At 44.3% G+C, this 66,368-nt stretch overlaps 2 protein-coding genes and 1 pseudogene across 3 annotated transcripts; 1 reads left to right on the plus strand and 2 right to left on the minus strand.

Moving 5' to 3' along the window:
* Window positions 1–11,282: 11,282 nt before the first annotated feature.
* SLC1A6 (solute carrier family 1 member 6) lies at window positions 11,283–31,918 on the minus strand. Of its 2 annotated transcripts, none has more exons than XM_045853205.1 (10): window positions 31,598–31,918; window positions 26,291–26,502; window positions 25,429–25,566; window positions 23,712–23,916; window positions 22,884–22,926; window positions 22,076–22,419; window positions 19,064–19,297; window positions 17,677–17,871; window positions 14,935–15,069; window positions 11,283–11,564 (listed from the first exon to the last, which is right to left on the minus strand). In XM_045853205.1, the coding sequence occupies exons 2-10, from the start codon at window positions 26,493–26,495 to the stop codon at window positions 11,369–11,371; spliced, it is 1,695 nt and encodes a 564-aa protein (XP_045709161.1). In that variant the 5' UTR covers window positions 26,496–26,502; window positions 31,598–31,918; the 3' UTR covers window positions 11,283–11,368. The 2 variants fall into 2 exon arrangements, with proteins under 2 accessions (XP_045709161.1, XP_045709162.1); XM_045853206.1 differs by having other exon boundaries at window positions 26,291–26,505.
* A 9,645-nt stretch (window positions 31,919–41,563) lies between these two features.
* LOC123828565 lies at window positions 41,564–42,376 on the minus strand (annotated as a pseudogene).
* A 6,454-nt stretch (window positions 42,377–48,830) lies between these two features.
* On the plus strand, window positions 48,831–54,031 carry CCDC105 (coiled-coil domain containing 105). The gene is made up of 7 exons (XM_045853618.1): window positions 48,831–49,400; window positions 50,553–50,657; window positions 52,084–52,282; window positions 52,620–52,786; window positions 52,918–53,013; window positions 53,103–53,216; window positions 53,801–54,031. Exons 1-7 carry the CDS (start codon window positions 48,831–48,833, stop codon window positions 54,029–54,031), a joined length of 1,482 nt encoding a protein of 493 aa, XP_045709574.1.
* The last annotated feature ends 12,337 nt before the right edge of the window (window positions 54,032–66,368 follow it).

Here is a 66,368-nt window from a genome sequence, read left to right on the forward strand (position 1 = left end):
CCAGGGGAGGGAATATGTGTAGCTGGCATCAAAAATGCCCCCAAGGGCACAAAACTAGCAGAAGAAAATTTCCTTTCTGTTTTGGCTCTTTCATGAGAATCAAATTGCTCAGAGACTAGAGAAACCATGGAACAATTAATTTAATGAGGATCTGTGAGAATTCAAGCTCTAAGGCCTCAGAAACAGTAAATATGTCCCTTACTCCTCTCACCACAGATCAAAGGAAGGAGGGAGTTCAACTGATACTCACTCCACACCCTTCCTTGCAGCTGAGTTGAATATCCATTCCCCAGAGAAGAAAGGACCAAGGGAACTAGAAGTTCAGCGGTGTCATCAGAGTACCTGCTGTGGGAAGCAGGTATGGAGGCAGGCAGAGCTCTCAAAGGATGAACTTTAGTGGTACAAATGGGGATAACACAATGGTGAGAATCCCTTTACTTAAAACACACTACACAATTCAATTCCTGTGTCTCTCTCAATTTCTCTTCTTCTCAGTTTCCTTCCTCTTTCTTCTGGAACCCAGTTCTGAAGATTTCTCACCTTCCTAATGGAAATTGACCTTCTCTGAATTCCCAACACCTATCAAGAGTTTCATACCCAGTCACCTTAGCCATTTTTTTAGGAGCGAAAAGTTCCTCTGTTCTCTTCTTTCAAAGATGCACACATATTCTTTTTCCTACAAAAGCTTATTCAGTCATTTATTCATTCAGTCATTCAAACAAGGAACAGTCCCTTGAATTCCACCTTGTTAGCACTTACAAGTTCGTTCATGCCTCTTGTGATATTAAGTTACTCAATGTTTCCGTGCCTTAGTTTCCACATTTGTAAAATGAGGATGATGATAGTATCCTCTTCATAAGGATAATATGAGAATTAAATTAAAAGAGATAAAGAATGGGAAGTTTATTAATTGTCTGCATGGGAAGTTGATTGTCTCTTTTACCTAGTGAGCACCTATAGATGTTAATTATCATCACTGCATTATTGCAAGCACATATTCATTGTTGAGTCAAAAAAAGAGTGATAATGATAAAATAAGCCAAGGTATATAAAATATGGTGCAGGTGCTCAACATATGGAGGCTCTCAAGAAACTAGCCAATTCAGTAAATGTATCACTCTCATTTCTGTATATTTGGAAGTTTCCAATTCCTATTCCAAGATACTTATATTTTTGTTAATATGTGAAATAACTGTAATCTATTTTCTAAGATATTTAACAAGATGTGAACACTGCTAGGTTTTTTCTCTTGAACCCTTTTTTTGTTAAGTTTTAATTTTGAGTAAGTTTAGATTTATGGAAAAATTATAAAGATAGTACAGAGAGTTCCCATAGTGATGAAATGTTTTGGAACTACATGGAAGCAATGGTTGCAAAGCACTCTGAAAACACTATATGCCTCTAAATGCCACTTTTTTATTGTTGTTCAAGTACAGTTGTCTCCATTTTTCCCCCACCCCAGCCATCCCCACTCCCCACCCTTGATCCTACTCCTCTTTAGTTTTGTCCATGTGTCCTTTGTACATGTTCCTGAAAACCCTTCCCCCTTTCCCTCCATTATCCCCTCCCACTTCCCCTCTGGTTCCTATCAGTTTGTTCTTAGTTTCAATATCCCTGGTTTTATTTTGCTTGCTTGTTTGTTTTGTTGATTAGGTCCCACTTATAGGTGAGATCATATGGTAAATGCCACTTTTAAATGGCTGCTGGTTTTACATTTGTTTTGTGTGAACTGCCTTACTAAAATTATACATAGTCCGAAGAGCTTTTCAGCTGCCAATTTATTATCTACAGCCAGTGCATCATCTGCAAACAATGAAGAATTGCCTTTTCAACACTTAAGACTCTCATATCTTTTTCTCCTTGCATTGCATTGATTGGAGCTTTCCAAGAGTTAATAAATAACACTAACAATGGTAGAATCTCTTTTTTTCTTTAATACTTAAAAGGGAATTCTTCTATTATTGTTCCTGCCAGAAGATCCAACCAGAGCATTTTTGGTGCTAAGTTGTAATGTTTATTTAATTCCCTCCTTAATTATTAATCTGTTAGCCTCCATCCTGAATTAGCTTTGGACACTCATATTTTCCCCAAAATAAATTTCTTAGAGATTCTCCATTTTTTTTCTTTTTTTTATTGTTGTTCAAGTACAGTTCTCTCCATTCCCCCCCCCAACTCCCGACCCCTGCCATCCATACCTCCCAGCCTTGATCCCACCCCTCTTTGGTGTTGTCCATGTGTCCTTTAAACATGTTCCTGAAAACCACTCCCCTTTTTTCAAAGTTTTAACTTAGAGTTATAAGTAATATTATACAACAAATTTAAGCGTTTCCTTACTTCTGTGTTCATTTTTCTCATTCCTAACTTTAGGCATTTCTGTTCTTTCTTTTTATCTTTTATATTAACTTCTGTCTAATTTTTGTCTATTTGATTTTGCCAAAGAATTAGCTGTAAAATTTATTTTTCAGTTCTAAATTTTTTCTTCTTTTTAATTCATTAACTGCCTTTACCTTAATTTTCTGCTTTATGTAGGTTTGTGTCATGGAAGTTTCATTAACATCTTAAAATGTTAAAGTGTTTGTTTCTTGAGGATAGACTGCATGCAAGTTCATTTGTGCTTTTGAATGATATAAGAAAAGAAAACAAATCTAAAAATGAAGATTTGGGTTATCACTCAAAGATGATCCCTGTCCACATTTTCATGTATCTTGTTGTAAATCATTTTTTCTTGATGTTGTTCAAATATATATATTTAAATATAAAAAAATCTGTAAGATGTTTTAATTTCTCCAGCCCAGGAAAGCAAACCAAATATCCATTCATAGCAGTGTCTTAAGTGTTATTTATTTCTTTTTCCACATGATGGATTTTGCCTTTTTCATCTTTTTTCAAAAGGACTTCTTAATTTCCTCAGAGAAAAAGTTATCTACTTTAACTTCACCTTCATAGATTAAGTATAAGAATAAAAATTTTCTCAAATATTTAATCATTATTAAATAATTATTAAACATTAAATAATTTAATAATTTATTGAATAAGTTATTTATTAAATAATTTGATAAATATTCAGTAAAAGGCTTCTTGGCCTTTTGGCAACAGTATCAAATATTTAGTTATCCTTCTTACAGTTCATTTTATGAATCATTAATATCTTATGCCTCTTTCCTACTTAATACATTAATCCTTTTATAATTTATAATTAAGGCTTTATAAAGGTTTTAAGTTTTATCAATCAAATAGGGGGTTTTTGCATTCTAATTTTCTGCAAGGCACAGTTTCTCATTCAATAATATAAATTTATACCTGAACTATATAATCTTTGAAATAAGATTATCTATATTTTCTTCTAATAGTTTGTATGGTCTCCTGCACCACATTTAACATTTGAACTTCGTTTGGGAATGTCAAGATAGCATTTAACATTATTTTTTCTAAGCAATTATTCTCTAAACAATTATTTGTACCTTTAAAAGTCCCTTTAAGGTATCTAGGGATAAAAATTGCAAGCTGAGACCCACGGCATAGTGTGGTTCAGTTGATTGGAGCACCATGCCGTAATGGAGCGGTTGCAGGTTGATTTTGGTCAGGGGATATCCCCAGGTGGCAGGTTCAGTCCCAGTGTGGGCGAGCTTCTGCATGCACATGATCCCTGGTCCGGCCACATACAGGAGATAACCATGTACTCAAAGCTTCTCTATGACCTTGACATTTCTCTCTCACCCTTCCTCTCTCTCTCTAAAAGCCATGAAAAAAATGTGTTTGGGGGAGAATTAAAAAAAATTGCAAGTTGATGCTGGACACATAGGATTGCACTCCCTCATCCCCTTGCAGTTAGATGTGGCAATATCACTAGTTCTGGCTAATTAGTAGGCACTATGAATATGTGTGAATTCTGTGTCAAAGCACTTAAGTTGTCATTACAGTTAGCCTGCCTCCCCTTTTCACCAGCTATCATGCTTGTGAATGAGACCTGACATGATTGAGGCTTCCAGATGATTGTTGAGATGACAACTGAAAATTCACAGAAGTCTGAGTTACTTCATGAAGCACAATTGTCTTGGAGAATTGCCTGTACTCACATCTGATTTTGCATGAATGAAAAATACATGTTTATAGTGTGAGCCCCTGAAATTTTGGGGCCATTAGTCACTGCAGCATAGCTGAGTCTACTCATACTCACACAGGTGTTTTCCTGCATTGATGAAAGAAACGTGAGTATGAAGCTTCTTTGGGAAACAATCAAACAGCACCTACTAAAATAGAAGATACATAAATCCTTTGATTGATCAAATTTTCTGTTGGTAATGTATCCCATAGGAATAAAGTAATAATTCATAAAGCCAAACAAATTGCAAGTTGATTTTAAAAATTATATATCCTAAATTATGGTGAACATGATATTAAATCACAAAACTCTAGGATTATTCCCATGAAAGAAAGAATAAGAATTCCGACTCAGCATAAATTTGAAGTGTCTCAGATTTCATACTAATGTAATAAGAACTAAAAATAAATAGGTGTTATAAATTAATATTATTTGGAGGAAATAGGTAAATATTAGAGAAAACCTTTAAATATAGCATAGGAAATATAGCCAATAATATTATAATAACTCTGTATGGTGCCCAGTGGGTACTGGAAGTACCAGGACAAACACTTTGTAAAGTGTATGCTTGAATAACCACCATGCTGTACACCTGAAACTAATACAAAATAATATTGAATGTAAGCTGTAACTGAAATTTTTAAATTTTTTGAATCTTAACATTAATAAGAAAATCCAGAAGATGAACACGACACCTTATAAAGGCAGAAAAATCAAAAGCTTTCTTAACAGAATAATAATATCAGAGATATAAGGTAGAGGAGCACTGTTCTTAATGACATTAAACCTAAAATGCACGAAAATACCGTGTAGAGATCCTGCCATTTGCAACGCCATGGATGAACCTGGAGGACACTATGCTAAGTGAAATAAGTCAGACACAAAAGGGTAAATACTACACAATTACACTGATATGAGGAATCTAAAACAGTCTAACTCATGGAAACAAAGAATAGAGTGGCCATTGCCAGGAGCCAGAGGGAGGGCATATGGGAAATTGTTGCTCAATGGGTATAAAACTTTTGTTACACAAGATGGGTAAATTCTAGAGATCTGTTGTGCAACTATATTGTGTTATTTTGCACTTTAAAATGTCAAGAGGATAGATTATGTGTTCTTACTGCACACAAGCGTACTAGAATACAAGAAAAAATTTGAAGGTGATGATTATGTTTACTGCTTTGATTGTGGTGATGGTATCGTGGGTGTATGCATATGTTTAAATGTATCAAGAGACATTAAAATTAAGAACAGACAGTAATCAGAGGGGAGATGGGAGGGGTAATGGGGGGAAGGGTGATGGATTTTCAGGAACAACCATAAAGGACATATGGACAACAAAAAGGTGGGGGGGGTGGAATTGGGGGAGGGGGTAGGAAGGGGAAAAAGGCAGAAACTGTACCTGAACAATAATAAAATTAAAAAATGGAAAAATAAATAAATAAATGTATCAAGATATATACATTAAATAGGTGCACCACGGAGAACCTCATGGCTGCTTAGGATAGGTTTTGCTACTATATGAGTTTTGGAGTTAGAAGTATGTTAAAAAAAATAAAAACAACTTTCAGTGTTCCAAATTTTTGCTGCTTGGGTTTATGGCAAAGGGATGTGGTAAGTAATCCATTCTGCTGCTTTGTGATGGAACTTAAGCCAGGAACAAGTTGTACAGGACAAGGAGTAAAGCATCAGCTTGGGAGGAAAACCATCTGTGATTGGATCCCGGCTTCATCAGCTATAAGCTGGGCGCCCAGTGGCCAGTAGCTTGCCCTTTCTGGGCCTCATCGCTGAAGTGTGCACAGATCCCAGAGCTGTGGAGAAGGTTATAAAGGATGAAGCATGTAAAGTGCTTAGCGTATACCTAACTAGATGAATAGATGAGAGTTATTAAACTTCCCATAGTAGATGGCAGAGCTGGGGAGTGCAAATGAAGGGAAGCCCTTGCTTTCTCTGTCATACCAGGTGGAGCCAGAAAAACACCAAGACCCTTCGAGTCTGTCAGCCCCCAAAGTCAACCCTCAGAATTCTGCTCTCGCTCCCCTAAGTGGAAGCCCAGAAATCTGGGGAGAAGAAAAGGCCCCGCAGGAGATGCAGTGGTCCTCCTCTCGGTGGCCCCAGATGGCTTCCACCTACTGTGGTAGCGCTCCATCTTGCTGGCACCCTAGCTGTGTGGGGCTGAGCCCAGCCAGCTCCGCCGGGACCTCCACAGAGACCTATTTTGGTTTCCCAGAGTGCGGTTGTTGCAAATGAAGGCCTGGACAGTTCGAAGCTGCCGTTCTAGGAGCAAGCCAACCCAATACCCGGGCAGGACACCAGCAGGCCCCACAAAAAGTCACTGTCTCGTTAGGACACGGGCTGTCCAGAAGGAAGAGGTGCGAGAACGGGCAAAGGTGTGCTTTCCGAGAGTGCTGGGGTCCTCTGTCAGACCGCAGCAGGGTGCTGAGGTGGGAGGGGGATGAAGCAGCTGGGGGGTCGGGGGCAGGGCAGAGGCCTGGGCTCCCGGCAGGGATGGAGGGGAAGGGCGGGGCGGGGCGGGGCGAGGCTGGTGCCAGGCTTCCTTCCACAAGTTCCAACCACATAGCCCTGGCTGTTTACCAAACTTGAGAAATAAAAAAAGAAGAGAAGGAGCAGACTTGGAAATAAAAGCCTGAAAAGTCCTCTGTTGACCAAGTTTGACCAGCGCAAATTATGGCACTGAGGACGCTGGAATCTTATTTTTTATTTTTTTTATTATTATTATTTTAATTATTGTTCAAGTACAATTTTCTGCCCTTTATCCCCATCCCAGCCCACCACCAGTCTTCCCCACCTCCCTCCTGTCTCCACCCCACCCCCCTTGTTATTGTCCATGTGTCCTTTATACTAGTTCCTTCAAACCCTTCCCCTCTCCCCTCTGGTCACTGTCAGCCTGTTCTCTATTCGTACCAAGAACTCTGAGACGCCCCCCCCCTCCCCCGCCCCCGTATTTGCAGGAAGAAACTGCCAGGCTCCAGCAGATGGAAATTTTCAGAAGCCGCCCCCCCCCCCCCCCCCCCCCACCCACCCCCCCCCCCCCCCCCCCCCCCCCCCCCCCCACCCCCCACCCCCCCCCCCCCCCCCCCCCCCCCCCCCCCACACCCACACCCACACCCACCCCCCCACCCCCCCACCCCGCATCGAAGGAGGCTTGCAGAGCTCACCAAACAGAGCCTGGTAAACAGTAAACTGGCTCATTGGTTTAGAGAGCAAGCATCTTTAGAAGAGTTTTAAGATATTCTTGAATCCATTGTAAACATTATCAAAAGTGTTTAATCTCTCATAAGCCCAGTACTTTTATACAATGGTAACTTCATTTCTAAATGTGCCTTCCAATCTTAATCTATATAGATCTAAACATTTATACTGTTTTAATCACAGTATTATTAGATTTCATCTGTACCCATCCTGATATTCCATAAACAGTTTTTCATGTTTTTATATTGCTCATGTTAATTCTAATACTAGCATTCATTTCATTGTGTTCAATACCACAGATTTCTTAACCAGATTATTAAAAAATAGTTTTTCACTATTATAAATAATGTTGCAACAAACAAAAAATAAGTCTCATGGATTATAAATGTATTTCCTAGATGGAGACTCTGTGGTCTGCCTTGGTCATAGCAGTTCAGGATTATGGAGGTGGAGACAGAGTCTGGCTTGTCCCCAAGGTCCTGCCACTGAGCCAGGCTCACTCGTAGGGCAGCTTCATGAACCTCCAACTGTGATGTCTAGGTGCCCTTTGTTTCCAGGTTACTCACTAAGAAAGCCTCATTTCATTCCATGTATCACATGCTCACATGTTTCTTTGTAGCCTACCATTTGAATTTTATCATATGGGAGGAGAAAGGGGGAGAATGGGGAAAAAGGTACAGGGATTAACAAGCATAAGTGGTAGGTACAAAACAGGGGGAGGTTAAGAATAATATGGAAAATGAAGAAGCCAAAGAACTTATATGCACAACCCGTGGATATGAACAGGGAGAGATTGCCGGAGGGAAGTGGGGTACCTGCCAGAGAGGTGCAAAGGGGGGAAATTGGGACAACTGTAATAGCATAATCAATAAAATACATTTTAAAAACTACTTGTAAATTTTTAAGATTTTTTCTTGAAATATTGAAGGAGACAATGATTAACCTCTTTTCTCTGACATTACTTTTGATAAGAGTTTGTCAGTGGTATTAGGGTTAAATTAGAATTGATGTCCACTAAGCAATAAAGACAAAATAGAGCTCTCAAAAAAAGTGTCATGCCTTTAAACTATTATATCCTCAGGAATGATGGAATGTGTACCTATTTTTGGAAGGTTGCCCTGCAAACTCTTTTAGAGATGATTTCTGAGGTTATGCAAAATTCAGGAAAGTTGCCAAGTATAGAATCAATACATAAAAATTTGTTGACCACATGAAGACACAGGGAGAAGACAGTCATTTACCAACCAAGGAGAAGCCTCCAAAGAAACCAGCCCTGCTGACACTTTGATCTCGGACTTCCAGCCTCCAAAACTATGAGAAAATTAAATTCTGTTGTTTAAATCACCCAGCCATGCAGATCTAGCAAAATAATACACACTGCTCCCACCAGGAGCCCACTAGGGACACAGACCACTGACTATGGTGTGGGAGAGGCCAGAGGCTGAAATTCTCGTTTGAGACAGGGATCCCAAGCAAAGTTCCAAATGTGGAGTAGGATGTTTTACAATGTAAACCTCAAGAAGGACTATATCTGCTGAGATAGACTCCTTGTGGTTAACTGGACACAAATTCATAACCAGAGTCTAACAGTCATTGCTGACAGAGGCCTCTTGTGCACCCTGCATTTCAGGGAATAACCATAGACTGAGCTGCCAGCCTTCCGTACTGTATTCCTGCTGTCTGAGTTACCCTTTATGAGGGAGTTCCTGGTATCATCTTCCAAACAATGGGCTGAGGCCTACCCCAATTTGGAACTGCACAGTGATAGCCTCGTTTGCATCTAAGATTTTACTTATTTTTAGAGACGGGGAAGGGAGGCAGAAAGAAAGGGAGAGAAATATCAATGTGAGAGAGAAACATTGATCAGTTGCCTCTCACATGTGCCCCAACTAGGACGAACTCACAACCCAGGCATCTACATTGACCAGGAATTGAACTGGCAACCTTTTGGTCTGTGGGACAATGCCCAGCCAGCTAGGCCACAATAGTCGGGGCTCATTTGCAACTATACTGACCAGTAAGAGCAGGTTCATAATGATCAATCAGAACATGTGATGCCAAACAATCAGGATAGTACTATTTGGACCAATCAGACTGTGCACATTTGGATTCTTCATTTGCATAAAAATTGATAAATCAGAAACCAAGACAGGCCATTTCTATATAAAAGGCAGACTCTTTTTCTCCGCAGACACTTTGAATTACCGGGAGAGGCTGCATTTCCCCATTTTGTGAACTGTTCAGCTGACTAAAGTCTCTCCTTTTTCCATGCCTCAGACTGGGGACTTTTGTTAAAAATAAGCAGAGGAGGCTCTTGCTTTTGCTTGGATTACTTCTAGTCTCTGGTTATATATGTCTGTATGGTAACCACAAATAGATTAAAGAATTCTGGAGCCCTCTTCCAAGTTCTCTCAATTGTTTATGTTCAATAGTTCTCTCAGGGTCCTAAAGAATGGGGTTGGAGGGCACCCTGAAACACACCTGTGCTTAAATTTTCCTCATATTCGGGAGGCATAGATCCTCAAGTGAAGCTTAATTTGACTTAGAAAAAAATTAATGTCATATTTCATGGACAAAGGGGTCATAGAGTTGAGTTACCTGATAGCTAGAAGCATATTACTCTGTGTTTTCCCCACCTTTATTAAGGTCCCATTTAATGCTCCACCTGGTTCACTAGACTGCAGGAAAATAATAACAGGCCAACATCCACTTTTGTGTGGTAAGGAGACACAGAACCCCCTGTGGTTGGCATGGGAATGGTGTGTCTAGGCCAATTGGTATTAGGAGTCAAGAATTGGGGCTACAAGTTCCAGCTACTCATTGCCTTTAGAAGCTGCTTTCTCTATTCCCAGCTGTGGAGTGTATGAAGTAAAGGGTTAAGTCAGAGAGCTATAGGTGCTCACAGCCTGCACATCCCAAAGAAAGAATTGGACCTGATTGGTTCCTGAGAGGTGACCTTTGAGCCTTTGGGATATCTTGTCTGATAGAAGTATCTGTATAGTTGGAATTTTGAGCCATGCCAGGTAGTCTATACTGACAGGATAATCTATAATGAATGCCTGTTTTTGTACACTGGGGCCTTGGACCATGCTATATTATTCTGACCTCTAGGTCAGAAGAATGAGTAATTAAGGTCAATAGGTACTCTGTTGCTACACAACCTGCCCCCAGTAAAAACCCTGCCCTGGCTAGTGTGGTTCAGTGGATTGAGCACTGGCCTGTGAACCAAAGGGTAGCCAATTCAATTCCTAGTCAGGGCACATGCCTGGGTTGCCACTGAGTCCCCAGTAGGGGGTACATGAGAGGCAACCACACATTGATGTTTCTCTTCCTCTCTTTCTCCCTCCCTTCCCCTCTCCAAAAATACTTAAATTAAATTAAATTAAATTAAATTAAACCCTGGACCCCAAGGCTCAGGTGAGATTCCCTAAGCTGGCAATGCTTCGTGTGTTGCCATGCATTGTTGGTAGGAGAATTAACCACCAGCCATGCAATTCCACTAAGGAGGGACCATTGGAAGCTAACATCTGATATCCCCTGGACCCTGCCCTATGTGCTTCTTGCCTTTGCACATTGATTTTAATCTGTGTCCTTTCACTGCAATAAACCATAAACATGAGCACCACAGTTTTTCTGAGTTCTGTGAGTCCTTCTGGCCAATCATGGAACCTGAAGGTGGTCTTGGGGATCTTCCAACACAGAGGCCATGGATATTGTTTGATTATGAGAAATAGTGGTTTTCCTTTCACCTCCTTCAATTATGCAGCTCCTTCAGAAAATAAGGAACATGAGCTGACACCTCACCTTGTTGAACCTTAAGCTTCCTGTACCCACAACCCCAGGGAAAACATTTCCACCCTGTTGACCACCAGCCTCCTTCAGTGTCCTCCCACCACCACCCTCCCAAATTCTCAGCATAGGCTCAGAGAAAAACGAAGACCATGGATATCCTTTCATTACTGCTCCTTTATCTCTGTTTCCCCCAAACATGCCAGACAGAACATGTGTTCAGTGCACAGTCATTCAGGCAGTGGGTCTTTCCCAGGACACCACTCACATGGCACTCTCATTGCCACCCCGTCCCCTGGATGCCCCCTTCTCTTGTGCCATGAGTGACTTGTAGGGCTTCCCCAGGCTTGGGAGAGTGAGCTCAGCTTCCTGCAGCTCCAACTCCCGCTGAGACAAATGTTCAATGACGGCTGCTCCGATGGAGTCCCCCAGCACATTGGTCATTGTGCGAAATCGGTCACTGGGGGAGAAGAGAAGAGAAAATTAACCATTAAGCTCCACTAACCAAGGCTTGAAGAGCACCACAGGGAGAGAATGAAGCTGAGGGGGTTTTCAGTGTCTGAAAACTAAGAGTTCACATTGCAGTCCAAATCCTGACCAATGCCCCATCCCCTCTTTCTCCTCAGTTTCCCCTCCTAACAGATGTAGAATGGACCAGCTCTGGTATGCTCATATTTGATGTCAGCAATGCAAATTTTTTAAAATATATTTCATTGATTATGCTATTACAGTTGTCCCATTTCCCCCTTCACTCCCCTCCACCCTGCACACCCTCTCCCACCCACATTCCCCCCTTTAGTTCATGTCCAAGTGTCATAAGTTCTTTAGTTTCTACATTTTCCATACTATTCTTGCCCTCCCCCTGTCTATTTTCTACCTACCCTCTATGCCACTTATTCTCTGTACCTTTTCCTCCTCTCTCCTCCTCCCACCCCCCTGTTGCTAACCCTCCATGTGATCTCCATTTCTGTGGTTCTGTTCCTGTTCTAGTTGATTGCTTAGTTTGTTTTTGTTTTTGCTTTAGGTGTCATTGTTAATAATTCTGAGTTTGCTGTCCTTTTGCTGTACCTGTCTTTTATCTTCTTTTTCTTAGATAAGTCCCTTTAACATTTCATAAAATAAGGACTTGGTGATGATGGACTCCTTTAACTGTACCTTATCTGAGAAGCACTTTAGCTGCCCTTCCATTCTAAATGAAAGCTTTGCTGGATAGAGCAATCTAGTATGTAGGTCCTTGCCTTTCATGACTTGGAATACTTCTTTCCAGCTCCTTCTTGCCTGCAAGGTCTCTTTTGAGAAATCAGCTAATAGTCTGATGGGAACTCCTTTGTAGGTAACTGTCTCCTTATCTCTTGCTGCTTCTTGGATTCTCTCCTTCATTTTTACCTTGGCAAATGTAATTATGTTGTGCCTTGGTGTGTTCCTCCTTGGGTCCAACTTCTTTGGGACTCTCTGAGCTTCCTGGACTTCCTGAAAGTATATTTCCTTTGCCAGATTGGGGAAGTTCTCCTCTATTATTTGTTTAAATAACTTTTCCACTTGTTGCTCTTCCTCTTCCCCTTCTGGTACCCCTATATTAGGATGTTGGAATGTTTAAATATGTCCTGTAGGTTCCTAAGCCTCTCCTCATTTTTTTGAATTCTTATTTCTCCATTCTTTTCTGTTGATTGTTTCTTTCTTCCTTCTGGTCCACTCTATTGATATGAGTCCCAGTTTCCTTTCCATCACTCTTGGTTCCCTGTGCATTTTCCTTCATTTCACTTAGTGTAGCCTTCATTTTTTCATCTAATTTGCAATCTGTGAGCATCCTGATCACCAGTGCTTTGAACTGTGCATCTGATAGGATATCTCTTAGTCACTTAAAAGTATTGGCTCTGGGGCTTTGATTTGTACTTCCGCTTGAGACATTTTTGGGGGGGTCTGGTTGGGCCTGTTATGTAGTGGGGAGTGGAGCCTTAGGTGTTCTCCAGGGCAGGGCAACCCCGGTTGCTGTGTTATGATGTTGTATGTGGGCGTGGGGTCCAAGAGGAAACAATGGCGCCTGCTCCTCTCTCCATCGGATTTCAGTCCCTTCCGCCGCTTCCCCCAAGCTAACTGGGCCTTTTTGGTGCTAATTCCCACGTGGGTGGGCTTGTGTACATTCTAGGACCCCATGGGTCTCTTCAACGCACTCTCCTGTGAGGCTGGGAGTCTCTCCCTGTGCCTCAACTCCCACAGGTGTTTTCAGTCAGTGTCCCAAGGTTCTATTTCCTGGCGCTGGGACCCTGGGTTGCACGGTCTGTCACACTGCCCAATTTTGCCTGGTTTATCTGTGCACAAATGTGGCTCAGACAGCCAGGTGCCTTGCTTGCAGTGCCTCGCTTCACATTTGCAGCCTCACTGAATCTGCCAGCCACCTGCCCACTGTGGTCTTGTGCTTAGGATGCCTTACGTACCCGGGATGCATTATGCATCTGGTGCCACCACTTTTTGTGCCTTGACCCCTCTCCTCCTGGCTGCCTGACTCCACCCCTCCTACCGGTCTGGATGAATGTGTCTATTTTAACTCCTTGGTTGTCTGACTTCCATACAGTTCAATTTTCTGTCAGATATGGTTCTTATCTTGTTTCTAAATTGTTGCTGGCCTTATTTTGGTTGTGCAAGGAGGCACAGTGTGTCTACCTATGCCTCCATCTTGGCTGAAAGTCAGAAATGCAAATTTTTTAAGGATGTAAACATCCTTATAAAAAATATAAAAAATTAGTGGTTGTGAGCTGAACAGCATACAGAATGAGAAAACCCAGGCTCATTTTATCTAAACTTCCTGCTTTTAAAAAATTTTTCTTTTTTTAAGAAATTTTATTACATTATTTATTTATTTATTTATAGAGAGGCAGGGAAGGAAGGAGAAAGAGAGGGAGAAAAACATTCATGTATGGTTGCCTCTCACACACCCCCTGCTGGGGACCTGGCTGGCAACCCAGTCATGTGCCCTGACTGGAAATTGAACCAGCAACCCTTAGGTTCACAGGCCGGTGCTCAATCCACTGAGCCACACCAGCCAGGGCTTTCTTGTATTTTTAAAATATGTTTGTTGAGCCCTGGCTGGTGTGACTCACCAGACTGTGAATTGAAGAGTCGCTGATTCAATTCCCAGTCAGGACACACGCCTGGGTTGCCTAGCCAGGTTCCTGGTTGGAGGCATGTGAGAAGCAGCCAATCACATGTTGATGTTTCTATCCCTCTCTTTCTCCCTCCCTTCCCCTCTCTATAAAAGTGAATAAATAAAATCTTGAAAATTTTTTTAAATAAATAAAATGTATTTATTGATTTTACAGAGAGAGCAAGGAAGAAAAAGAGAAACATTGATCAGCTGCCTCTCATATGTGCCCCAACTAGGGACCAAACCCACAACCTAGGTATGTGCCCTGACCAGAAATCGAACCCCCAACCTTTTGGTATACAGAATAATGCTCCAACCAACTGAGCCACACAAGCCAAGGCTAAACCTCTTGTTTTAGAGTTGAAGACTTTTAAAAAATATATTTGCAAGCCAGCTCTGTCCCCCAGATCACCTTTTTGACTTCTACATAAAACAGGTAAAAAGAGGGCCTTTCCAGTTGATAGGAAAAGCCTCCATCATCTGACTCTTCTCTGCCCTACTTCCCAAGGTTAATTTTATGGAATTTGGGGTTCAGAGGCCATGATTTGGAGCATTCTCCAAGGGCCCTTTTCACTCTAAAATTCCAGAACTCTGTGTGCTGGCAGGAATGGGAGCCCATAGGTTGGGGGTCCTGAAGGGAAAGCAGGGGCTGAAAGAGAGATAGCAGCAGGGTCTGAAGGACACTCACAGGAACCAGTCCACAGCTATGATCAGCGTGATGTCTTCAGTGGGCAGGCCAACTGATGTGAGCACAATGACCATGGTGACCAGACCCGCCTGGGGAATGCCAGCAGCCCCAACACTGGCTGCGGTTGCTGTGATACTACAAATGGAGAGAGAACATAGGGAGGCAGGAGGAGGAAAGGAAGAGATGAGAAAGAGGGAAGAAAGGTATACAGAAAGGAAGGATTGAGTTCCTCAGGGCATCTTAAATTAAAATCCCCCATAAAAAAGCAAATCCAAAGTGACTTTCATTAAATACCAATGCAAATAGGTCTTTTCTGCCTTTGCCAGGATCTGGTTGGAAGTCCATCTACAATGGACTTTTGAACACTGAGACAACTCATGTTGTAGATGCAAAAGTAAGCATTTAACTCAGCTGCTTTGTGGGCTGGAAGAGGGCAGAAGAGATCATGGGCAGCACTGTGAACCAGGAGACTGAGGCCCCTGTATGCACATACACCGGAAGTAAGTAGGTTGGGACAGCCAGGTCCAGCTACTAGGAATGGAACTCTGTAACAAGAGCCAAGTTTAGACCCAAAAGAAGAAATTGTCTATGATGCTAAGCAAATAAAAAAATTATATATGGTTTTGAAAAATTGAGAGATAAAACCCATGGAAAATGAGATAGTGGTCCAACTTCAAGTACAGGTCTGACTGGATCAAGAGGAAGCTCGATTTTAGCTCCTGCATCATGATTGCCTGGCATGTTGTGATAAGAATAATTCTAAAACCACTGAGCTTACCAGGATAGGTATTAGTGCCCTGAAATTGACAGTCCTCTTCCTGGTGGCCTCTGAATACCTTTCCCAAATTTTATCATTATGAACATGGAGCCACTCAGGGCACTTAGCCCAAATGATGTCTCTATCAGAACAGAGATTGAGCAAACACTTGGGTTGGTGGACAGAAGATGGACTTTGTGGTCCAGCAGACTCCATTCATTAGCCATATGGCCTTTTACATAAACTCTGAGCCTCTATTTCCTCGTCTGTAGAAAGGAGGACATATACCTACCTTGGAGGGGTTATTGTGAGCAGTAAGAGAGCACAGTGCTTCATGAATGGGGCTTCAAAAAGGGCCATTATTACCATTATTTTAAGTAAGAGAGACTACCTATCTCCCCTAAACACCAGCCCTAGCATGTGTGTGCCCTTAGGAGGTACAGAACACACTCTCAGGGGGATGAGCTAACTCCACCTGGATCCAAGAAGCCAACTCCAACTTTTTGGGGATCTATTCAGATCAAGTCTAAAGTAGGAATTCCCAACCAACTAAGAAACTGGACCTTCAACCTCTATCAGCACAGGAGTCCCACTAAGTGTCTTCTTCCTCAAAAAAAATTCCTGAATAAGAGCAGAGCCTTGGAGAATTGCATCCAGCACATCCCAGTCAGCCTTTGCTGGGCGTCCATGTGCAGTCCTTCCTGCCAGAAGCCCAAGCCATGATGAAAATCCTCAATGGCACCTTACCAGGACCCTGAGTCAGCTGTGTCATCTGATTTCCAAAAGATCCAGTGCAGAACCATGAGTGTGTTGCTCACAGCCATATTCCAAGTGCCTGGAACCAAGTCAGTACTGCTACAATAAATATTTACTGACTGATTGAACTAGAGGCTATTCTCTAACATTGAATACTTATGAAACCTATTACAGGGGCCACAGGAAATAGAGAGCCCCTGTCCCATAAGCTCCAGGTACTTCCTGTGCACAAGAAGTCAGAATGGGGTTGCTGAATGTGAGACAGACTCAGACACCTTCCTTGGGCAAGAGAATCTCAAACTATTGCCTACATATACCTCTGCTTCCTGACTCGACTTCCTTGAATGCCTGGTTCTTTCTCCCACCCACCCATCCCTCCTCCCACCCTATGTTCTGCACTTACCAGACTCCTGGCTCCACCTGTTTCCACTAGGTGACCTTGGGCAAGTAACTGAACCTGCCTCAATTTCCATTTCTTTCTCTCCAAAAAAAAATAATTTTACCCACCTCAGGGGGTGTTGTGAGGATCAAGTAAATGGGCACAAGATTTTCCAGAGCCTTCAATAAATTAACTCTCTCAACTCATATTTATTGAGCATCTACCATGTGCTCGACACCTAGTAGAAATTCCCATAGAAGAAAATCTCCACCCAAACAGAGTTTCCAGTGTGGGGAGAGAAGGGGAGGGGCGGGAAAGGCAGGCAATAAGCAAGATGAATATGTAAAAATATACTAAGGCAGACGGGTGCTAATGAGAGATGGTTCAGCCTAAAAAAGTCCAGACATGCAAATGTAAATGGGGTATTCAGGGACTGCTTCCCTGAAAAGGTGACATTGGAACAGAGATCTGAAGGAGATGATAACATTTGCTGTGATTTTTGTAATGACTAAGTTAGAACCTCTGGGTAATGGGGCCCAGGATCCAAGTTTATAACAAGAACCTCAGGTGATTAGGATGCGTTAGACATACTTTGGAAAATACTGGACAAAGGGATCTCCCATAATAGTGAGAGGAGATCTGACTGGAATACCCTGCCAACTCCCGACAGCATCAGGGTGCAAAGTCTTACCTGGAGCCTCATCTGACATGGGTGACTGGCCTCTACCCACATCGCCCCTCTACCATCCAAGGTTTCCCTTGATCTTGAGCTGAGGCTGCCTCCTCCCCTAGCCAAGCTAATGATATCTTAGATCTCACCTGCTGGCATATCCCACCAAGACCATCTCACCTGATAGTTGTGATCTGGCCCAGGTTGAGCTCGTAGTTGTTGACTTGAGCAATGAAGATGGCAGCTAGGGCCTCATAGAGGGCAGTGCCATCCATGTTGACAGTGGCCCCCACAGGCAGCACGAACCTGGTGATGCGGCGGTCCACACCCAGGCCCTCCTCCAGGCAGCGGAAGGTAATGGGCAGTGTCGCAGAGCTGGGGGAGAGAGCCCCAGGGGTTGAGAGCAGGGGATGGTGACATGGGACTGGTGCAGCAATGGGCCAAAGGATTATTCCCCTTGACAACATTGGAAGGCCAGGTGGGAGCCTGAGCCAGGGTGGAGGGCAGGTGTCTAACATTCCAGAGGCTGATAACTGCATGGGAAAGAGGGAGTCCTCACAACACAGGGAGCACACAGCAACAGTGTCCTCAAGGCTAATGGTTCCTTGTCCCGTTGATGCCAATAACTTAAAGCTAATTACTACACTAGTTCATACCACACTAATTCATTCTATCAATCCACCTCGAGAAGGAAGAGCACAAGGGGTCTTCTGGCTTCCCTCCTCTCAGAGCTGAGGGCTGTTTCCAAGGACCACTATTCCTCCCTCCCCTGTCTGGTCAGGGAGTGACCTCAGCTACACTAACACTCTCGTTCTCTCACCCCACCACTTCCCAGAGGAGCAAGACTGACTTAACTGATTAGTGTGTTTCACCAAAAAAGTGGGCATCTCATTTGGGATCAGCCTGTCCACAAAACAAAACATGGGCTCTGTCTGGTCAGCTTTATGCCATGCAATGAGAAACCTGAACCCACAGAGAGGCCCTTTGGGTGTGCAGCCCTGTGGGGACCAGGAGGATTTAATTCTGGGGCACAATGGCATCAGTCTTACTTGACCACAGATCAAAAGACACATTCTCCAATCAGCACTGTTATGGGCAATTTAAAAAATGATATTTTTCTTCCATCCCATTGGTGTTTGTGATATTTTTCAAATTGTTTTGAATTTGGATAGGAAAAAGGAGAACTCTTTATTAACCACCTGAAACCACCCCCAAAAGGAGAAGGAAGCCAAGAGAGTTTCCAGACACCATCTCAAAGAGAGTGAGATCATCTGAGCTACAAAATTACTGAGAACAAGGGGCATATCGGAACCCTCATCTTCACCTCAAAAATGACAGCTGGTTCTCCTCCATATAAATTAGAGACATGGGAAAGGAGAAAAAGGGGTCAGGAGAGTCACCCAGGACAAAAGTCAGTGCCCAAGTGAGCCACCTTCAGGAACCCCTGACATTATTGAGCAACTCAGAACAGGTTCTGTAGTCGGGGGAAAGCAAGTATCCCAGAAGAGCCCATGAAAGACAAAGAATGAACCCAGGAAGGATACCAGTAGTGGAGACTAAGTCATACCTGGAAGACGTGCCCATGGCAGTGATAAGAGCCTGCAGCATGCCCCCAATAAAGGGGAATGGGTTCCGGTGGGTGATGAGGAAGTAGATCAGAGGCAGGACACCACCGGCATGGAGAAACAAGCCCACGATTACAGTCAGGGTGTACATGCCCAGCTGACCCCCCAGAACGGCCATGTCTTCCATCTCTAGGATCTTGCCAGCAATCAGGAACAGGATGCCCACAGGTGCATACCTGGGCCAAACCAGACACCTGTCAGGGCTTCCTCATCACTTCCCCTATAAGCCCGGAGCTGGCACCCCCAAGGCTTTGCCCATATAAGACCCTAGAGCCAGAAAGTACCCAGCATTCAGCACCCTACTTCACCCCAAACCTTCCCCACACATTAACAAATGGGACTAGGACCCACAAACACATCCCACTTCCTCTCCCTGCTCACCCACAGCTCAATCCCAGGCAGCAGAAAAGTTCCTACAACTCCAGGGCATGAAATCTTGTAAGACCTCTCCTTCATCCACACCCATTCAAGTTCTCCCAAAATTACTGTCTTCAGGACTCTTTCCCTAGACATCACCCAGACAATCCCTAGCTCTAGTCCTCTGACTCGCCTTATTTGCTCCCCAACTCTTTGTTCTACATTTGTCACTTTTATGCCCCTATTTTCTTTCCTATAAGTGCAGATTCTCATTCACCAGCCCTGAGCTGTTTCACCTGGATTTCCCACAGACATCTCAAGCAACCTATCTTATAGAATCATCTATTTATTTATTCATCCAACAAATATCTACTGAGCACCTACTATGTTGCCATCACATGGTCCCTGACTTTATGGTGCTTACATTCACACAGAAACGTGTAATTAAAAGCTTCCGGTGGTGAAAACTGCAAAAAAGAGTCATTGAGTGGGGCTGTTTAAGCATGAGTGGTCAGGAAGGGCTTCTCTGAAGAGGCAACTTTTAAGCTGAGGCCTGAATGCTGAGAAGGAACCATGTATATCTGAGAGGGAAGCATTGTGGGCACAGCACAAAGACCAAGATGAGCGTGAACTGGGCGTACTGGAGGAACAGAAAGACCAGTGTGGCTGGAGTGATGAGTGAAAAGGAGAGTAGAGGAGACAGAATAAGTGAGTTCTTCAAGGGCTCACCTGTTCGCCCACAAACCAGCCCATTGCTTAGTCTTGTGAGTTTCTGCCAGCAATGCCATCATTCACCCATCACCAGGCTTCAATTGTTATTGCTCTCTCTTTAGAAATTGAAGTCTGTACTTGGTCATTATCATGGTGGATGTACTGGAGGAGATTGGGGTCTCTGGGGAAGTTGATGCAATAGGTTGGGTCAGAAATGGTGAAACTCTAAGTCTGTGGGAATGAGGATGTGGCATCTTCTCCAACCACAGGGATCCCCAAATAGGGCTTAGGGTTAGCCCTCGTCAGTGGTTGTTGATTTATCTCCAAGTCTATAGCTACTTCTATGATTATTCTGCATACCCCTTTCTCAGGTCTCTCACCTCTATCCTTTCAGTTCATCCTCTGCAAAATTACTCCTAAACCCTGAATCCATTGCACATGACTTCTCTCCAATATTCAGCCTTCTGGTGCATATGGATATTTGCTCTCATCGTGCCAATGACACCACTGTAAAACCATGGTTCTGAATTCAGTTGAGCCTTTAATACCCCTTGTCAATTTTCTTGCTTAGCCTTAATAAGCTCCCCTTCCTTTCCCCCCAGCTGCCTTTCCAAGCTCATAAATTGGCCTCTAGTCCTCTATACAATTTTCAGGTTATTTTGGATAATGTACAGTCTTCCTCAACTTGAAACCAGAAAGTCTTGTTAACATCTTCCACCACTATTGCCAAGTTAGCATATGCTCCCACCTTCCTGAACTCCTCACCATGCTCCAAACAACTCAGGTTCTTTCAAGCTTTTCATGGTCTCTTCCCTCTGCTTGGAGAGCCTCTCCCCTGCTTCTGTCCTGTTGGATTCCTACTCACCTCTCAAGGCCCAGTTAATAGGCGACCTTCTCCATTACTCCCTCCTCACCTTCCCCAGCATAGTTTACCGCATGTCCCTCCATTGGCTCCCTCTTCCATGTTCACACTTTTTAATACCCTTTTACCACAGACCCTTCCCTTTTGCATTACACCGATCTAGTATATATGTCTGTCTTCCCCAAGACTTTGTGAGCTCCTTGAGGACAAGGAGTAATGCATCCCTGTATTCCAGAGTTCAAGACAAAGTCAATCTGGGAAAATGTCTGCTAAATAAGTGAAGAAATTAGTGAAGGTGTGAAGGAATTTTAAAAATGAATAAATGCATGCATCAATTAAAGAATAATTAGTGAATGGATAAATGCATAAGAAAATGAGCAAATGAAACTTGAGTGAGGGGGTGAGTGAACAAATTAGCATATTAAGTAAATGGATGAATGAATGCAAGAAATATCTGAGAGAGTAAATGCAGAGATGAATAACTGAGTCAAAGTGTGAGTCCAAATGAATAAATGACTTAGTGAGCAAATGAATTCATCAATCAATGGCTTTACTCATGAGTGAGTTTATGAGTGAGTGAATGTATGAATGAGTAAATTAACCAATGCATAGAAGAATGAATAAGTGAGTGAGAAAAGTGAATGAACCAATGCATGAAAAAATGAGTATAAATGAATAAACTAATAAAGGGATGATTTGGCCAATCCATAGAATACTGAGTGGATGCATAGATGAACAAGACAGTGAATGGACAATGCATGGAAGAATGAGTATAATGAAAAGTGAGTGAATGAATAGATGAACAAGGAAGTAAGTGAGTGACTAAAGCATTGCAAAAAAGAGTGAATAGATGAGCGATCAAATGAGTATATGAGTGAGTGAATTAACCCATATGTGTATAAATGATGTTGGCCAAATGGTCCCAATGACCCTGTCAGCAGCTACCCCACTGCCTGACTTCCCAGCTCTGGCTCCACCCTTCCCTGTGCCATCACCATTAACCCTCTCATAGTCCAGCACTCACCAGATAATGATGCCCACCAGCCTCATAATAGCCTCATTGAGGCTGTCAAAGAAGTCCCGCAGGACTCGGCCCTTGTGTTTCATGCCACCAATGACCAGCCCAAAGGCCACAGAGAAGACCACAAGGCCCAGGGCATTGATGCCATTAGCTGAGCCAGACACAGGCACAGTCTCCTCGAAGGTCAGCACCTCCTGCAGAGTGCCCAAGGCCCGAGTGACATTTTCCAGGAGGCTGGTTCCATTCTCCATTGAAGATGGAGGAGGCATGGAGGCGCTCTGCTCGGATCCATTCTCTGTCCTCACCACGGTCCTGGTTACCAGCCTTGTGCTGTACTGTGTCTTGAACTGGAATATGGAAAGATTGGGACCAAACTTGATTCAGTGGATGCATCAGTCACCTGGAAAAATGTCTTTCTAATACCAGTTCCAGGTTTCCACACCCTGGAGAGTCTTATTCAGTAAATATGAGTGAATAAATGAGTTGGTGAGTGAGTGAGTGAACAACCAAAGCATGGAAAAATGAGTATAGACTCTGCATTTTTCACAAGCTCTCTGGCCAATGATCAAACAAATTTGGGGGACTGTGTTCTCAACCATTTACAGTCAGAAGCCTTGGTTCCTCCTCTAGTACCATCCCCAGGAAGGCCTGGGCCTATGTTCTTCTCTCTAACCCTCCCTTGAACATCATGCAAATAGACATTGCTCTGCCAGGCCCTTCTTCCAACCCTTCACACCTTAACCACTCATTCATCAGAAAGCTCCCCCCACCCTACAAGCCTCCTTGATTGAACTGTGTACTTCCCCCTGACCTGTTTGAAGCAGGCCTCCACAAGGTTGGGTGGAAACATATTTCTGCAAAAAACATAAGATGAAAGGAAGGGGTTAGATGTTGGAAAGTCATCTAGGATGATGATAATGATGATGATGAAAATAATAATAATAATAATGGCAGCAAGGGCAACAGTAATAATGGTAGCCAACATTTCAACACTTATTCTAGTCCAGGCTAAGTAAGCTAGCTAAGTGCCTTACCTATATGATCTGATTTAAACACTACAATAACTCTAAAAGTGAGTGCTATCAATGGCCCCATTGTACACACACCCCCCAAAAAGGACAAAATATTTAGGTAAGTTACCCAGCCACACAGCTGCTAAGGGGTGCAGATGGACCTCAAATCCAGGCCTGTCTGAGCCCTTTAGTAGGATCCTATGCTGCCATAGGGACTTCAATTCATACACATATGCCTCAAAAAAAATAAAATAAATCAGACTGTTCCTGCACTCCACCAACTCCCGCCAAGTCAGTGGCTAGGGTAGAACTGTAGCTAGCCTTGATCTAGCTGGAAAAATCTTGTTGTTCCAACAGATCTTGGGAAAACCAAACACCACCTCTCCTGAGCCTATCCCAAGACATAGCTTCTCTAGGCTAATGATCAAAATATCCTCCCCTGGGAGTCGGATGCTCTTGGAGGAATTGTGCAAGGTTCCAAGACAGAAAATGGGTACCAATAAAGCTAGGTTCAATCTGGAGGTTGTGTTTACAGGCTGGATTGGCCTGTTTCCCTTTGTCTCTCCTCAAGTACAGGTTGTTGCACATATGGCCAGAATTCCCATCAAAATTAGAAAGGACGTCACCTGACCAGGTCCATGAAGGCATCAGCTGTAGGGATGGTCTCGATCCGGCCCTCACGGTGCAGCCCCTCCTTGGAGCCCTTCCCAGGGTGGATGATTGTGACCATGAGGATGCCAATGAAGACCGCAATGACGGTAGTCACCATGTAGTACACAGCTGCCCGCATCCCCATCCGCCCTGTCGCCTTGTTATCCAGGGATGCCATACCTGGAGGACATGTGGTGCAGCCACAAGCATCTCCCTCCACACCCCACCACCCACTTTCCCATCCATCCGCTCCTCCCTCCCCACTCCACCAGCTCTACAACCATTCCACCAAGCGCCCCTTCCTCCTGTACCCCCCCCAGCACCCACACCATTACCCTTGACATATTTCATCATTCTTCAACTCCATGCTATTTTCTATATACGTCTTCCACTCCATCCTATGTCCCAAGCACTACTTCACTAAGTTTCCCTCTACTGCAAGACAACCTTTTAAACCCCATACAATCCTCCATTTACCCCTATTTTGCACTGTAACTTCACTTTCACTCCATTCTTCATCCCACTATTCACCCCATAATGACACCTCCCTGCAACCCAGCCACTGTACACTCTCTGTAGTGGATGTTTTTGGTGTCCTCTCCAGACACTTTTACCAGGCTGATACACCTATCCTTTAGCTGTGGAGTGTGTTAGCTGCTAACAGTTCATGCCATCCCCTTCCCTTAAGAATGGTGCTCAGCTAAACAGGAGTTGCCTGACCCAGAAAGGCCCCATGGGAGACCTACAGCCAGTGATTGGCTGGTACAAGGATTCAAAGATCCAGCACCTTTGACTCCGATGGGAAGAGTTGGGAGGAAAAATTCAATGTTGTGGCCCTTGCTCCAGAGCTCCCTGTGGGATCAGGCCAACAGGCCAATCTTCTCCAGAACCCACATCTCTGCTTAGCTTTTTTCCCCACCCCAACCTGTTCCCTCACTTCCTCATGAGTTTCTTTTGAGAGCTGCCCTCAAGAAATCGCTTGTTCACCTATATACCCATCTCAGGCCCTGTTTCCAGGAAACCCAACCCAAGAAACCATTCTTTCATGCCTTTACCTTCATGCTTATCCCAAAATCTGGAGACTGGCAATCAACCACCCAGGGGCCAAATCTGGCCCACTGCTTGCTTTTATAAATACAGTTTTATTAGAACATAACCACACCCTTTGTTTACATATTAATCTGCATCTGCATTAGTGCTATAAAGGCAGAATTGAATAGTCACAAAGGAGACCCTACAGCCTCTAAAGAGGAACTATTTACTATCTATCCCTTTACGAAAAGTGTGCTGACCCCTGCATAGTCCATCCATGCTTCCATCCAACCCCAACCCACCTCCATTTCAAACACCTTCATCCACATCACTCCCTGACCATCCATGCCACATCCCAGCTGCCTTCCCGGGTTGCCCCACTGCAGCCTTCCTTTCACGTCTGCATGATACTAAGTTCCTGGCAGGCTGGTATTTTGTCTTCAGTGGGAAGTATAGGAAAGTTACTGAGATAAATAGTGTAGGTCATATGGGGTCTGGAACCTGGGTCTGATTTGGCCAAGGACTCTGGGCTGGGCATACACTCAGTGTTTGAGGTCCTTAGTTGAGGAGTGGCCCCATGCTTGGGACCACTTTGGCTCCAGGTTTGACCTTGGGCTGTGGGTGGGTCTTAAAGGCCAACACTGGCCTGGGCTCTCTCACCTGTGACCAGACTGGAGACGATGAGCGGCAGCACTAGCATTTGCAACATCCTCATGAGAAGCTCTCCAGGGAAGGAAAAGTACTTGATCTGGCGGTAGGTGAGCTGGTATGGGCGCAAGGCAAAGGCCAGGCTGACCCCTAGGGCCAAAAAGGTCCATGGAGTGCAGTTTGAGTCACTCAGGCACAAGCAGGGGCCATCCATCCCAAAAAGAGTGTGTGTGGATGGGAGTTAGAAAAAAAGAAACATTCTATGTGTATGTATGCACATTGTAGAAATGTATGGATTTATGTGTTACCATGTTGACACAGTGTAAATTTGTGTGTAAAGGTTAGCACACATGCATGCATGTGACAGCAGACACTCATTCGTGCATGTGTCTGTGCTTGTATATGTGAGCCCATGCACATGAAATGCACACGGTTTTCCTGTGTGTGTATATAGTGTGACCCTATGTATACAGTTTTCAAACATGCAAGTGTGTGTGTATTTAAGCTCATAAGTGTGTTGATATGTGTGCAGAGGAATGCATGTGCTTGTGTGGATGTGTTTGTAAGTTCCAGTATGTGTGCACTGTGTATTTACATGTTTGCAACTGTAAGCTCTGTGCATGCATAAAAATAATGTGTTCATGTTTGTGTTCATATGCAGAAAGCATGTTTGTATAGTATACACAAGTGTGTGTGTGTACACATACATATCCATGTAACATTGTGTGCACTGTGGGAGTGTCCTGCCCTGGGAAGTTGGGGTCGCTGGTAGGACAAGATGTGTGCATGCGTGCAGGTGAGAATGAGTCTGTGGAATGAAGAGATGAGCACGCAAGGAATTTCCCTGCAGTCCCCGCCCTCCCAGCCCACTCACCTATGATCACAGCACTGACGGTCAGCAGGATGAAGGCGTTCCTGCGCATGAAGCGCAGCACATGCTCCCGGGTCATGGTCTGCAGGCGCAGGCGTGTGCGCAGCGCTCTCTGCTGCATGCTCTCCTGCAGCTGCTGCAGCCAGCCCACCCTGCCCAGCCGCTGGCCACTCTCCCGCAGAAACAGGCTGTTGCCGTGGCTGCTCATTGTCTATCTGCTGGGGACAGAGGGCCAAAAGACCAGGGCCTGGTGAGGGTCAGGACAGAAGACAGATGTGGGCAAAGGGGGAAGGGTGGGTAGGGCAGAGGAAGCTGCTGAGAAACTCAGAGAGTATCCTGACAGTGGGAAAGGGATGATGTCTTTTGGCTGGGATGTTCTGGGGTATGGGACAGCTAAGATCACTGCCCGAGGTTCAAAGGTCATGTCCTAGAAAGGGTCAAGGTCTCAGAATTGCTTCCTGGTTTGGCTGGGAGAGGCAGGAAAGGAGACCATAATATAATAGGCTCTTTTGCCATCCCCTGACTCACAAACCAACCTAACAGAGCTTTCCTGAGTGCCAGCTGCATGCAGAGTCCTGGACATGGTACCTTGGGGCCAGACAGGAAACCAAATTAATATGGTTTCCTGTCTGTCCTGGAGGTGCTGACAAATGGGCTTTAAATAACAAAATCAATGACAGCAAGTGCCTGGTAAACAGTGGGTGCCCAGTAAATGCAGCTGCTTGCCTAAGTGCCTGAGTGAGCAACAGGAAGAGGGGGGAGTCCCTTGGGAAGGAAACAGTGACAATCCTTGACCCCAGTGGCTCTTTAGGAGGGATCCACCTGACTGATCCACCTTTGAAGGGAATGTGATGCTCCCTTCAGAGTCTCTCTGGGGCACCAGGCACTGTTTCACCAACTTCTGGTTTTGTGTTTCCTCTTTAAATTTGCCCACATCCATATAATCATATTTACGTCCTAAATAAATGTATCTAAAATGGAAACTTTAGATACTTTAGGTCTTTAAGTCATTATTTGAACTGCTAATTATGTTTTAGTACACATTAAATAAAATGCATATAAAAATAAATGCCTGCCTATTCTTTTACCAGCTAAACACCTTACATGTATAGGGCAGCTTGGCAATTGTCACTGGTATTGGGCCTGAGGAATTTTACCTCAGAGATTCCTTTCTCCATTAAAAAAATGTTAAAATTGTATTTTACAACTGCTTTGGTATAAAGGTGAATATATTATCTTGGAACTAGGTAGAGGTGATGGTTGTACAGTATTGCAAATGTACCAAATGCCACTGAATGCCACTTTGAAATGGTTGGTTTTCTGTTATATGAATTTCACCTCATTATATATTAAAATATTTTCTTTGACTCAAAAGTTTAATTCTTTCTCCTGATTTTTAAAGAAGTGAAAACATTTCTGTGGGCGCTAGGCCCTGGGCCTCCAGTTCCTGAAGGACAGGCAGCCTTGCCTACACTGATCCCACAGCAAACATGTGGCAGTTCCCCCATTCCACTGGGAAATCTGTTAGTCCTCCAGATGCATTCATCCATTCCAGGTACAAGGCTGGCCACTAGAAATGACATTGCCCAGGCTCTCTTGCCCACTGGCTCCCCTCTGGGTCAGGCCAGTGGAAGGCAAGAGGAGAGCGGAGGGTGGGGAAGAGATGGAACAGTAATTCTCCCAGCTTCCCGAGCCACGCCCTGCTTGGCAGGGGCTGTGTTCCTCCACCCACAGCTCCCATCACACAGTCCTCTGTGCCTGTTGGCCATTTCGATGCCTTTCCTGGAAAAATGTCTGTTCAGGTTGTCTGCCCATTTTTAATCGGATTTGGGGGGGTTGTTATTGAATTGTATGAGTTCTTTATATATTTTGAATATGAACCCATTTTCCAATATACAGTTTCTAAAACTTTTCTCCCATTCTGTAGGTTGCCTTTTTGTTTTGTGAACAATCTTTCTTTTGCTGTGCAGAAACTTTTACATTTGATGTAGTCCCACTTGTTGGGTTTTGTTTTTGTTACAAGTGCTTTTGGTGTCACATCCAAAAATCACTGCCCACTATCAAGGAGAGTCTTTCCTATGTTTTCTACCTGGAATTTCATGGTATCAGGCCTCATGTTTAAGCCTTTGATCCATTTTGAGTTAACTTTGGTGAGTGGTGTGAAGTAGGGGTCCAGTTTCATCGTTCTGCACACAGCACCATTTGTTGAAAAGACTATCTTCTCCCCATTGGATGTTCTTGGATCTCTTGACGCTACAGGTTCTGACTCTCACAATAATGGCAATCATATTATAATATATAAGTGTATCAAAACAACATGCTGTATACCTTAAATTTTCTCAATGTTACATGACAAATATACTTCAGTTTTAAAAAATGATAATTCTGTTACAGCCACCACTGTCCTTGGGTCTCTGTCCTGCTCCCCCCCTGAGAATCCCTACTCCTGCTGTCCCAGCCATACTGGTTTCCCTTAACCCTGCTCACCCCTTTGTAAATAGTCCTTATCTTACTCTTTTTAATCCCCCCTTTTGAGCATGCTGTTTCCTGACTGATACACCAGATTCACCTCACTGTTAGAAAAAACTCTCAGAGCCAAATGAAGGCATTAAGTGTTGTATACTGTGTGGAACTCTGTGCAAGTTTGCCTGGGACTGCCAAACCAGGAAGAACTTGGCCTTGCCCAGCTAGTCTCTGAGGGATCGCAGCTTCGGATTCCTTGCCTCGCCCCACCCCCACTGACTAAATTCATACAGGTCAGAAATGGGAGCCTGTTGGAGGTCTCAGTTCCACCAGCAGGTAGGTGCCTGGACTTTTTGGTTTTTGTCTGCCACTGGCTGAGCAGCTACTCTTTTGAGGTCACTGTCTTTCTTGTCCTCCTTGCTCTCCCCACATCTGAGAGGTGAGTCATCTGCCTCAACTTTCCAGGTCTAAGCTCCAGGTCCCCAGTGCCGAACCCCAATTGGGGTCCTGCTCCAAATGAATCCATTGATGCTGCTTCTTACCTTGCTATAAAAAATCCCAGACATGGGACCACACACAACATAGGAAACTTGTAATTTCTCCCTCTCCTCTAGGATGTATGTTTCCAGGCACTGAGTGGTAACTCCAAGTTGCCTGCGGGTCCCACAGAACTGTTCAGCTGAGATCTAAACTAGCCACAACAACTCCAGAGCTAGTTTTCTCTCTTTCCTTTCTCTTCCTTACAAAAAGTAGCATGGTATAAAGCAGGCATGAACAAACTATAGTCTGAGGGCCAAATCCAGCCCACTGTTTGTTGTCATAAATAAAGTTTTACTGGAACACAGCCACACTCATTCCTTACGTATTGTCTATGTGCTATAATGTCTGAGTTGAGTTGTTGGCACAGACATTATGTGGGCTGCAATACAGTTTCTAAGGCCCTTTAATGAGAACATTTGCTAACCCCTGATCTTGTAGGAGAGAATGTCTGAGCTCTTGTTTCAAACTCCATTCCACCTTGCAGGCACAAGTCAATTTCTATATGGATTAGATGGCCCAATTCAGGTGATGCTTAGAACAGCACCTGGTGAGCATGAAGTGGATGCCACCTGTGGTGCATGAAAAGGAAAAACCGAACAGACTCATGACTGAGAACAGAGAAAATGCTGAAGCCGGAGGGTGTCTTCCTATCAACTTTTCTCAGTCCCATCTGCATCATTTGTTAAGCAACACTTGACTTGAAGTGGTTTTTCCAGGACCCTGGCTTACTTGGGCCTTTCTCAATCTCTCTTGGACTCCTGGGGGCTTCTCCCCTCACTCTGAGTTCTCTCTTTTCACCATGAGGCTCTCCTGATGCTGGAAGTCTTTTTACCCTCTTTCTTGGGCTTCCTGCTTAGGAAATGGCCCTTCTAGTGCCTCAAGTCTCTGCACAGATTCAAGGACTGGTCTCCCACCAGTTCCCCCAACCTCAAATGAGACTCAAATGAGAAGTGCTGGTGGCCCCTCCGAGCCCAGGCAGAAAGAAAGAAGCTCTTCCGTTCTAACACTGGAAACAAGCTATGGGAGACAAAGCACGTTTGCTTTCCATACTTTTTATCTCAACACTCTGCTAGCCTAGTGGGAAGAGTGAGGGGAAAGAGAGGACGGAAATCACACGCATCACACATCACACACTTCTCTTGTGTGCAGTTGACACATACACAGCCACACAGGCACACAATCACACAAAAAACTGTTCAGACACATAGCCCATGCACAGCTTCAGAAATGCAATGGCACTCATGCAGCTTCAGATACACAGTTCCTACACACACGAACACATGCACACACACTCGCCACATTCATGCACACCATCCAACACACAACCCACATTCCTCTTCAAACATACAACCCCGCACACACTTTTGCAGCCCTACACAATGCCCTTTGTAAATGAAACTCCAGACATGCAGTGACAACCAATTCCTACACACACCCACACATACACACACACACAGACACACACACACACCCCTTGGGACACAGTACCACAAACTTCAAACGTTCAAATTCATTCCCACATTTAAATATTCAGGCACACACACTTCCTTCTTTTAAAAAGAAAATCCTCACCAGAGAATATGTTTTTATTAATTTTAGAGAGAGAGGAAGGGAGAGAAAGACAGAGAGAGAAACACTGATGTGAGAAAGAAACATTGATTGGTTGCCTCCCACAGGAGCCTGGTCAAATGGTCGAACCCAAAACCTAGATAGGTACCCTGACCAGGGATAGAACCCACAACTCTTTGGTGCAGTGGATGACGCTCCAACCAGCTAAGCCACCAGGCCAGGGCAGCACACACCTCTTTTTTTTGGAATGCAACCCCACTCATAAATTGTCCCAAACACGCATACATCACCACCACCTCCCACATATCTTTGGACCCAGCCCCCCTGCAGCGGTAGCAAAGTCTCAGTCACAACCAGGTCTGTCCGAGTTGGAGGAATAAACCCTCCGATAGATAAGGGACGGCGCCCTGGAAAGGTTCGAGGCACCAGGCGTAGAGCTGGAACTTGCCCAGGAGTGGAGGTCACAGAGAGAGGAAAGGAATGTGGGCGAGGAAGATGGGCAGAGACCCGGGGGTAGGAAACTAATGGTAGGAAACGCAAAAGGCTACCGGGAGGTGAGCGGTGGCAACTACTCTTAAAGGGCACCGAAGCGCTGGCTGCATCAAAGAGCGGCCAGAGATGGCGCCTCACACGCCTGACCCCAGGGTGGGCCGATCCCGCCGAGGATCCCGCCTGGGATCCCTCCTGCCTTGAGCCCCAGGGCCCCTGCGCGTGCGGGGCCGCGGTATCCCCACTCACCAGTGTCCGCAGCAGCGGGGATGGCTGCCTGCACCTTGGCCTGTACGCTGCGTCCGAATGCAGGAGCCGGAGCCCCGCACAGCGCCCGGCTTGGGCAGCGGGGACCCGCCAGGGACAGCACAGCACTGTCTCTGGGACCAGACAGCGGAAGCACCAGCGGGGAGCCGGGACGCGCTGTGCAGCTGGGGGTTCGGGGCAGGCCTTGCGCTCACGTGGGTGCGGGGGAGCCCGGAGGCCCGGGGAGGGGGCGGAATCCCCTCCGGGATGCCCCCCTCCTCCCCGGCGCCCAGACTCCGCAGCAGCTCTGGAAAGGGGGCACCGGTTGTTTGCGGTAGGAGGGGGTTCCTGGGATGGGCGGGGTGGGTGGCCTCTCCTACGTCCAGCCCCCGCCCCCAGCGCAGAGCCGCGCCTTCGAGCCCCCGCCTCCCGCCTCCCGAGACCTCCAGAGGCCTGAATATCCCTGGAGAGAGAGCACCAGCTCCTGGCACCACTGGACACGGCCCGCTCCTGCATCCTGGGCGTAGGCCTGGGGAAAGCATTGATGCGAGCATTCCAGTGACCGCAGCCACCGCGGGGGCTCCTCAGCCCAGCTTCTCCCTTTGGGTGCACTTTCTGGCCTTCGCTGCTGTGTGCCCTTGGGCCAGCCCTTCTCCCTCTCAGAGCCTGGCCTCCTTATCTAAATAAACAACGGATATGACTCTGCTGACCCAACAGAAAATTAAAGCTCACCAGTGTGGAAATGGGTCGTGCAGCCGCTGTGCAAAAGGGAGACGAATAATTCCTGTTACTCTTGTAATTAATATTATTCTCAGGTAATGTTGACCCTGCTTTTCTTCTCAAATGGTACTGTCTTACGGCTTCCAACATCTCCCACCTCTCTGAAGGCTAATTGCCAGTTTTAAAGGGTGAGCACAGAGCCATGCACCTGATGTAAAAATCAATATATATCTGCTTATTAATGTTGATGTTAGCGACCAATTGTTGATGGCATCTCGCTGGACTACACAGGCTCTTTTACTTATATTTAAACTGCACATGCCAGTGAAGTAGATATCACCACCTCCAGTCGCAGAGAGGTTCGGTGACTTGCCCAAGAGAGAGCCAGAGAGCGGCCACCACAATTCCAACTCTTTGTGCATACAGCCAGGACTCTCCTCCTGGACAAAGCCTCCTGTCTATCAATAGGTGGTTCTCAAACTTAGCAGTGCCATAGAAACACCAGGGGAGATTTGAAAACTTTGAGTCCCCCCGTGGCTCCCAGACCAGTCTCACCAGCATGCCTGGGCTCAGGGCTCAGGGATCAGGGCTCAAGCACAGCGTACTTTAATGCTCCCCAGTGATTTCAGTATGTGGCTAACTAAGGTCGAACCCCTGCACTAGATGTCAGGTTCTCCTGCAACCCTCTCAAAAGCCTCTCACTCCCTCCGCCTCAGTCGCAGGCTGTGCACGGATGAGTCTGCATCCTTTTCCAAGCCTAGAGCTGTCTCTGAGCTCCTGGCTCTTGCAGTCACTCCCTTCACAAATAGAGTCTTGGTTGTGCACCAGGCTCTACTAGAGACCAGAGACTGAGCAGGGAAGACAGAGCACCCTTGCTCTTTTACAAACTATTGGGTCTCAGAACCCCTTTACACTCTTGAAAGTTATAGAGGACCCCCAAAGTCACAACCCCAGGCTAATCATGACCTTTTTTTCAATCAGACAAATTCCAGTAAGGTGCATCCTACAATAAATCTGACCAGTGCTCCTCAAAACTGTCAAGTCATCAAAAACAAAGAAAGTCAGAGAAACTATCGTAGGAGACTGAAGGAGACATGATGACTAACTAATATAATATGGAGTCCTGCAGGGGCTCCTGGGACAGAAGAAGAAGGTTAACAGAAAACTGAGGGAATCTCAATAGAGTATGGACTTTAATAATAATGTATCGATATTGGTTCATTAGTTATAACAAACATATACTAGTAGACAATATTAATAATAAAGGAAATTGGGGGAGTGGAAAGGATATGGGAATTCCCTGTACAATCCTTTCAGATTTCTTGTAAATCTAAGATTATTCTAAGAAATCATGCCTATTGATTGAAATAACCCTATATAGTACAGGGAATCAAGTCAATAATGTAATAACTTTGCATGGTGACAGATGGCAACTGACTTATTGTGGTGATCAATCACATAGTAAGGTATGTAAATGTTGAATCACTATGTTGTACACCTGAAGCTAATATAATATTGTATGCCAATTATACTTTAATAAAAAATTTAATGAAAATAAAATAAAATAATAAGATCCTAGAGGACCAAGAATTTGTATCTATATAGGTTATACCTGTTCATCTTTACTATGTTAGAAATTAAAACTGAGAAAGTTTTAAAATATTTACTCATTTTAACATGACATAAAGAAAATATTTTTATGAAAAATAACATTTTCAAAAACAAGAAAAAATTACTGAGAAGACAGGCAAAGTGTCGCAGTTTTGCAAATTGCTTTGATGTCCAGCTTAATAGAAACAAAGTGGGATTCTCACACAGTTGATCCTTATTACATTCAGACTCCATGTTAGTGAATTCATCCACCTGCTTAAACTTTCCTGAAGCCCAGAATCACCGCTTGTGGCACTTGTATGGCCATTAGTCGGCGTGCTCAGAGTGATGCCAAATTTGAACTGGCCAACAGGCACGTTCCCATTTGAGGTGGCGCAAGGCCATTCTCTGCCTTCTTGGTTCAGTTGTCATACTGTAAAATATGTCCTTTTCATGGTCTATTTGATGCCACTTTTTTCTCATTTTTGTGCTTTTTGTAGGCTTTAAAATGGCTCCCAAGCACAGTGCTAAAGTTTGTTAGCATAAGAATGCTGTGCTGTGCTTGTGGAGAAAATGCATTAGACAAGCTTCATTCAGGCGTGAGTTGTAATGCTGTTGGCTGTGAATTCGATGTCAGTGAACCATATAGAGATATTTATGTATTATTATATATGGTATATATATATATATAAGAGGTTTCTTGAAACAGAAACACCTGTAAAACAGAGTTAAGTAGTGATTGGCTGATGACTGCTTGACAAAAATTTTGTGAGCAGAGGCTCACAGCATCCTAACCCAGTATATCTCCCTAGGAACAATAGTTTCTTCACTAATTCAGTGTTTGCCCAACTTTATAGAATAAAACTACCATGAATAATGAGAAAGAAATATATCTTATGCATTGAATCTGTCAGGATATGTTATTTTGATTGAAGTATATGAAGAAAGTTTAACCTCACATGAACAAGTACTTTGAAAAAGAAAGAGTATTTTGATCAGCTTCTCAAGTAAGTGTGACTATTTTTTGAGACCACACTAAAACTCAACACACTCTAGTTTCTTAAAGAGTAGTTGCATTGTGGGGTCTGAATTGTCAGTGAAGTTTTTGTACTTTTTAAGTTAACATTAAAATCCATTGAGTGCATCTTTTCACCTGAGCATGATTTTAAAACATTGCACTAGTCATTTAAAAAATATCAGTTCACTGAGATAGATCTTCCAAATATTAAAACATTTTATTATTCAGTATCCAAAATGAATGCAAAAAAGTCCACAGTTAACAAATATCAGCATTTCCAAAGAAAGACAGAATCAGAATTCCTGATTTTCCTTTTGCTTCTGGATGCCATATGGCTTCACTCAACACTCACTGATTCTGTCTTTAAATTTTTATACACAGTTTTTCATGAATAAATTCCAGGGGGTGTTGAAAGAGTCCCTCCTCACATTTCACTGCTTTGAAATGAGACATAAACCTAGAGTTGTTGTCTATCTCATTACCCTATTCATTTTGGGGTTTTTTTTTGTTTGTTTGTTTTAAGATTTTACTTATTTTTAGAGAGGAGAAAGGAGAGAGAGAAACATCAATATGTGGTTGCCTCTAGTGCATCTCTCCGACTGGGGACCCTGCCACAACCCAAGCATGTGCCCTGACTGGGGATCAAATGGGTGACCCTTAGGTTCAGAGGCCGGCACTCAGTCCACTGAGCCACACCAGCCAGGGCCCTATTCATTTATTTTTAAACCATTTTATTGAGGTATAACTGACATGTAAAAAGCTGAACACACTGTATACAACTCAATGAGTTGGGGGATAAGTATACACCCAGGAAACTATCACCACCATCAAGGCCATAAACATACCCATCACCTCTCAAAGTTAATATGCCAATGTTACTCATTTTAATTACTTTTGGTACTCCCTTGCATTTTGCACCCAAACAGAGTGCCCCACTCTTACCCTCACCCTGGCCCTCTGAGTCTCTCTCTCATTCTCTCAATAAGGGAAAGGCTACTCGCTCCCCTTTCACAGATGTAAAAGGGATTCACAAGCCACCTTGTTAAGCCAGAGTCTGAGCCCACCTCAAGTCCACTCTGACCAGTGGCTCCGACTGTGGCCCTGGCAGTAGGCAGGCAGGCCAGCCCAGATGGAGCAACCCCATGCTGTCCCAGATGACTGCCCTGTGTGTGGGGTGGGGCCTGAGCAGAGACTGAGACAAGAGGAGCCTGAGATAGGAGGAATCGAGGCTAATTCCTCTGTGTGAAGCGCTCCCTATTAATTAATTAGGGCAGAGCTGGCCTGAGGCATCCCCGCAGCCCCCAGAGTCATTAAGGGAGAGGGGGGTCTCATTATCAACTGTCAGATTCCCCATCGTTCCCAAGGCCCCAGAGGGAGCAGAGGAGGAGGGAGAGAAGGCCAAGGCCAGGTCCCTTCTTCTCCAGCCAGTGCCCCCACCACTCCTCATTACCAGAGTGGCCTGATATGCAAGTACAGTGTCTGAAACTGCAAGCAGAATTTCAGGGGAGAAAAAGTGGAGAGTCAGAGATAAGGGCATGTTTATCCCCCGCTCCACCGCAAATTCAACCTGTATTTATACTGATGTGAGATATTCAGAATAGGTGCATCTACAGAGACAGAAAACAGATTAGTGGTTGTCAGGGGCTGGAGCGGGGAAGGGATGGAGAGCAACTGCTCAGGGGTGCAGGGTTTCCTTTGGGGGTGATGTAAAAAGTTCTGGAACTAAATGTTGGTTGCACAATATCATGAATGTACTTAATACCACTGAAGTGTGACTTTTGAGTGATTGCAGTGGCTATGGTGGTACTTATTTGCAACATACAGATATATCAAATCATCACATTCTTAAATTTACATGATATATGTCAATTATACCTCAATAAAGCTAGGAAAATGGTTACAATAGTAAATTTTGTTATGTGTACTTTACAATAAAACATTGGCCTCCTTCTAGCTCATGATTATTTACTCAGCGTTTATGAGCACCTGTTTTGTGCCCAGCACAGTTCTGAGCAGGAAAGCATGGCCCTGCCCTCAGAACTCTGTGGGTCATTGGTGCAATTTTGGTGACAAATTGCACCAATGACCTTCCCTCTGGCCTCCTGGGACACTCTCCTTCCTCCCCTGCTTCTGTGTCCTAGCACACCCACCCTCATGGGTTGTACCAACAGGCTCCCTCGCTCTCTGGCTCTGGCTGGGCTCAGGCAAAGGGACTCCCTTGCAGGAGGTCAGAAGGATGGAGAAGAGTGCAGCCAGGGTATCTTCCCCTCACCACAGATGGCTGTGCCCTTGAACTGTGACCACAGGTCTTGACAAAGGGCCCTCTCCAGATTCTGGCAGTAATCACTCCCTCCTCTTTCTGTTTCTGCTCAGAGATGATCACAGCCCCCACATGCTGCTAGCCCCAGGTTACTGCACCATCCTATGTGGTGTCCTAAAGCCACGACCACATCTTCACCAAACTCTCCTCAGGTTACCCTGTTGGAGTCTGCTTCCTGCTGAGACTTCCCTCTAGACAAGGACTTAGAAGAGGCAGTAAAAAAATAAACAAGCATGGATAAGTAAGTCCTGCAGCTCTAATGTGCAGCATAATGATCACAGACAGCAATACACTGTATTATAAACTCCAAATCTGCAAAGGCACTAGATCTTAATTGATTCCATAACAAAAAAAAGAAATGGTCATTATGTGATGTGATAGAGGTGTTAGCCAACACTACCAAGGTAATCATATTACAATTATAAATGTAATCATATTGCAATGTGTAAATGTATCAAATTAACACATGGTACACTTTAAACTTCTACAATGTAGTATGTCAATTATATCACAATAAAAATAAATTTAAAAGTAAACACAGTAGTCCCCACTTACCCCTAGGGGATACATTCCAAGATCACTAGTGGATGCCCGAGCCATTTATATACTATTTTTTCTATGTATGCACACTGTGATAAACTTTAATTTATAAATTACATACAATAAAAGATTAACAACAATAATAGAATAGAACAAGTATAACAATATACTGTAATGGAACTCATGTGAATGGTTTGGGGGCCATGATTAAGTGAAATCAGGATGACTTGAATGCAAGCACCTTGATACCATGACCGTTGCCCTGAGAACCCAGATGGCTACTAAGTGACAAATGGGAGGGAGTGCCTATAGCATGCAGACCATGGACAAAGGGATGAGCCACATCCCTGCTGGGGCACAGTGGGATGGCTCAAGATTTCATCATGCATGCTACTCAGAAATGGAGCACAGTGTAAAACTTATAAATTGTTTATTTCTGGAATTGTCCATTTAATATTTTCAGATTGCCACTGACCACAGATAACTGAAACTGCAGGAAACAAAACCATGGATAAAAGAGGACTACTGTAAATTAAATTAGCTATCACAACTTGAAAATAAATTCAAATAAAATTCAAAGCAATGAGAAACAACAGACTATAGTGGTCTAAACGCCCTTGATGGTGGAGGTGGGAGGTGGGGCGCCCTAGAAGCAGACATGAGAAAGCAACGTCACTGTTAGGGAAGGGGGGGAGGAGCAGAGGGCAGAAAGCTTAAAGTTTTCTTATGATCAAGGTAATGTATGTTCATTGTAGAAAATTTGGAAAATGCAGAATGTGTAAAAGGAAACAAAAGAATCATGTGAATCCATTTTTATACACCAATAACGAACTATCAGAAATGGAAACTAAAAAAGCAATCCCATTTACACTGCATCAGAAACAATAATAAAATACCTAAGAATAAATTTAACCAAGGAGGTAAAAGACCTCTATTCAGAAAACATAGGACATTGAAGAAAGAAATCAAAGAAGACACTAATAAATAGTGTATCATGCTCATAGAAGTGAAGAGTTAACATCATTAATATGCCCGTACTACCCAAAGTAATCCACAAATTCAACACAATTTCTAACAAAATACCAATGGTATTTTTCACAGAACTAGGACAAATAATCCAAAAATGTGCATGGAAACACAAAAAAAAAACAAATAGCAACCGCAGTTTTGAATAGGAACAAAGTGGGAGGCATCAAAGCCCTGATACCACTTTCTGCTTCATGATCACAGTGATCAGAACAGCATGGTGCTGGCATGAAGACAGACACACTGATCAGTGGGATGGAACATCAGCCCAGAAATAAGCCCATGCCAATATGATCAATTAATCTATGTCAAAGGAACCAAAAACACACAATGGGATAAAGACAATTTACTCAATAAATGATGTTGGAAAAATTGAACAGATATGTGCAAGAACATGAAAGTAGACCACCTTCTTACACCATAGGCAAGAATAAACTCAAAATAGATTAAAGACTTAAATGTAAGACTTGAAACCATAAAAACCCTAGAAGAAAACATAGGCAGTAAAATCTTGGACATTTCTCATAACAATATTTTTTCTAACATATCTATCTCTTCAGGCAAGGGAAACAAAAAAAATAAACAGGTGGGACTACATCAAACTAAAAAAAGTTTTACAGAGCAAAGGAAACCATCACCAAAATGCAAAGACAGCATACTGAATGGGAAAAGATACTCACCAGTGATACATCTGATAGAGTTAATACCCAAAATTTATAAAGAACTCATATAACTAAACACCAGAAAAAGAAACAACCCAATAAAAAAATGGGCATAGGACCAGAATACATATTTCTCCAAAGAGGACATACAGATGGGCAACAGACATATGAAAAGTTGTTCAACATCACAAATCATTGAAGAAATGCAAGTTAAAACCACAATGAGATACCACCTCACACCTGTTGGAATGGCCATCATCAATAACTGAACAAACAAGTGTTGACAAGGATGTGAAGGAAAGGGAACCCAGTGCACTGTTGATGAGAACGCAGCCTGGTGCAGCCACTGTGGGAAACAGCGTGGAGGTCCCTCAAATGGAATTGCCTTATGACCCAAAACACTAATTCAAAAGGATACGTGCACCCTCGTGTTCATTGTAACAGTATTTACAATCACCAAGATATGGAAGCAGCACAAGTGCCCATCAATAGACCAGTGGATAAAAAACCTGTGGTACATATGTACTATGGAATATACTCGGCCATAAAGAAGAGTGAAATCTTACTTTTTGCTACAGCATGGATGGATCTAGAGGGTATTATGCTAAATGAAATAAGTCAGACAGTGAAAGACAAATACCATATGATCTCACTTATATGTGGAGTCTAAAGAACAAAATAAGTAAACAATAGAAAAAAGTCATAGATACAGAAAACAGACTGACAGTTGCCGGGGGGGGGGGAGGTGGGGTTGGGGGAGCTGGATGAAAAAGGTGAAGGGATTGAGAAGCGCACATGAGTAGTTACAGAACAGTCACAGAAATGTTGATTACAGCGTAGGGAATATAGTCAATAATATGATAACAACTGTGTGTGGGGCCAGGTGGGTACTTGAAATACTGGGGGGACCATTCTGTGAAGTATATGATGGTTGTCTAATCACTATGCAGTATATTTGAAGCTAATACAGAATAATATTGAATATAAACTGTAATTGAAAATTGTTTTAAATGTCACACGAGTCCTATTCATAACCTGCACTAAAATGTTAGATTACTTTCAGGTGGGGATATTTTTCCTACTTTGAAATTAGAATCGTGCCTACATGCTACAGCACAGATGAATCATGAGGACATTATGCGGAGTGAGTAAGCTAGGCACAAAGTACTGTGTGACTCCACTTCCAGGAGGTCCCTAGAGGAGTCAGACTCAGAGACATGGAAAGGATGGTGGGTCTCAGGAGCTGAGGTGTGGAGGGAAGAATAAGGAGTTAGTATTTAATGGGGACAGTCTCAGTTATTCAAATGAAGGGAATTCTGGAGATGGTGGTGGCTGCACAACGTGAATGTACTTACTGCCCCTAAACAAAGCATTTTAAAATAGTTAAGATAGCGAGTTTTATGCTATGTATATTTTACCATGATTTTTTAATTTTTTCATTGCTTTTTTTTTTTGAGAGAGAGAGATTGATGTAACAGAGAAACACCAATTGAGAGAAACATCATTTGGTTGTCTCCTATATGCACCCTGATGGGGGGATGAACCCTCAACCTAGGTATATTCCCTCACAGGAGATCAAATCCCCAACCTTTCATTTTATGGGATAACTAACTGAGCCACATGGGCCAGGGCTTTACCATGATTTTTTTAAAAATAGAATCATGTGCCCTGGCTGATGTCACTCAGCAGCTTGAGCGCCGGTGTGCAAACCAAAGGGTCGCTGGTTGATTCCCAGTCAGGGCACTTGCCTGGGCTTCAGGCCAGGTCTCCAGTAGGGGGCACTCGAGAGGCAACCCATTGCCCCAAACAACACATTGATGTTTCTCTCCCTCTCTTTCTCCCTCTTTTCCCCCCTTTCTAAAATTAAATAAATAGAATCTTTTAAAAAATAAAAATAGAACCATGTCATTTTGGCAATTTGTTTTCCTGCTTATGATATTTATTAGATGGCAATGATGATGACTTATTAATTCGATCAGACATGATCTTAGTGATTTATTTTATTTAACAGAAAACAAAAGTAAATGCAATGTTACTATTATAGATTGGGACATAAATCATATTTAAGCACAAGCGTAAAAACAATAAATTCATTACTCATCCTTAACCTGTTTTGTTTTCACTTGTTTTGCCATATCAAAAGTGAATTGTTTGTCATAATCCATTAGATGGTCATAGTCTTCAGGGTTTTGCAAAGAGACCTGTAGTAACTAACACTGGTTTCGTTTTAGCATCAAATGTGGTAAACACATGTGTGCTGTTTGGAATCTTCACCGCATTCTGGCGAACCATTGCCCGCGTTTCTGAAAGACATTATAAGTAATGGCTTTGTAATTAATTGTCTGCTGGGGCCTTTGGTGCAACCGAACGACCTAGCCTTTTGTAACAAAGGGAAGCAGTGCTGGGGTGGTCACTATAAAGCTTCCTATGATGCCATAAAATAAGATCTGCAAAGACAGGATTTCAAATATGCATGATATTATTTTGTGCAAAAATGTATGATCGAAATGCAAGGCTGATACCACTTGCAGGATGAGAAGAACATTTCACACCAAATAGCGTCGGGGCGGATTCCCAGTATAAATCAGCCTTCCATCTTCTGAGTTTTCATCTTCGGTAAGTAAGCATCGAACACATCTCTCCCAGCAGACCTGTTGGCCAGGAATGCTTAGAGAGCGGCTCCCAGCAGCTGGAGCTCCCACTTCGCGGAGCCCGGGGGCCTTCACCGCCCCGCCCTGTCCCCGCCCAGCCACAGGCCGGCTGCCCCGGGCTCCGCCGGCCGCCGCCAGGAGCAGCATTCTCCTGAGAAGTCTCCAGGAACAGCACCGCGCTGCAGCAGCAGCCGCGAACGCTGAGGGCCCGCTTCTCACTCGACCACTTGTTTGTTTCACTTTCCCATTTTCCATCTCTTCCACTGCATGAGAAATTCCATAAGGGAAGGGACTTTGCCTCTCGTCACTCTGGTCCCCTGGTTCTTAGCCCAGTGTCTGATACAAAGCGGGGGAGCAGTTATACTCGTCCAATAACTTGATCAATCAATCCACCATCAGGAAAGAGATTTTTCTGGTTGGTCCCCCAGTCCACACTTCACCCATCTCCAACCTGCTCTGACCCTGGGAGGCAGGTGGATGTGGGTGGACCGTGTCAATGGGCTCCTTGCTCCTGGGAATCTGGCAAGTGGGGCTGACTGATAGGAGGCTCCAGCAGGAGATGAGAGGAGGGTTAAGGTTAAGGTGGGAAACTAGCATATCAAAGATGAGCTCAGAAAGCCAGGAGAGGAAAGAGCTGCCTTTCTCTGGTTCTGCTCTTTGAGCAGTGAAGAGGTGCTCCCATGTGCACAGGTGACAGAGGTTGCCACATGGAGAGACAGGCCAGGAGTAGGCAGGGGACCTCAGACTAAAGAGATACATGTCGTTATATAAGTTTCCAAGACTTTCGTAACAATTTACCACAAACTGGGTGGCTTGAAACAACAGAAGTGCATTCTCTCGTAGTACTGGAGGCCTGAAGTCTGAAACCAAGGTGTTGACAGAGTCATGCTCCCTCCAAAGGCTCTGGGGGAGGGTCCCTGTATATAGTAGTGGCCAACAACCTGTGATGCTCCTCAGCTTACAGATGCAGCCCTCACGTCTCTGCCTTCTTCTTCATGTGGCCATATTCCTTGCATGTCTCTGTACCTTCACATAGACTTCTTATAATACAAGGACAACAACGATTGGATTAATGTCCCACTCCACTCCAGTATAACCCTGTGTTAACTGATGACATCTACAAGACCTGCTTTCAAACAAGGGCACGTTTACAAGTACCTAGAGTCAGGACTTCAACACATCTTTCTGAGGGGACACAATTCAACTCACAACAGTGGGTAAGGCTTCCCACCTAATTGGGGTTCCCCCATTAAAAAAAAAGATGCATGGAAGTTGATTAGCCAGAACATGAATGCCCATGGCAGAAGCAGCAGAAAGTTTTGGTTAATCCACATGTGGACCATGTCCAAGCATGGCAGGGCCTATCATTCAGTCATTCAACAAATAAGTATGAAAGCTCTGCTTTATGCCGGGAACTAGGCTAGGCAGCATAGATTCAGTGAGGACCATGAGATAAGAGCCCCATTAAAGAGCTGATATCTAGAGATAGAGATCACCAACTGATGAGTGCTATGAGGAGGAGGGATATGGTATGGCATGTCAGTGTGATCCTTAGACCAGATGGTCAAGGAAGGGCCTTTAGGAAATAGGGTTTGAGCAGAGACCTAAAGGATGAGAGGGAGTAAACCATATGAAAATGCAGAATATTTACAGAGGTGGGAGAGCAAGCACAAAGCCCATGAGATTAAACAAGCTTGGTGAGTCAGAGCACCAGCATGGCTGATCCTTAACAATGTAAGGACTGAGTGTTGGGACATTGGGAAGGAAAGGTGGACAGAATGTGCACCTTTACATTATGGTAAGGAACTTGGCTGCTATTCTAAACTTGGCACTTGCCTCACCAAACCTAAGCATTGGTCTTAAAGCCACAGGCACCCTAATCTGACAAGTAATACCTAAATCCAGGGAGAGGGTGAGGAATGAGAAGTGAATGGAAGACAGAAACCTAATGCATTAGTTAGCAATGCTGCATAACAAGCTATCACAGAATTTAACAGCTTAAAACAACAAATATTTATTTTATGGGTTCCTGTGAGTCAGGAATCTGGCCATGAATTAGCTGGGTCCTCTGGCTCAAGATCTCTCTCCAGGCTGCAGACAAAATGCCAGCTGAGGCTGCTGTCTCATCTGAAGGCTGAACTGGAAAAGGATGTGCTTCAAAGCTCACTCATGTGGTATTGGCAGGACCCTGTTCCTCACAAATATTGGACGGAAGACTTCAGGTCCTTGCTGGCTGATGGTCAGAGGCTCCCTCAGTTGCCACATGGGTCTCTCCATCTCTGAAAAAGCAAGGAAGATAGAAGACATGATCTCTTATAACCTAATCTTAAAAGCAGCATTCTTTAATTTTTGCCATATTCTGTTAGTTATAACTAGATTCTGTCCATATGCAAAAGGAGGGGATTACACGGGGCTTGAAGACCAGAAGATGGGGACCACAGGGGGCCATCTTTAAGGCTGGAGAACACTATGTCTGACGGGGTGGGTGGCAGACAACCAGCCTGTGAAGGAACAAAACCAGAGGCAAAAGGAAAAAGTGTGAAAGAATACAGAGGAGGCGATTCACATTTCAGGTGGCAGACGATTTCAGATTCTATCTACAGGTCAAATTGAATGGAATGGAGAAGAAACTATGAAATTTGTCCATTGCAGGAGCACATGAATAACTTTTGCCTGAACCATTTTAGGGGACTGATGGGGACTAAAACCATATGGACCAGTCCTTTTTCCTTACCAACTAGCAGGGTCACCACCTTTGCAAGAGGTGACTGGGAAAAGCCAGGAAGAACCTCCTCTCCCAGCCTGGGGCTTCCCACTGTCTCCTGACAGCTCCCCCAGGAAAGTGACCTCATTTCTCAAAGACAAAACTGATTCTAGGTCATATCCCGCTGGAATGAGAGACCAATTGATGTGATTATCTCCAAGAGAAAGGGGGGCACCTACTAAAAGTAGGACCTGGTGCCCCAGAAGGGAAGACATCAGGGAACCGGAAAAGGGGTCTCTGATAATTACCTGCCAAGCTTTCAGAGTGAAGGGCATCACCATGCAATACCAAAGGAAAAAAGGAAAGAAAAACTACAAGTTTTAGAAGGTTTTTCTCCCTCATACACCCTGCATTTTCACCCTATTTAATCCAAGAAAAGAATGCTGCTCCCCATTTTGTAATACTCATTATATAGAATAGGTGGTCCTAGCAAAGATGGCCACAAAAAGGGATTTCTGTAAAGCGATCTTCATTATAAAAATCAGAGAGCCTTCACTCCCTGGATTTCACAAATATGATGCCCCACTGGCCTCAGTTAGAAACATTTGAGCTCCAGGATACAGAGAGGAGGGACACGTGCATAATTATATATATGCATACACATGTGGATAGATACATATATGTGCAGTAGTGGGCAAAGGTAGGTGTAGAGTTGTGAGTTCATGAAACACAGTTTATTCTTGTATTATTATTTATTAATTATTGTGTTATTGACCACATGAACAACTGTAAACCTAATTTTGCCTATGCCAGTACATGTGGGGAGGAGAGTTTAGAGAAATGGCTGGAGTGAAATCAAAATATGTTTGGAATAGATGTCACTGGGTGACAAAAATTACAGATGATTCTTATTTTCTTCATTATATTTTTCTGCATTTTACACAATGTGCATACATTACTTTCATAGCATAAAAATGGCTTCCTTGTTAGCTTAAGAGAGGTATTTGAGATTGAGGAATAGTGAAAAATTTTCCCAGCCTTGGCTTATGTATATAAATGTTTCTGTACCATTTTTTGAGCATCATTTCTGTCCAGCAACATGTAGTTGAATCTCTTGGCGACTGAGAGTTAATCACAGCCCTACTATGGTTTCCTCCAGGCACCTGCTGTTTTAGTCTGTTTGGGCTACTATAACAGAATACCAGACTGGTGGCTTATAAACAGAAGTTTATTGCTCACAAGGCCAAGGTGCCAGCCGACTTAGTGTCTGGTGAAGGCCCACTTCCTGGTTCACAGATGCCGTCTTCTCACTGCTTTCATGTGGCAGATGCGATAAGGGAGCTCTCTGGGGTCCCTTTCATAAGAGTCCTAATCCCATTCATGAGAGCTCCACTCTCATAGCCTAATCACCTCCCAAAGGCCCCACCTCCTATACCCCCACATTGGACACTAGAATAACATGAATTTGGTGGGGGGTGGCAGGGGAAGGGAGACACAAACATTCAGTCTATAGAACCTGCCAACCCAAGCTGTGACCAACAAGCTTTGAAATCAGAGTAGAAGATGGTTTACCTGTTCCTCAAACACAAGCACATGTCTCGAGCTAGGGAAAAATTTCCAAAATTGGCCATCAAAACCGGGGATGGAGGTGAGTTTTAGACGTAGATACAAACTGGGGTTGGGAGATGAAAATGTGAAGTGGGTGGACTGAGCAATGGGCAGTAGTGTGCACCGATTTCAGTGCTCAGACAGTAAGAGTGGCAGGTACTGGGAGTGTGTTGGCAATAAGTTGAACCAATTAAAAACCAGAATAGACAGACCACACCTCCACCTATAGCCATAATGAATTTCACCATAGACCTATGTTGAAACCAAAATCATCCTTATGTAGGTCTGACATAAGAACACGAGGTAGTTTGGCACAACAGCACTATCCAGTAGAGGTTCTCCATACACTCGGCAACAAACCAAGACAGTGAAATCCCCCAGCTGTGAAGATGAAAGCACTAAATGTGAATTAAAGTGAATGTGGATGGTTGAGTGCAGAATGTTGTCCCAAATAAGCTGTCTCTCTAGTTCTTTGTGAACCCCTCTCTGCATCTACTGGTATTAGAAAAGTTCATTCATCCACTCACTCAAATAATAAAAAAGAAAAGTAAACACTTGCACAGTGCTTACTCTATGTCAGCCACTGTTTAATCACTTTACTCTTGTTAACTCACTTAATCCATGCCACAATCCTATTATCCAGTTGACTGGCAAGAAAACAAAGGACACAGAGAAGTCAAGTGACTTTCCCAAGGTCACACAGATGGCACGTGTCAGAATCATAACTTGAACCCAAGTTGCTCGGCTCTAGAACCTTGACCATGATTTGAGGGGTCTACCAAATGCCTAAGTGAAGATGCCAATTCTCGAAGGAAACAAGGTAGAAAATGACAGGGGAGGGACAGAGAGTAGCTCTCCCTTTTGTCTTCCCCAGACTCTGACCTACTTCCTATGTTGGAGGAATTCCCCATATGAGTCTCAGTGGAAAACAAAGTCTTTCTTCCCCCATGGAAACAAGAAATTCAGACATGACACATTTTTCCCAGCTCTCCTTGCAGCTAGAGCATAACCATGTGGCATGGGTTCAGGCACTTAGATGCAGCCACCCTGGAGCCTGGGAACTAAGGAGACAAAGAAGCAGGTACCATGGAGAACCCACTCAGTTGCTGCTGCAGTAGCAGTGACATCACAGGGACAGCCGATGCAGCTGAGAGCTTTGCAGTACTAACAATGGTGTCCTCAAGGGCTGCCACATTTATTTGTTTTGTTTCACTTTGTTTTGGCTGTGATGGTGAGATCATCTTTTCTGTGTCTTGCACTAAAAATCCTGAGTGATGGGAGAGACTGAGGCTTAGATATAGTGCTAAGGAAAAACCCCTTGGAGAAGGTGATACATAAGGTCTATCCTGAAGGTATCCAGCCATGTAATGTGACAAACAGACATTTATTGAAGAAGATTCAAAATACAAGAAACATTGTACAAAGGACAATGACATCTCAGTCCCTTTTAAAGTAGGCACCTTGGAACCTCACACAGTTCTCCCAAGTGCCATCAGCTGCCCTGTCATATTTTCCTGAATCTCATCAATGATCTGAAATCTCTTCCTTTTCAAAGGTGATTTTAGTTTTGGGAAAAGCCAGAAGTCACAGGGCACCAAATCTGGGCTGTAGGGGGACCGAGTCACCTGGGTGGTTTGATTTTTCACCAAAAAACTCTACACCAGACATGAGGCATGAGCAGGAGTGTTGTTGTGAAGAAGCTGCCAATCACCAGTTGCCCATAGCTGTGGCCTTTGGAGTCATCTGAATAGTTTCCGTGGAGGAATGTTCAAGCTTAACGCAAAATTTGATGCAGATTTGTTGCTCTACTCGCTCAGTCACTTTGAATGCAACAGCACACAATACATATGCCCACTCCGTGGTGTCTACCACCCCCACTGACTAGTACAGTGAAGTTGTCATTGTTTTCAAATGGGCATTCCAGTCCACTCTCCTTGGCTACCAAGTTAAATGGATGTTGCACAAACTCTTCCCATTATGACAATGGCTGGACTTTTTCCAGACAGACCTTGTACAAGCTGTGTTCTGAAGACTGAAAAGCAACCAACCATGGAAAAACATGAAAAACAGTGTGCCACACAGAGAGAGCAGCAAATCCAGAGCTTTGAAGTGGGCAAAGGCCTGTGTTGCTGGAGGGTAAGAGGCAACAGGGAGCGGTGGGTTAAATGAGGCCATCTTTCTGAAGGAGCCAAAGTTCCAAGCCACCTCTGCTGACCCCTCCCCCACCTCTGGAACTCTGGTCTGTGCTCTTGTCGCCGTGGTCATGGTGATGGGCACTCTGTTTCACTCTCACTCTTCAAGCCAGGAAGGAAGTGTGAGTGGTTGGGTTCAGGGTGAGGGGTCCCTGCCTCTCCCTGTGGATGACCCAGTCCAGGCCAGCGCTCCAAGCAAGGGACCATGCCCGTGTTGGCACCCCCGGTTGAGTACAGCCAGAACACACGCGTCGGGGCTCCAGCATGGCGCGACGCGACGCTGGCCCAGGCGCTGAAAGCACACCAGCTGACAGACCGCTGCGGACAGGAGGCAGTGACCATGTGGCAACCCAAAGACAGCGTGCGGGACCCACACGTGGCACACCACCTCTGCCGGGCCGCCTACATCCGGCCCTGGCGCTTCCGTTCGGAGATGGTTAAAGGCCGTGGCACCGTGGAGATGCCGCCGCCGGACGAGGGAGTCACACTGTGGAAGAGCAAAATGAAGCCGCCCGCCTGGCATGCACACCTGCCACTGCCCCTGAATCGTGATGCGCGAGCCCTGCAGACCGCGGAGGTGGTGCAGGCGCACGCACGCGGGGCTCGCCTCACCGCTGCCCGTCTGGGCCGCGCACAGCAGCAGATCAATGGGCAGCTCCGGCTGCTGCAGCGCCAGCGCGAGGCTACTGACCACAGGCTCAGTGAGGTGCGCAAGGGCCTGCTAATTAACCAACAAAGCGTCAAGCTGCGGGGCTACCGGCCCAAGTCTGAGAAGGTGGGACTACCTCCCCACTCCCTGCCCCAAACCCGGTCTGAGACTGAGGCCTTCACTCGGCCTGGAGAAAACCCACCCCTTAGAGAGAACATCCCTCCCAAGCCCCAGTTCTAGGAAATAAGGGCACAAGAAGATATGACACCCCCAAGATGAGGTTCCTTGGTCTCCAACCCCAGAGAAGAAAACCCTCCCCATGGGGATAAGAACCTCAGCCCCTCACCTCAGAGGGAATATGTTTCCCAGTCCCCTAGACAGGAAGAGAGAATGGGGCCCCAGTGTCAAACTAGGTGAAATCTTCCCAAAGAGTGAAACTCATAACCCCCAACCCAGGCATGCAGTTACCACCCCACCCACAGGCCCACAGAGTGAGACCCCCTGTGATCATGAACTCTCAATGCCCAAACCCAGTGACATACCCAGCTGAGAAAAGGGGGCGATGTTCTGGTCCCAACCCATGAAATTCTCCTCAAAAGGTTAAAAAATAAAATAAATAAAAATAAAAAAAACCTCTCCCCAGCCTCAGTGAGTGAGAACCCCTTCCCAGTCCTCATGGGGGGAGAAAGGGACAGGTCCTGCCTACAGATTGAGACCCTCAGACTCCCAGCCCCCACACCCAAGAGTTAAATTAAGCCCAGCCAGGGAGGAAGAGAGAGACCTCCTACCTAGTCCCAGTCCTGTGAAATCTTCCTCCAAAATAAAACCCTAGACTTGTACCCCAAGCGGGGGGTCTCCCACCTTCCCTAAGGAGATGAGACCCCACTCACAGGGTGGGATTCCCAGTTCCATCCCCTAAATTCAGAAAGTAAGACTCCAAAAAGGCAATCTGTCATCATCCCTATAATGAGATTCCTCACATCTAGCCAGGGAGTGGGGATAAGACCATCACCAAAGAAGGGGGACCCCAGCCCTAGAGAAGCTTTCCCCCAAGGTGAAGTCACCTTCATCCCAGCTCACTGAACTCCTACCTATAAAAGGAAACACCCCAGCCCCATTCTCTAGCCCCGAAAAAGATAAAGACTTCTCAGAGAGACCCCCACAGGGTGGGACTGCCCTCAACTCCATTCTCCAAACCCAGAGTTTATGAGATTGGCAAACCTTCTACCAACCTGGCCCTCTCCTGAGAGTGTGAGAGATTCTGTCCTCACTTTCCAGATCCCTGATAAAGCTGACAGTATGCTTACCTGGGAGAAAGAGGAGTTAATGAACATGAAGAGGAAAATGGAGAAAGACATGGAAAACTCAGAGGCCTTGCTCAAGGTTGAGAATACCTGGGACCCAGTGAAGAGGGCTGGAGGAGGACCCCTGGCTGCCCAGTGGGCAAACTGCTCTGACCGTGGGGACTAGCAACAACAAATGTGTCCACCCACCCACACTGACTTGACAATCACTGTGTTTCCACTTTGCCCTGAGGGATGGAGCTGGGCCTCAGAATAACAATGAACACCCCCTCTGTGCCAAGCCCTGTGAGTCATTAGGTTAGCTCCTTAAAGCAGTCCTGTGAAATAGACACTGGTCCCCTTATTGGAGATGGGGAAATTAAGGCTCAGAGAGGGATGGCTTCAGCCAGGGCACAGGACCTGCCAGTGCCAGGATTATGGTTTCCGATCAGGTATCTTTTTTTCCCAGCTTTAGTGAGGTATAATTAACCATTTTTAATTGTATGTATATTTAAAATGCACAACCCAATGATTTGATATATGTATACACTGTTACATCATCACCAAAATCAAGGTAATTAACATATCCATCACCTCACATACTTTTGTGTGTGGTGAGAACCCTTAAGATTCAACCTTTCAGCAAATTTCAATGATAAAACACAGCATTGTTAACTACTGTGGCATTGTTGTGCATTAGATCCCCAGGACTTACTCATCTGGCGTAACTGAAACTTTGTATCTCTTGACCAACTCCCCATTTCTTTCTCCCACCAGCCTCTGGCAAACACCATTCTACTCTTGGCTTCTATACATTTGTGTTAGATTCCAAATATAAGCAAGATCATGTAGTATTGGTCTTTCTGCATCTGGCTTATTTCACTTAACATAATATCCTCCAGGTTCATCCATATTGTCACAAAAGGCAGGGTTTTCTTTCTTTTTAAGACTGAATGCTTTATTTTGTAATGATAGAAGTAGGATTTGGATGGGGGTGAGGGTCCAGATGCAACAGATCTGGGGAGAGGTATTCTGAGGCCCACTGAGAACTCCTGCTACTGATTAGAGAAGAGAAAGGGAGACCTGAGGCTAAGGATGGGATGAATGCAAGTGGAGGCAGAAAGGGATGGTACAAGAAGACAGAGATGTGGGTGTAGGCCAGTGCTACCTCTCCCCTTTACAGATGTCCCCATCGATAGGGCAGGGGCTTTCTCAGGGTGTCAAGGCAAAGCCAGACACAGAACCTCAGGAACTGACATCCAGGGCAGGGAAGCTGCCACAGCGCACACTACTCCTCCCCACCCCACTTCCAGAGTCAATGGAGGCTTCTGAACAGAGGCCGAGAAGGTGGGATGTCTGAGCCTTGATTTGGAAATCCTTCCTTTCTCACCCCAACTAGAATTGGAGAGTGTCAAAAACGCTTTGCAGCCTCCAGCAGAAAAATCAATTCCAGCCACCTCCCCCAACCTCCCAGCATACCGTCTGCCTTCATCTCTGCCTCTCTCTCTCTCCTTCCTTGGCCCCAGAGCCTGGCCTCCTGCCGAGACACTCTGGCCTTCTATTGTAAGGAGAGGCTCCAAGCTGTGGACTTAATGAACAAGCCATTGGACAAGGTTCTGGAGCAGGCAGGCCGCCACTCCTGGGTGAACCTCTCCCACGTCCAAACCCCCAGCACTCAGGGTCAGAAAACACCTCCTCCAGACCCAGTGGGCACGTATACCCCAGGTAGGCCCCCACAGAAAGGAATCCACTATAGTGGGTGCCCACCAGCTCCCCTCCACTTCTCAGCTGCCCCTTTTCTGGGGAACTTTGCCCCGAGACCAAATGAGAGGGCTGAGAGCCAGCCCCCTTCTGGATTAGGTCTCACCCTGCCTACTCCTGCTTCCCACACACACTCTCAGTCACTCCTGGAAGCTACTCATACTCCTGCCCTGGACTTTCTTCCAGTCCCTCAGTAAAGCCCTTCATCTATGGCCCACCATCACGTGACAACAGAGGGACAGAGAGCCAGGGTGGGAGAAAGGAGGGTTTGGCGCCCCACACGCGTCCCACCCTCCCGCAGAGTGCGCCTCGGCGCTGTGTGAAGCCAAACGACTGTTGATGGAGTCCAAGGACACCTTGCAAGAAATGGCAAAGGAGGAGGAGGAGATTCGGGAGAAACAGCAGCTGATAAGCGATCGCGTATGCGCCTCGCTGACCCAAAAGATGCGCGAGACCTCAGAGCTGAAGGTGTGCGCGGTTGCGGCTCACAGGCAGTGGCTGGGGGCTAGGGCGGGGGAGCATCAAGGCCAGAAAAGGGGGTCGCAGGAAGAGAGGGGACTGGAAGCCAACGTGATCCCCCTGCACTCCCACCCACCCAGGAAAGAATGAACATGACCTTAGGACTAATGAGGGGAACTATCCACCGGTGCAAGAAATTCAACCAGGAGATGTATGTCACCCACGACCTTGTCAAAGTACGATTTGGGAGAAGGGTCTGCGGGGAGGAGGCCAGGGATGCCCGCGTAGGCTGGACCTCACTCTTCGGCAAACCGCACTCCTCCAGGGTCCTCTGTCAAAAAGTCACCTGGAGACTCGAGAGAAGCTAGACAGACCCACGGTTCGTGTGTACCAGAGACACGTGGGCACCCAACTCCCCGAGGCCATGCGGCTGGCCCAGGTGCGTCCCTCTCGGTTCCCCTTTCTCCTCTCTCCTCCCTCTCTGAGGGGAGGCCCCGCCCTGGTAAGACTTGCTCAAGCACACCTGGCCCAGGTATGATCCTCTCACCCAGGTTTGTCATTCCTTCAACTACTGCCCAAATGAGTCCCCGCAAATAAGTCCCAGGTCTCAAATAAGTGCTCTCAACCTCTGTCCGCCTCACACCTACCCACTTGCTCATGATACCACTCCTCTCTCAATCCCGGCCTGCGCTGCTCCTTGCACATTTTGCCCAGATGCTCGCCCTCATCCCACATCCAACCCCCCTCTTAACCCCGCCCGGTCGCTGGTTCTTTTTCAGGCACATCTGGCCCAGGTGTGTCTCCCTCAGTCCCAAGCAAGGCCTGCCCCTCCCCAGCTATGCTCCTGTCCAGGCGCGGCTCTTCTGTATGCACGCCTGGTCCAGGTGTGTCCCCCCATCTGAAGCCCACCACTTCTTCACTGTGCTCTTTCACACGCGTACCTGTGCCAGACGTGTCTGCCCACTTCTCCCCCTTCTGGCTACGCTTCATGGGTCTCCCAGCATGGCCCCGCCTCCTCTCCAGGGCACTGACAAGCTGCAGCGCCACATCTCACGCTTAGAAAAGAACCTGGAGGATATGCTCACCATGCACAAGAGCCTCGCGGACACCCTCAACTGCAAGAAGATCGGGCATGATGTGGACTACAACGTAGTGCGCCTGCGCCTCCGCCAGCGGCACCCGCACGTGTGCTACCAGCAAGCACAAGATCTGGCCAGAGACTGGGACCCACGCACACCGCCACCACGCGTGTAGTCCAGCAACGTCACGGAATAACAGGTGCACCCCCTGCCCCAAAGGCAGGCCCCGCTTGCATGGGCTGGGCCCTTGGAAACACACAGCCTGGTGGCCTTCCCTGTCCCCTGACTTACCCTCCTTCCAAGTGTCCTCTAGCAGAATTATGATTAAAAATAACAATCATTACATTTATTAGACACCTGTCATATATCAATCCTTTACCCTACAGTGTGTAATGGGTGGTGTATCCTGGAAATTAACAAGATGGGTTTGGAACTGACCATGCGTGTGCCCAAAGTGGCCTTCACGAATATTGTCTTTTTGGCAAAGGCAACTAGTCACATAGCCACAACATTTTACAAAGAAGGAAATGAAGTTCAGGAAGGTGAACTCATTTGCACAGGGCCACAGAGCCAGAGAAGGACAAGGTGGGTCTAAACTTGGGTCTGCACTCTCCCTTGCTCCACACTGCAAGTGTTGACCATGGGCTCATCATGATCTTCCTTGGTCTCCATAACCAAGTCAAGATGGTGTCAATCATGCCCATTTGACAGGAAATACACAGAAAATAAGTAGCTGCCTATGGGGGATTACAGAGCTGAGAAAGAGTAGGACTGAGGGATTCAAATTAATCATCTCTGACTCTGAACCATCAGGCATGACAGCCAGCTTCCTTATCTCAAGAAGGACTTCACAGACTGGGGGTCACCAGAGACTCCTGGGTGTCAAGAACGTTCTTCCTCCCTGTACCAATCAGGGTACCAACAGGAAGCAGATAGCACATGCAATGTGAAGGAAGTTTAACAAAGAGATGATAACCCTCATTATTTGAAGATACTGTATTTGTGAATTTGCCTAACTCACTAAAATTTATTCATAACCTCCCCCAAATTAATACTCTAGTTGCTTGCACGGTCATCTGCAGACATGCACAGAACAGCGGAAGATTTTAGTGGCCCAACATGGTCATATAAGCCACAGTCAAACAAGGCAACAGTTTGCCTTCTTGTTTTAGCTCTCTTATTTAAGAAAGCTTCCAAATAGAATATTACTCAGTCTTTTAAAAATAGTGACATTTTGCCCTGACAGGTATGGCCTAGTTGGTACAGCATCATCCTATAACCAAAAGTTTGCATTTCAATTCCCAGTTGGGGCACGTACTTAGGTTGTGGGCTTGATCCCCAGTCTGAGTGCATATGGGAGGCAACCAATCAATGTTTCTTTCTCACATCAGTGTTTCTCTCTGTTCCTTCTTCTTTCCCTTCCTCTCTTTCTAAAAAAGCAATGAAAAAATATCCTCGGATGAGGATAAAAAAATTTTTTGAAGAGTTCTTGCCATGTGTGACAACATGGATAGGCCTAGAGGGTATTACACTAAGTAAAATGAGTTGGTCAGAGAAAGACAAGTACCATATAAATTTACTTATATGCAAGGTCTAAAAAACAAAACAAATGAATAAATAAAACAAACAAACTCATACAGAAAACAAATTGATGGTTCTCAGAGGGGAGAGGGATGGTAGATTGGCAGGCAAGTGGAACGGGATTAAGAAATACAACTTTCAAAAAAAAAGAAAGAAATACAACTTTCCAATTATAAAGTAAGTCATGGGGATGTAATGTGCAGCATGAAGAATAGTGTCGATAATATCATTATAACTTCCCATGGTGACAGGTGGTTAATAGGCTTTTTTGTGGTGATCAATTCATAAGGTGTATAATGTTGAATCACTATGTTGTACATCTGAAACAAATAAAATACTACATGTCAACTATAACTTTTTAAAAACCAAGCATCCTTTCAAGGTATAATTAATGCCATGGGGTGTTGGTTTGTTTGTTGTTGTTTTTGTATTTTTGTTCTTTTCATGGATGATTTTGCTGTTTAAAATGAGCCTTAAGTGTACTTCTGAAGTGCTAGCTAGTGTTCCTTAGGCTAGAAGGCTGTGATGTGCCTTGCAAAGAAAATGCGTGTGTGAGACAAGCTTCACTTGGGAGTGAATTATAGTGCTATTGTCCTCAAGTTCAATATTAGTGACCCATTTTAGTATATAATATATTTTTATTGAACAATATGTATTAATGAAGGCATCTTTAGACAGAAACACACATAAAACAAGGCTATGAGTTGAGAAGTTGACAAAAACTGCCCCTAGAGCACAGTCCTACCTTCTCAGTCCATTTAGGCTGCTCTAACAAAATATCACAGCAAACAAACAGCTTATAAACAGCCAATATTTACTGCTCACAGTTCTAGAGGCTGAGAAATCCAAGATCAAGACGCTAGCATGGTCACATTCTGGCGAGGGCCTGCTTCTTGGCTCATAGCCACTGCCTTTTCCCTGTGTCCTCACATGGTAGAAGGGGCCAGGGAGCTCTGTGGGGCCTCATTTATAAGGACCTCAATCCCACCCATGGCAGCTCCACCCTCATGATCTAATCACCTCCCAAAGGCCCCACCTCCTAATACCATCATCTTTGGGGGTTAGGATTTCAGCATATGAATTTGGGGAGAGGATACAAACATGCAGACCATATTTCTCTGACCTAGCCATCTTCTGCTCCCCCATCAACTCAGGCGATTTCTTCTCCCCATTTTGACACTTTGAGCTTTGAGCTTCAGCGTTTTAATTTCCATATGAGTTTCCTATTGCTACTGCAACTACCACAAATGTAGTGGCTTAAGACAATGCAATTTTAGCTCTTACAGTTCTGGAAGTCAGAAGTCCCAACTGGATTTTACTGGGCCCAAATCAAGGTCTCCACAGGACCACGGTTCCTCCAGAGCAGAGACTCTGGGAAAGAACCCATTTCTTTGCCTGTCCCAGTTTCTAGGGACTGCCTGCATTCCTTGGCTCACAGCCTCTCCCTCCTTCTGCAAAGCCAGGGGCAGCATCTTTAAATCTTTGACTCCAACTCTTTGCTTATATCATCACACCCCTGTCTTCTAACTTCTGACCTTTTTACCTGTCGCTTATAAGGAGCCCTGTGATCACATTAGGCCCACCCCAGTAATTCAGGATAATCTCCCCATCTCAACATCATTAATTACCTCTGCAATGTCCTTTTCTGCCATGTAAGGTGATATATTCACAGGTTTCAGGAATTTGGACACAGACATCTTTGAGAGTGAGAGGGGAGCATTTTCAGCCTACACCAGTTCCTTCCACATTTCAAACTTTCTTTTTTTCTTTTTTATTAAATTTATTAGGGTGACATTGGTTGATAAAAATATATAGGTTTCAAGTATACAATTCTATAATACATCAACTGTATATCATACTGTGTGTTCACCACCCCAAGTCTCCTTCCATCACCATTTATTTTCCCTATACCCTCTTCTACATCCCCCTCACCCTTTCCTTCTGGTGAACACCGTACTGATGTCTGTGTGTATAAATTGGTGTTTCATTTTGGTTTTTTGCTTAATCTCTTCACTTTTTTTACCCAGCCCAAAATCCCCCTCCTCTTTGACAGCTGTTCAGTCTGGTCCCTGAGTCCAGAGAGTCCATTTCTATTTTTTAATTATATTTTATTGATTATGCTATTACAGTTGTCCTGATTTTCCCCCATAGTCCCCTTCCACCCAGCACCCCCACTCCCTCAGGCAATCCCCCCACCATTGTTTATGTCCATGGGTCATGAGTATAAGTTCTTTGGCTACTCCATTTCCTATACCATACTTTACATCCCCATGGCTATTCTGTAACTACCCATTTGTACTTCTTAATCCCCTCACCTCTTCACCCATCCCCCCACACCCTCCTTCCCATCTGGCAACCACCAAAATGCTCTCCTTATCCATGATTCTGTCTCTGTTCTTGTTTGTTTAGTTTGTTTTTTAGATTCAGTTGTTGATAGATATGTATGTATTGCCATTTTATTTTTTTTGTTTTTTAAAAGATTTTATTTATTTATTTTTAGAGAAGGGAAGGGAGGGAGAAAGACAGGGAGAGAAATATCAATGTGTGGTTGCTTCTCACATGTCCCCCTGCTGGTGACCTGGCCTGCAACCCAGGCATGTGTCCTAAACTGGGAACTGTACCAGCAACCCTTTGCTGGTGCTCAATCCACTGAGCTGCACCAGCCAGGACCAACTTTATTGCTCATAGTTTTCATCTTTTTCTTAAATAAATGAGTCCCTTTAACATTTCATATAATAATGGCTTGGTGATAATGAACTCCTTTAGTTTTTTCTTGTCTGGGAAGCTCTTTATCTGCCCTTCAATTCTAAATGAAAGCTTTGCTGAGTAGAGCAATCTTGGCTGTAGGTCCCTGCTTTTCATGACTTTGAATATTTCTTGCCAGTCCCTTCTAGTCTCCAAAGTTTCTTTTGAGAAATCAGTTGATAATCTGATGAGAACTCCCCTGTAGCTAACTAACTGCTTTTCCCTGGCTTCTTTTAAGATTCTCTCTTTAGCCCTGGCTAATGTGGCTCAGCAGATTGAGTGCCAGCCTGTGAACCAAAGGGTTGCCAGTTCGATTTCCAATCAGGGCACATGTCTGGGTTGTGGGCCAGGTCCCCAGTAGGGGCCCTGTGAGCATCAACCACACATTGATGTTTCTCTACTTCTCTTTCTCCCTCCCTTCTCTTCTATCTAAATATAAATAAATAAAATCTTTTTGAAAAAAACATTCTCTCTATCTTCAACCTTTGGCATTTTACTTATGATGTGACTTGGAGTGGACCTCTTTGCATCCACCTTGTTTGGGACTCTCTGTTCTTCCTGGACTTGCATGTCTATTTCCTTCACTAAATTAGGGAAGTTTTCTTCCTTTTTTTTTTCAAGTAGATTTCCAATTTCTTTCTCTTCTCCTTCTGGCACCTTTATGATGCAAATGTTGGACCTCTTGAAGTTGTCCCAGAGGCTGCTTATATGTTCCTCTCTTTTTTGGGGGGGGCATTCTTTTTTCTTCCTGTTCTGATTTGGTTTTGTGTTTATTTGTTTGTTTGTTTGTTTGTTTGTTTTGCTTCCTTATGTTCCAAATCATTGATTTGATTCTCAGCTTCATCCACTGTACTGTTTTTTCCCTGTAAATTGTTGTTTCCCTGTAAATTGTTCTTTATTTCAATTAGTGTGTCCTTTGTTTCTGACTGGATCTTTTTTATGCTGTTGAGGTCCTCACCAAGTTCCTTGAGCATCCTTATAACCAGTGTTTTAAACTCTGCATCTGATAGATTGCTTATCTCCATTTCGTTTAGCTCTTTTTCTAAAGTTTTGATTTGTTCTTTCATTTGGGCCATGTTTCCTTGTCAGGCAGCCTCCATGTGGTTCTTTGTATGTGCTATTTTGAGCTGCTTTGACTTCATGTCTTGGTAGTGTGGCCTAATGTAGTAGGTGTCCTGAAGTGTCCAGCAACACAGCCTCCCCTTTCACCCAAGCTGCGTACTTGAAGTCCATCCTTTGTGTGGGCTGAGTACACCCTCCTCTTATAGTTGAGCCTTGTTGCTGTTGGCAAACCAATGGGAGGGATTTACCCAGGCCAGTCAGCTGCAAGGATTGGCTGTGACCACTGACCAACAACCTCTGCCCTCTGTGGAGGATCAGCTGTGTAGGGTGAGGGTGGTGGTGCTCCAACGTGGTCTGTAACTGGACCTGAGGTTTCCTGGGTGATGCAGGCCAAGGTCAGCCCCCATCTATGTTTTGCCTGGGGCCACCCTGCCTGAGCTACAAAGCAATCCTAGATAGCTGCTACTTCTGTTGGGCTTAGAGATGTCCAGGTGAAGGCAAGCTGTGAATCTAGGCTGGCTGCTGCTAGTGCAGTGGCTGGGACTCACTGAGGGCAGCTGTTGTTTGTATGAGAGGATTTAGAAAGTTGTGCTGTATGAGCCAAGACCAACCATTCACATGGAAAAGAAGCTTGTGTGGACCTGTAAGTTGGGTAGGGCAGAGTCTCTAAGGATCTCCATGGCAGGTCAGACAATGTTAGCTAGGTTGATAGAGTCTCAGATATGGCACTAGCTTGTCACTCTGTCTATATGGGTGTGGTTTCTTTAATTCTGTAGTTGTCAGACTTCCATTCAACTTGATTTCTGATGGTTCTGAGTGATGGTTGTTCTATATTTTATTTGTAATTTTGATATGGTTTTGCAAAGAGGTAAGCCATGTCTGCCTACACTGCCATCTTGACCAGAAGTCTGAATGATCTTCTTGAAACAGTAACAAGACCCATTTCTATTTTGTTTGTTAGCTTTTTGCCATCTTTTTAAAGTATATTTTGTTGATTATGCTATTACAGTTTTCCCAATTTTCCCCCCTACCCTACACCCCTCCATCTCTTCAGCATCCACCCCACCTTAGTTCATGTCCATGGGTTGTACATATAAGTTCTTCCAGTTCTCTGTTTCCTATACCATTTTTTTACCTCTCCCCATCTATTTAATGCCTACCAATTATGCTTCTTCTTCCCTGTACCTTTTCTCCCCATTCCTCCCTCCCCCCCCCACTGAAAACCCTCCATGTGATGTCCATTTCTCTGATTCTGTTCCTGTTCTAGTTGTTTGCTTAGTTTTTGTTTTTGTTGTTTTCTTTCTTTCTTTTAGTTCATTTGTTGATAGTTGTGAGTTTGTTGTCATTTACTGTTTGTATTTTTTTATCTTTTTTTTCTTAGATAAGTCCTTTTAATATTTCATATAATAATGGCTTGGTGATGATGAACTCCTTTAACTTGACCTTATCTGGGAAGCACTTTATCAGTCCTTCCATTCTAAATGAAAGCTTTGCTAGATAGAGTATTCCTGGATGTAGGTCCTTGCCTTTTATCACTTCAAATACTTCTTTCCAGCCCCTTCTTGCCTGTAAGGTTTCTTTTGAGAAATTAGCTGATAGTCTTATGGGAACTCCTTTGTATATAACTGTTTCATTTTCACTTACTGCTTTTAAGATTGTCTCCTTCTCTTTAATCTTGGGTAATGCAATTATGATGTGCCTTGGTGTGTACTTCCTTGGGTCCAACTTCTTTGGGACTCTCAGAGCTTCCTAGACTTCCTGGATGTCTGTTTCCTTTGCCAGATTAGGGAAGCTCTCCTTCATTATTTGTTCAAATAAGTTTTCAATTTCTTGCTGTTCCTCTTCCCCTTCTGGCACCCCTATAATTGGGATGTTAGAACATTTAAAATTGTCCCAGAGGTTCCTAAGCCTCTCCTCATTTTTTTGAATTCTTGTTTCTTCATTCTGTTCCAATTGGATGTTTATTTCTTCCTTTCATTCCAAATCATTGATTTGAGTCCCAGTTTTCTGCCCTTCACTTTTGGTTCCCTGTATATTTTGCTTTATTTCACTTTGTGTAGCCTTCATTTCTTTTTTCATTTTGCTCCCAAGCTCAGTCAATTCTGTGAGCATCCTGATTACCAATGTTTTGTACTCTGCATCAGATATGTTGTCTATCTCCTCGTTGCTTAGGTCTTTTTCTGGAGCTTTGATCTGTTCTTTCATTTGGGCCATATTTCTTTGTGTCAGTACACCTATTATGTTGCAAGAGGGTGAAGCCTTAGATATTCACCCAGGCAAGCCAACCCTATATACTTCGTTGTTACCCTGTCTGTGGGGGAGAGGTCCAAGAGGGAACGATGTTGCTCACTTGCTCAACTCTAACCCCACTTTCCAATGAACTCTCTCATGTGAGACTGGGAATTTCCTCTGCTGTGGCAACCCCTGCAGTAGTTTACAGCTAGCTTTGAGTCTTTGATTTCCCCATTCAGCCAGCCCTGCCTTTCTCTCACAGTCCACCGCCTTGCCATGTGTCCTCCCTACTTGGCTGCCCACCTTCGCTCCTCCTACTGGTCTGGGTGATTGTTTCTTTAACTCCTTGGTTGTTGGGGTTCCATGCAGTTTGATTGTCTGGCCTTTCTGCTTGTTTATTGCTTTTAGATTGGTTGTTATCCTTCTTTTGGTTGTTCAAGGAAGCAAAGCATTTCTAGGTATGCCTCCATCTTGGCCAGAACTCTCAGACATTTCTTGTAGCAATATATTTTTTATCTATCTCTTTGTGCAAGGGAAACAAAAGAAAAAATAAACAAATGGGACTACAACAAATTAAAAAGGTTTTTCACAGCAAAGGAAACCATCAACAAAATAAAAAGACAACCCACTGAATGGGACAACATGTTTGCCAATGATACATCTGATAAGGGGTTAATGCCCAAAATTTATAAAGAACTTATACAACCCAACACCAAAACAACAAACAATCCAGTTAAAAATGGACAAAAGGCCCAAATAGACTCTTCTCTGAAGAGGACAAACATACAGATGGCCAATAGACATTTGAAAAGATGCTCAACAACACTAATCATCAGAGAAATGCAAATGAAAACCACAGTGATGTATTATTACCTCATATATCAATAAATCCACAAACAACAAGTGTTGGTGACCATGTGGAGAAAAGAGAATACTTGTGCACTGTTGGTGGAAATGCAGACTGGTACAGCCACCATGGAAAACGGTATGGAGTTTCCTCAAAAAGTTACAAATGGAACTGCCTTATGACCCAGCACTTCCACTGCTAGGAATATATAAAAAAAAAACTAGAAATACTAATTCAAAAGAATGTATACACCCCTATGTTCACTGCAGCATTATTGACAATAGCCAAGATTTGGGAGCAGCCCAAGTGTGCATCAGTGGATGGAGTGGAAAAAAGCTGTGGCACATTTACACAGTAAACTACTACTAGCCATAAAAAAAAAAAAAGGAAATCTTACCTTTTGTAAAAGCATGGATGCACCCATAGAGCATTATGGTAAGTGAAATAAGCCAGTTAGAGAAGTACAAATACCATATGATCTCACTTGTATGTGGACTCTAATGAACACAATAAACAAACAAAACAGAAACAGAGAGAGAACAAACTGACAGTTGTCAGAGGGGATGGGGGTTTGGATTGAGTGAAAAAGCTAGAGGGATTAAACAACAACAACAAAAAAAGCACACGTACTTACAGACACAGACAAGAGTATGGTGATTACCAGAGGTGGGTGGGGGCAGAAAGAAGGGAGTAAAGGGAAAATGCTGATAGAAGGAAACTTGAGTTTGGGTGGTGAACACACAATACAATATATAGATGATGGATTATAGAATTGTACACTTGAAATCTACATAATTTTATTAACAAATGTCACCCCAACAAATTCAATAAAGATTAAAATACATACATAAGAAAGATGAGGTAGACCTGTACCCCTTAAACTGACAGAATTGCATCTCAATTTTCAAAATTGTTTTAAAAACTCAGGAGTAAATTTTAGAGCTTAAAATCTGTTTTGTTTTGTTTTGTTAACTTGCAAGGGAGTCTCCCTTCAAAGAACTGACTCTTAGAATTAACATTTGACATATATTTAAAAGTTAAACCACCCTGGCTGGTGTGGCTCAGTGGATTGAACACTGGCCTGCAACCCAAAGGGTCACTGATTCAATTCCCAGTCAGGGCATGTGCTAGGTTGTGGGCCAGGTAAGGTCCCTAGTAAGGGGCACAAGAGGCAACCACACTTTTATATTTCTCTCCCTCTCTTTCTCCCTCCCTTTCCCTCTGTCTAAAATAAATAAATAAAATCTTCAAAAATTTTTTTTAAAAATAAAAGTTAAACCCACAAAAATATGGTTGTTATGTTCAGCATTCTAATTGGTGGAGAAAAAAAATAGTAGCTCCTCACCGTGGTTCTGTGCAGTGGTTCTGTCAGCAATATAGGTACATTGTTTTCTTTTAAGGAGTCAGCAACATATGGGCCTGTGTTCATTATTGCTATGTAACAAACTATCCAAGAACTCAGTGGCTTAAAACAACGTTTATTGTCCCTCAGTCTTCTGTCAGCTGAAGTCATGGTGGCAGCTGTGGTCTCATTGGAAGGCTCCCCTGGAGGAGGCTGCGCTCCTAGGCTCACTCACAAGGCTAAGGCAGGATTCCATTCCTCAGGGGCTGTTGGCCAGAGACTGCCCTCCATTTCCTGCCCCACTGGCCTCTCCTACCTGGCAGCTCATGTCTTCAATGTGTGAAAACCAAGGCAAGTGAGACAAGCCAGAAAGGAAGAACATAGCAGAAGTCTCAGGCATTTGCAACCTAATCTCAGAGGTGACATCCTGTTGCTATTGTCATGTTTTATTCACTAAAAGTGAGCCACTTCATTTACCAGATAGTTAGAAGGGACACTCGGTGAAATATAGCCTGAAACAATGAAACAGACATCAATGCATCAATGGAGTGAGAGCAACAATGGGTAACAGAACGCTTTGTGAGAAGAAATAGAAGACGGAGAGGCTCAGTTAGAACAAAGGAGTCGCACTGATTGAAAGAGTGGTCCTTACTTGGTGAGAGCCAGATTCTGTGTGGAGCAGATGCACTCAGAATGAAAAACTAATTTATTGTCCATTTATGTGCCTTTCAGCCTCCAGGAACCTACTCAGCCAACAGTTCCATTATCAGAAGCAGAGGATAAACACATGCTTTACTCTCACCATTTAAAATCTAGTAAATATTTTTATCAAACAACAACAAAAAAAGAAAGGAGTCACCAGGTGCAGTCTACATTCAAGGTGAGCAGGTCACACAGGGGAGTGGACACCAGGAGAGGGAACCTCTGAGAGTGATGTTAGAAGCTGCCTACCACAGGACCCAATATTTAATCTACTTAGAGTTTAATGCTAAGCAAAATTACTGAGCAGTTTAAGAAAAGGCCAGGTGTACTTTTCTGTGTGGTTTTCTCAGGATGTAAGAGGTTTTTCTAAGTGTCATGTGTGATTTGCATGTTTAGCCACTATGGGAATTTGGATAAGCTAAGGGTGGATTGAAAGTGTTACTTTCCCACTTCATTTTTCTCTTTTAGAGCAATTTCCTGGCCCACTGTCCTCCATGGCTTCTGGCTTTGCCTCTGGAGGATCTTCCTTGTATGTCTATCTCCAAAAATACATCTTAGGTGGGCATAAGAGATGAAACCTGAGGGAAGGAGGGTGCTGAGTTCAAAGTTCACTTCCTGCTAGGATAGATTTAGAGCCAGAGATGTTTCAGGGTTTGAATAATTATAGGCTTTTTGACACAATAGCATTGCAAGCACTTCTACTGCAATCCCTTTTCCAGCAGCAGTTTCCACCCAGGCTCCTTTCATACACTTCCCTCTGGCTGGGATCCTGCCCCACTCATCGGTTGCCACCCCTTTCCTCATCCACTTCTGAACATGAAAACATGTTTGTGACTCCTCCTTTTGAGAGCAACCACAATTGCCATTTCTGCTGGGAAATTATTTTGACAGTCCATGAAGCAGTCCATTCTTCCCACCAGCCCTTGCACCAAGACTCTGATTCATTCTGTCTCTGTAGTTTGCCCTATTCTTATGTATCTCATGCTTCATTAACAGCACAACAGCCATCATTAATTGTTTTTAAATCGTTGTAAACCAAGTCCTTCCCCAGAAAACTTGGCTCAGCTCATGGATAGTATCAGCTCACAGCCAGCTCCATCCTTCTCCTTTCCTTCACCTTCATCATGAAAAATACATGCCATTCACTGACCATGCAGCTTCCAAAACACCAGCCGCCGACCAGAACCAATCTTCCTGTGTAGACTGAAGAGGCTGGTGTCCTGGGTGTGGCAGGGGCTTGTCTAGGTCACCAGCCAGCTCTTGAAGATCAATTAGGAGTCTACTGCTGTCCAGGTCATTGATGTTGGCCACCTCAATGAGGAAGTGATGTTGGAGAGAAAAGAACAAATCCAAGAGGTATTTAGGAAGTAAAAGAGAATACTTTCTAAATAGCAGACACTTTTCTAAGCACTTGGAATATATTAACCCCTGACAACACTGAAGTGAGATGACAATTACTAGCTCTACTTTACAGACAAGGCCACTGAGCTACCAAGTGGTTTCATAATTCAAGTCATAACCCAAACATTCTGATTCTGAAGCCTGTGTCTTTGACCATTATGCTATCATGCCTTCTGCTCAGTTATCTGCTTGCTATTGAGTGAAGATTACCTACTTATTTGCATCTCTTCTACCTATACCCCCTTACACACACACACACACACACACACACACACACACACATACAATCATGCACAAATACAACTACATCTATAGAAAATTGGTGGGAGGGAACTAAGACATAGATGCCCATGGGATGGACCAGGCTGGAGAATGCCATGGAGCACAGCAGATCCAAATGAAAATCCCAGGCCCATTAAACATTACACTCTTTCCTACCAGTCCTTGCAAACTTGGCTCTAATTCAATCTGTTTCTGTGGGTTGGCTTATTATATTTTTTTAGATTTTATTTATTTTTAGAGAGGGAAAGGGAGGAAGAAAGAGAGGAAGAGAAACATTGATGTGTGAGGGATAACATTAATTAGCTGCCTCTCACATAC

This window comes from Phyllostomus hastatus, unplaced genomic scaffold (assembly GCF_019186645.2).
Source record: "Phyllostomus hastatus isolate PE091 unplaced genomic scaffold, TTU_PhHast_1.1 phas_contig_98, whole genome shotgun sequence".
In the NCBI taxonomy this organism is placed as follows: domain Eukaryota; kingdom Metazoa; phylum Chordata; class Mammalia; order Chiroptera; family Phyllostomidae; genus Phyllostomus; species Phyllostomus hastatus.

Bases quoted from the DNA above. Each gene is read 5' to 3' on its own strand.
- CCDC105 (XM_045853618.1), top strand. From the start codon at position 48,831: ATGCCCGTGTTGGCACCCCCGGTTGAGTACAGCCAGAACACACGCGTC. The intron at 52,787-52,917 runs GTGTGCGCGGTT...CCACCCACCCAG, and splicing joins GCGAGACCTCAGAGCTGAAG to GAAAGAATGAACATGACCTT. The intron at 53,014-53,102 runs GTACGATTTGGG...GCACTCCTCCAG, and splicing joins TCACCCACGACCTTGTCAAA to GGTCCTCTGTCAAAAAGTCA.
- SLC1A6 (XM_045853205.1), bottom strand. From the start codon at position 26,495: ATGAGCAGCCACGGCAACAGCCTGTTTCTGCGGGAGAGTGGCCAGCGG. The intron at 22,927-23,711 runs GTGACGTCCTTT...TGTTTTTTGCAG, and splicing joins GCCTTCATGGACCTGGTCAG to AAATATGTTTCCACCCAACC. The intron at 17,872-19,063 runs GTATGACTTAGT...TCTCTCCCCCAG, and splicing joins GCCATGGGCACGTCTTCCAG to CTCTGCGACACTGCCCATTA.